Source organism: Zophobas morio, unplaced genomic scaffold (genome assembly GCF_036711695.1).
Source record: "Zophobas morio isolate AGI-343-1 ecotype UQ-CSIRO unplaced genomic scaffold, CSIRO_AGI_Zmor_V1 ptg000471l, whole genome shotgun sequence".
Taxonomy (NCBI): domain Eukaryota; kingdom Metazoa; phylum Arthropoda; class Insecta; order Coleoptera; family Tenebrionidae; genus Zophobas; species Zophobas morio.
Window position 1 is genome coordinate 4,205 of NW_026972574.1, and position 72,089 is coordinate 76,293.

General features: G+C 34.5%; 4 protein-coding genes, 2 long non-coding RNA genes and 1 other non-coding gene across 9 annotated transcripts in view; 2 read left to right on the forward strand and 5 right to left on the reverse strand.

The window, feature by feature from the left end:
- Nucleotides 1-21,500: 21,500 nt before the first annotated feature.
- LOC135120990 (uncharacterized) lies at nt 21,501-22,494 on the reverse strand. Its single transcript, XM_064045310.1, has 2 exons — nt 21,885-22,494; nt 21,501-21,822 (listed from the first exon to the last, which is right to left on the reverse strand). The coding sequence occupies exons 1-2, from the start codon at nt 21,991-21,993 to the stop codon at nt 21,518-21,520; spliced, it is 414 nt and encodes a 137-aa protein (XP_063901380.1). The 5' UTR covers nt 21,994-22,494; the 3' UTR covers nt 21,501-21,517.
- A 1,808-nt stretch (nt 22,495-24,302) lies between these two features.
- LOC135120981 (uncharacterized) lies at nt 24,303-26,054 on the forward strand. The gene has a single exon (XM_064045299.1). It carries the CDS (start codon nt 24,303-24,305, stop codon nt 26,052-26,054), a length of 1,752 nt encoding a protein of 583 aa, XP_063901369.1.
- An 8,634-nt stretch (nt 26,055-34,688) lies between these two features.
- On the reverse strand, nt 34,689-34,772 carry Trnal-uaa (transfer RNA leucine (anticodon UAA)). Its single transcript has one exon. It is a non-coding gene; the product is annotated as a tRNA-Leu (tRNA).
- A 13,548-nt stretch (nt 34,773-48,320) lies between these two features.
- On the forward strand, nt 48,321-49,557 carry LOC135120988 (uncharacterized). Its single transcript, XR_010278813.1, has 4 exons — nt 48,321-48,397; nt 48,451-48,580; nt 48,638-48,794; nt 48,849-49,557. It is a non-coding gene; the product is annotated as an uncharacterized LOC135120988 (long non-coding RNA).
- A 32-nt stretch (nt 49,558-49,589) lies between these two features.
- On the reverse strand, nt 49,590-51,007 carry LOC135120989 (uncharacterized). Of its 3 annotated transcripts, none has more exons than XM_064045309.1 (6): nt 50,425-51,007; nt 50,296-50,358; nt 50,177-50,236; nt 50,064-50,117; nt 49,943-50,011; nt 49,590-49,880 (listed from the first exon to the last, which is right to left on the reverse strand). In XM_064045309.1, exons 3-6 carry the CDS (start codon nt 50,229-50,231, stop codon nt 49,591-49,593), a joined length of 468 nt encoding a protein of 155 aa, XP_063901379.1. In that variant the 5' UTR covers nt 50,232-50,236; nt 50,296-50,358; nt 50,425-51,007; the 3' UTR covers nt 49,590. The 3 variants fall into 3 exon arrangements, with proteins under 3 accessions (XP_063901379.1, XP_063901376.1, XP_063901377.1); XM_064045306.1 differs by having other exon boundaries at nt 50,296-50,364; XM_064045307.1 differs by lacking the exon at nt 50,425-51,007 and having other exon boundaries at nt 50,296-50,411.
- LOC135120982 (uncharacterized) lies at nt 50,237-50,815 on the reverse strand. The gene is made up of 3 exons (XM_064045300.1): nt 50,795-50,815; nt 50,425-50,725; nt 50,237-50,358 (listed from the first exon to the last, which is right to left on the reverse strand). Exons 1-3 carry the CDS (start codon nt 50,813-50,815, stop codon nt 50,237-50,239), a joined length of 444 nt encoding a protein of 147 aa, XP_063901370.1.
- Nucleotides 51,008-71,834: 20,827 nt separating the features above from the next.
- Nucleotides 71,835-72,089, reverse strand: part of LOC135120987 (uncharacterized) — a 2,396-nt gene continuing 2,141 nt past the window's right edge. Inside the window, exon 3 of the long non-coding RNA XR_010278812.1 lies at nt 71,835-71,885. This is a non-coding gene — a long non-coding RNA (uncharacterized LOC135120987). The remainder of the gene's footprint in view (nt 71,886-72,089) is intronic.

Genomic DNA, 72,089 nt, shown 5'->3' on the forward strand with positions numbered 1-72,089 from the left:
ATACCCTACGGGCTCGGAAAGTGCAACGAACCCATCAAATTTTAGCTAGAAACTGTATTTTTGTCGATTTTTATTGAATTTGAACTATATTTCAACGACTTTTGATGGTTCTGAGCCACCAAACACACTTAAAGCATGCAGAATCGACTCAGAATAGGAAAAGGAGACGTTTAGGTCGATTTTATGCATTCTGGCGTTCGTAGATACAAGAAAACTGTTAAAGTTCTTCAGAAACGTCACTTTTGAAGTGTTTTCTTGTACTTTTAAGCCACTCAGATACCCTACGGGCTCGGAAAGTGCAACGAAACCATCAAATTTTAGCTAGAAACTGTATTTTTGTCGATTTTTATTGAATTTGAACTATATTTCAACGATTTTTGATGGTTCTGAGCCACCAAACACACTTAAAGCATGCAGAATCGTCTCAGAATAGGAAAAGGAGACGTTTAGATCAATTTTATGCATTCTGGCGTTCGTAGATACAAGAAAACTGTTAAAATTCTTGAGAAACGTCACTTTTGAAGTGTTTTCTTGTACTTTTAAGCCACTCAGATACCTTACGGGCTCGGAAAGTGCAACGAAACCATCAAATTTTAGCTAGAAACTGTATTTTTGTCGATTTTTATTTATTTGAACTATATTTCAACGATTTTTGATGGTTCTGAGCCACCAAACACACTTAAAGCATGCAGAATCGACTCAGAATAGGAAAAGGAGACGTTTAGGTCAATTTTATGCATTCTGGCGTTCGTAGATACAAGAAAACTGTTAAAATTCTTCAGAAACGTCACTTTTGAAGTGTTTTCTTGTACTTTTAAGCCACTCAGATACCCTACGGGCTCGGAAAGTGCAACGAAACCATCAAATTTTAGCTAGAAACTGTATTTTTGTCGATTTTTATTGAATTTGAACTATATTTCAACGATTTTTGATGGTTCTGAGCCACCAAACACACTTAAAGTATGCAGAATTGACTCAGAATAGGAAAAGGAGACGTTTAGGTCAATTTTATGCATTCTGGTGTTCGTAGATGCAAGAAAACTGTTAAAATTCTTCAGAAACGTCACTTTTGAAGTGTTTTCTTGTACTTTTAAGCCACTCAGATACCCGACGGGCTCGGAAAATGCAACGAAACCATCAAATTTTAGCTAGAAACTGTATTTTTGTCGATTTTTATTGAATTTGAACTATATTTCAACGATTTTTGATGGTTCTGAGCCACCAAACACACTTAAAGCATGCAGAATCGACTCAGAATAGGAAAAGGAGACGTTTAGGTCAATTTTATGCATTCTGGCGGTCGTAGATACAAGAAAACTGTTAAAATTCTTCAGAAACGTCACTTTTGAAGTGTTTTCTTGTACTTTTAAGCCACTCAGATACCCTACGGGCTCGGAAAGTGCAACGAAACCATCAAATTTTAGCTAGAAACTGTATTTTTGTCGATTTTTATTGAATTTGAACTATATTTCAACGATTTTTGATGGTTCTGAGCCACCAAACACACTTAAAGCATGCAGAATCGACTCAGAATAGGAAAAGGAGACGTTTAGTAAATTTTATGCATTCTGGCGTTCGTAGATACAAGAAAACTGTTAAAATTCTTCAGAAACGTCACTTTTGAAGTGTTTTCTTGTACTTTTAAGCCACTCAGATACCCTACGGGCTCGGAAAGTGCAACGAAACCATCAAATTTTAGCTAGAAACTGTATTTTTGTCGATTTTTATTGAATTTGAACTATATTTCAACGATTTTTGATGGTTCTGAGCCACCAAACACAGTTAAAGCATGCAGAATCGACTCAGAATAGGAAAAGGAGACGTTTAGGTCAATTTTGTGCATTCTGGCGTTCGTAGAGACAAGAAAACTGTTAAAATTCTTCAGAAACGTCACTTTTGAAGTGTTTTCTTGTACTTTTAAGCCACTCAGATACCCAACGGGCTCGGAAAGTGCAACGAAACCATCAAATTTTAGCTGGAAACTGTTTTATTTCGATTTTTATTGAATTTGAACTATATTTCAACGATTTTTGATGGTTCTGAGCCACCAAACACAATTAAAGCATGCAGAATCGACTCAGAATAGGAAAAGGAGACGTTTAGGTCAATTTTATGCATTCTGGCGTTCGTAGATACAAGAAAACTGTTAAAATTCTTCAGAAACGTCACTTTTCAAGTGTTTTCTTGTACTTTTAAGCCACTCAGATACCCTTCGGGCTCGGAAAGTGCAACGAAACCATCAAATTTTAGCTAGAAACTGTATTTTTGTCGATTTTTATTGAATTTGAACTATATTTCAACGATTTTTGATGGTTCTGAGCCACCAAACACACTTAAAGCATGCAGAATCGACTCAGAATAGGAAAAGGAGACGTTTAGGTCAAATTTATGCATTCTGGCGTTCGTAGATACAAGAAAACTGTTAAAATTCTTCAGAAACATCACTTTTGAAGTGTTTTCTTGTACTTTTAAGCCACTCAGATACCCTACGGGCTCGGAAAGTGCAACGAAACCATCAAATTTTAGCTAGAAACTGTATTTTTGTCGATTTTTATTGAATTTGAACCATATTTCAACGACTTTTGATGGTTCTGAGCCACCAAACACACTTAAAGCATGCAGAATCGACTCAGGATAGGAAAAGGAGACGTTTAGGTCAATTTTGTGCATTCTGGCGTTCGTAGATACAAGAAAACTGTTAAAATTCTTCAGAAACGTCACTTTTGAAGTGTTTTCTTGTACTTTTAAGCCACTCAGATACCCTACGGGCTCGGAAAGTGCAACGAAACCATCAAATTTTAGCTAGAAACTGTATTTTTGTCGATTTTTATTGAATTTGAACTATATTTCAACGATTTTTGATGGTTCTGAGCCACCAAACACACTTAAAGCATGCAGAATCGACTCAGAATAGGAAAAGGAGACGTTTAGGTCAATTATATGCATTCTGGCGTTCTTAGATACAAGAAAACTGTTAAAATTCTTCAGAAACGTCACTTTTGAAGTGTTTTCTTGTACTTTTAAGCCACTCAGATACCCTACGGGCTCGGAAAGTGCAACGAAACCATCAAATTTTAGCTAGAAACTGTATTTTTGTCAATTTTTATTGAATTTGAACTATATTTCAACGATTTTTGTTGGTTCTGAGCCACCAAACACACTTAAAGCATGCAGAATCGACTCAGAATAGGAAAAGGAGACGTTTAGGTCAATTTTATGCATTCTGGCGTTCGTAGATACAAGAAAACTGTTAAAATTCTTCAGAAACGTCACTTTTGAAGTGTTTTCTTGGACTTTTAAGCCACTCAGATACCCTACGGGCTCGGAAAGTGCAACGAAACCATCAAATTTTGGCTAGAAACTGTATTTTTGTCGATTTTTATTGAATTTGAACTATATTTCAACGATTTTTGATGGTTCTGAGCCACCAAACACACTTAAAGCATGCAGAATCGACTCAGAATAGGAAAAGGAGACGTTTAGGTCAATTTTGTGCATTCTGGCGTTCGTAGAGACAAGAAAACTGTTAAAATTCTTCAGAAACGTCACTTTTGAAGTGTTTTCTTGTACTTTTAAGCCACTCAGATACCCAACGGGCTCGGAAAGTGCAACGAAACCATCAAATTTTAGCTGGAAACTGTTTTATTTCGATTTTTATTGAATTTGAACTATATTTCAACGATTTTTGATGGTTCTGAGCCACCAAACACACTTAAAGCATGCAGAATCGACTCAGAATAGGAAAAGGAGACGTTTAGGTCAATTTTATGCATTCTGGCGTTCGTAGATACAAGAAAACTGTTAAAATTCTTCAGAAACGTCACTTTTCAAGTGTTTTCTTGTACTTTTAAGCCACTCAGATACCCAACGGGCTCGGAAAGTGCAACGAAACCATCAAATTTTAGCTAGAAACTGTATTTTTGTCGATTTTTATTGAATTTGAACTATATTTCAACGATTTTTGATGGTTCTGAGCCACCAAACACACTTAAAGCATGCAGAATCGACTCAGAATAGGAAAAGGAGACGTTTAGGTCAAATTTATGCATTCTGGCGTTCGTAGATACAAGAAAACTGTTAAAATTCTTCAAAAACGTCACTTTTGAAGTGTTTTCTTGTACTTTTAAGCCACTCTGATACCCTACGGGCTCGGAAAGTGCAACGAAACCATCAAATTTTAGCTAGAAACTGTATTTTTGTCGATTTTTATTGAATTTGAACGATATTTCAACGACTTTTGATGGTTCTGAGCCACCAAACACACTTAAAGCATGCAGAATCGACTCAGGATAGGAAAAGGAGACGTTTAGGTCAATTTTGTGCATTCTGGCGTTCGTAGATACAAGAAAACTGTTAAAATTCTTCAGAAACGTCACTTTTGAAGTGTTTTCTTGTACTTTTAAGCCACTCAGATACCCTACGGGCTCGGAAAGTGCAACGAAACCATCAAATTTTAGCTAGAAACTGTATTTTTGTCGATTTTTATTGAATTTGAACTATATTTCAACGATTTTTGATGGTTCTGAGCCACCAAACACACTTAAAGCATGCAGAATCGACTCAGAATAGGAAAAGGAGACGTTTAGGTCAATTATATGCATTCTGGCGTTCTTAGATACAAGAAAACTGTTAAAATTCTTCAGAAACGTCACTTTTGAAGTGTTTTCTTGTACTTTTAAGCCACTCAGATACCCAACGGGCTCGGAAAGTGCAACGAAACCATCAAATTTTAGCTAGAAACTGTATTTTTGTCGATTTTTATTGAATTTGAACTATATTTCAACGATTTTTGATGGTTCTGAGCCACCAAACACACTTAAAGCATGCAGAATCGACTCAGAATAGGAAAAGGAGACGTTTAGGTCAATTTTATGCATTCTGGCGTTCGTAGATACAAGAAAACTGTTAAAATTCTTCAGAAACGTCACTTTTGAAGTGTTTTCTTGTACTTTTAAGCCACTCAGATACCCTACGGGCTCGGAAAATGCAACGAAACCATCAAATTTTAGCTAGAAACTGTATTTTTGTCGATTTTTATTGAATTTGAACTATATTTCAACGATTTTTGATGGTTCTGAGCCACCAAACACACTTAAAGCATGCAGAATCGACTCAGAATAGGAAAAGGAGACGTTTAGGTCAATTTTATGCATTCTGGCGTTCGTAGATACAAGAAAACTGTTAAAATTCTTCAGAAACGTCACTTTTGAAGTGTTTTCTTGTACTTTTAAGCCACTCAGATAACCAACGGGCTCGGAAAGTGCAACGAAACCATCAAATCTTAGCTAGAAACTGTATTTTTGTCGATTTTTATTGAATTTGAACTATATTTCAACGACTTTTGATGGTTCTGAGCCACCAAACACACTTAACCTTTCGACTCCGGAGTTAAAAAAGTTACATGGTTGACGAGGTGGGACACAATTGTGTCCCACCTATAAAGTCGCGAACATCTAATTTATTATACACTATATAGTAAATTTAGACACAGAGAGAACTTTTTTTTAATGTTACGAAACAAAATATTTCTTTTAAATTAATTTTTATTTTTTATTTTTATTTTTAATACATATTATAGTTTTTTTTAATGCAGTCAGTATTACACAGATGTTATTGACATATATTGCAAATATTTCATGTCCTTTTGTCTTTTTTTCTCGTAGGTACATAGTGAACATCGCCATGAGGTTTAAAATGTTGGCCTTGTCCCTTTATTTGAAAGATTTTGATTCGCTTCTGTAAGCACCAAAAATATAAATGAATCCACAATACGTTTTGGCAGTTGTTCTTTAGACGATAATCTGTTTACTGCATATGGTTTTTTGCAGCTCAAGTCCAAATTCTAATAGATAGTCCCTTCTATATCTGACAGAAAGTTTTAATTTGAGTTTATTTGTAGTCCGTATCGTGTACCGTCTAGAGCGGCATTCTAAAGCTGTAGCTTGAACTTCTTCTTTGGTTACATCTAGCTTTTTCCTTTTAAACATACTAAGAAGTAAGGTACACACACTGCTAACACCAAATCTAAAAAAATTGTGGTCTGCACAATAGTAGCACGGACCACGTCACCGAAAAGCTGATCCCAGAGTAACATATTTGGTTGACGAAGTGGGACACAATTGTGTCCCAGTTAATATTTTTATTTTATTTTATTTGTGTAGAATACAATAAAATGTTGTAATTCATACAGGAGATGAAAAATGTTATTCGCTACAATTAGCGAAAATCCCAAAGTAAAAAAAAAATTGTTAACAAAAATATTGCTTAAAAACTGCTTCTGGGACACAAATGTGTCCCACTTCGGAGTCGAAAGGTTAAAGCATGCAGAATCGACTCAGAATAGGAAAAGGAGACGTTTAGGTCGATTTTATGCATTCTGGCGTTCGTAGATACAAGAAAACTGTTAAAGTTCTTCAGAAAAGTCACTTTTGAAGTGTTTTCTTGTACTTTTAAGCCACTCAGATACCCTACGGGCTCGGAAAGTGCAACGAAACCATCAAATTTTAGCTAGAAACTGTATTTTTGTCGATTTTTATTGAATTTGAACTATATTTCAACGATTTTTGATGGTTCTGAGCCACCAAACACACTTAAAGCATGCAGAATCGTCTCAGAATAGGAAAAGGAGACGTTTAGGTCAATTTTATGCATTCTGGCGTTCGTAGATACAAGAAAACTGTTAAAATTCTTGAGAAACGTCACTTTTGAAGTGTTTTCTTGTACTTTTAAGCCACTCAGATACGCTACGGGCTCGGAAAGTGCAACGAAACCATCAAATTTTAGCTAGAAACTGTATTTTTGTCGATTTTTATTGAATTTGAACTATATTTCAACGATTTTTGATGGTTCTGAGCCACCAAACACACTTAAAGCATGCAGAATCGACTCAGAATAGGAAAAGGAGACGTTTAGGTCAATTTTATGCATTCTGGCGTTCGTAGATACAAGAAAACTGTTAAAATTCTTCAGAAACGTCACTTTTGAAGTGTTTTCTTGTACTTTTAAGCCACTCAGATACCCTACGGGCTCGGAAAGTGCAACGAAACCATCAAATTTTAGCTAGAAACTGTATTTTTGTCGATTTTTATTGAATTTGAACTATATTTCAACGATTTTTGATGGTTCTGAGCCACCAAACACACTTAAAGTATGCAGAATCGACTCAGAATAGGAAAAGGAGACGTTTAGGTCAATTTTATGCATTCTGGCGTTCGTAGATACAAGAAAACTGTTAAAATTCTTCAGAAACGTCACTTTTCAAGTGTTTTCTTGTACTTTTAAGCCACTCAGATACCCTACGGGCTCGGAAAGTGCAACGAAACCATCAAATTTTAGCTAGAAACTGTATTTTTGTCGATTTTTATTGAATTTGAACTATATTTCAACGATTTTTGATGGTTCTGAGCCACCAAACACACTTAAAGCATGCAGAATCGACTCAGAATAGGAAAAGGAGACGTTTAGGTCAAATTTATGCATTCTGGCGTTCGTAGATACAAGAAAACTGTTAAAATTCTTCAGAAACGTCACTTTTGAAGTGTTTTCTTGTACTTTTAAGCCACTCAGATACCCTACGGGCTCGGAAAGTGCAACTAAACCATCAAATTTTAGCTAGAAACTGTATTTTTGTCGATTTTTATTGAATTTGAACGATATTTCAACGACTTTTGATGGTTCTGAGCCACCAAACACACTTAAAGCATGCAGAATCGACTCAGAATAAGAAAAGGAGACGTTTAGGTCAATTTTGTGCATTCTGGCGTTCGTAGATACAAGAAAACTGTTAAAATTCTTCAGAAACGTCACTTTTGAAGTGTTTTCTTGTACTTTTAAGCCACTCAGATACCCTACGGGCTCGGAAAGTGCAACGAAACCATCAAATTTTAGCTAGAAACTGTATTTTTGTCGATTTTTATTGAATTTGAACTATATTTCAACGATTTTTGATGGTTCTGAGCCACCAAACACACTTAAAGCATGCAGAATCGACTCAGAATAGGAAAAGGAGACGTTTAGGTCAATTTTATGCATTCTGGCGTTCTTAGATACAAGAAAACTGTTAAAATTCTTCAGAAACGTCACTTTTGAAGTGTTTTCTTGTAATTTTAAGCCTCTCAGATACCCTACGGGCTCGGAAAGTGCAACGAAACCATAAAATTTTAGCTAGAAACTGTATTTTTGTCGATTTTTATTGAATTTGAACTATATTTCAACGATTTTTGATGGTTCTGAGCCACCAAACACACTTAAAGCATGCAGAATCGACTCAGAATAGGAAAAGGAGACGTTTAGGTCAATTTTATGCATTCTGGCGTTCGTAGATACAAGAAAACTGTTAAAATTCTTCAGAAACGTCACTTTTGAAGTGTTTTCTAGTACTTTTAAGCCACTCAGATACCCAACGGGCTCGGAAAGTGCAACGAAACCATCAAATTTTAGCTAGAAACTGTATTTTTGTCGATTTTTATTGAATTTGAACTATATTTCAACGACTTTTGATGGTTCTGAGCCACCAAACACACTTAAAGCATGCAGAATCGACTCAGAATAGGAAAAGGAGACGTTTAGGTCGATTTTATGCATTCTGGCGTTCGTAGATACAAGAAAACTGTTAAAGTTCTTCAGAAACGTCACTTTTGAAGTGTTTTCTTGTACTTTTAAGCCACTCAGATTCCCAACGGGCTCGGAAAGTGCAACGAAACCATCAAATTTTAGCTAGAAACTGTATTTTTGTCGATTTTTATTGAATTTGAACTATATTTCAACGATTTTTGATGGTTCTGAGCCACCAAACACACTTAAAGCATGCAGAATCGACTCAGAATAGGAAAAGGAGATGTTTAGGTCAATTTTATGCATTCTGGCGTTCGTAGATACAAGAAAACTGTTAAAATTCTTCAGAAACGTCACTTTTGAAGTGTTTTCTTGTACTTTTAAGCCACTCAGATACCCTACGGGCTCGGAAAGTGCAACGAAACCATCAAATTTTAGCTAGAAACTGTATTTTTGTCGATTTTTATTGAATTTGAACTATATTTCAACGATTTTTGATGGTTCTGAGCCACCAAACACACTTAAAGCATGCAGAATCGACTCAGAATAGGAAAAGGAGACGTTTAGGTCAATTTTATGCATTCTGGCGTTCGTAGATACAAGAAAACTGTTAAAATTCTTCAGAAACGTCACTTTTGAAGTGTTTTCTTGTACTTTTAAGCCAACCAGATACCCTACGGGCTCGGAAAGTGCAACGAAACCATCAAATTTTAGCTAGAAACTGTATTTTTGTCGATTTTTATTGAATTTGAACTATATTTCAACGACTTTTGATGGTTCTGAGCCACCAAACACACTTAAAGCATGCAGAATCGACTCAGAATAGGAAAAGGAGACGTTTAGGTCGATTTTATGCATTCTGGCGTTCGTAGATACAAGAAAACTGTTAAAGTTCTTCAGAAACGTCACTTTTGAAGTGTTTTCTTGTCCTTTTAAGCCACTCAGATACCCTACGGTCTCGGAAAGTGCAAAAAACCCATTAAATTTTAGCTAGAAACTGTATTTTTGTCGATTTTTATTGAATTTGAACTATATTTCAACGATTTTTGATTGTTCTGAGCCACCAAACACACTTAAAGCATGCAGAATCGACTCAGAATAGGAAAAGGAGACGTTTAGGTCAATTTTATGCATTCTGGCGTTCGTAGATACAAGAAAACTGTTAAAATTCTTCAGAAACGTCACTTTTGAAGTGTTTTCTTGTACTTTTAAGCCACTCAGATACCCTATGGGCTCGGAAAGTGCAACGAAACCATCAAATTTTAGCTAGAAACTGTATTTTTTCGATTTTTATTGAATTTGAACTATATTTCAACGATTTTTGATGGTTCTGAGCCACCAAACACACTTAAAGCATGCAGAATCGACTCAGAATAGGAAAAGGAGACGTTTAGGTCAATTTTATGCATTCTGGCGTTCGTAGATACAAGAAAACTGTTAAAATTCTTCAGAAACGTCACTTTTCAAGTGTTTTCTTGTACTTTTAAGCCACTCAGATACCCTACGGGCTCGGAAAGTGCAACGAAACCATAAAATTTTAGCTAGAAACTGTATTTTTGTCGATTTTTATTGAATTTGAACTATATTTCAACGATTTTTGATGGTTCTGAGCCACCAAACACACTTAAAGCATGCAGAATCGACTCAGAATAGGAAAAGGAGACGTTTAGGTCAAATTTATGCATTCTGGCGTTCGTAGATACAAGAAAACTGTTAAAATTCTTCAGAAACGTCACTTTTGAAGTGTTTTCTTGTACTTTTAAGCCACTCAGATACCCTACGGGCTCGGAAAGTGCAACGAAACCATCAAATTTTAGCTAGAAACTGTATTTTTGTCGATTTTTATTGAATTTGAACGATATTTCAACGACTTTTGATGGTTCTGAGCCACCAAACACACTTAAAGCATGCAGAGTCGACTCAGAATAGGAAAAGGAGACGTTTAGGTCAATTTTATGCATTCTGGCGTTCGTAGATACAAGAAAACTGTTAAAATTCTTCAGAAACGTCACTTTTCAAGTGTTTTCTTGTACTTTTAAGCCACTCAGATACCCAACGGGCTCGGAAAGTGCAACGAAACCATCAAATTTTAGCTAGAAACTGTATTTTTGTCGATTTTTATTGAATTTGAACTATATTTCAACGATTTTTGATGGTTCTGAGCCACCAAACACACTTAAAGCATGCAGAATCGACTCAGAATAGGAAAAGGAGACGTTTAGGTCAATTTTATGCATTCTGGCGTTCGTAGATACAAGAAAACTGTTAAAATTTTTCAGAAACATCACTTTTGAAGTGTTTTCTTGTACTTTTAAGCCACTCAGATACCCTACGGGCTCGGAAAGTGCAACGAAACCATCAAATTTTAGCTAGAAACTGTATTTTTGTCGATTTTTATTGAATTTGAACTATATTTCAAAGATTTTTGATGGTTCTGAGCCACCAAACACACTTATAGCATGCAGAATCGACTCAGAATAGGAAAAGGAGAGGTTTAGGGCAATTTTATGCATTCTGGCGTTCGTAGATACAAGAAAACTGTTGAAATTCTTCAGAAACGTCACTTTTGAAGTGTTTTCTTGTACTTTTAAATCACTCAGATACCCTACGGGCTCGGAAAGTGCAACGAAACCATCAAATTTTAGCTGGAAACTGTATTTTTGTCGATTTTTATTGAATTTGAACTATATTTCAACGATTTTTGATGGTTCTGAGCCACCAAACACACTTAAAGCATGCAGAATCGACTCAGAATAGGAAAAGGAGACGTTTAGGTCAATTTTATGCATTCTGGCGTTCGTAGATACAAGAAAACTGTTAAAATTCTTCAGAAACGTCACTTTTGAAATGTTTTCTTGTACTTTTAAGTCACTCAGATACCCAACGGGCTCGGAAAGTGCAACGAAACCATCAAATTTTAGCTAGAAACTGTATTTTTGTCGATTTTTATTGAATTTGAACTATATTTCAACGATTTTTGATGGTTCTGAGCCACCAAACACACTTAAAGCATGCAGAATCGACTCAGAATAGGAAATGGAGACGTTTAGGTCAATTTTATGCATTCTGGCGTTCGTAGATACAAGAAAACTGTTAAAATTCTTCAGAAACGTCACTTTTGAAGTGTTTTCTTGTCCTTTTAAGCCACTCAGATAACCTACGGGCTCGGAAAGTGCAACGAAACCATCAAATTTTAGCTAGAAACTGTATTTTTGTCGATTTTTATTGAATTTGAACTATATTTCAACGATTTTTGATGGTTCTGAGCCACCAAACACACTTAAAGCATGCAGAATCGACTCAGAATAGGAAAAGGAGACGTTTAGGTCAATTTTATGCATTCTGGCGTTCGTAGATACAAGAAAACTGTTAAAATTCTTCAGAAACGTCACTTTTGAAGTGTTTTCTTGTACTTTTAAGCCACTCAGATACCCTACGGGCTCGGAAAGTGCAACGAAACCATCAAATTTTAGCTAGAAACTGTATTTTTGTCGATTTTTATTGAATTTGAACTATATTTCAACGATTTTTGATGGTTCTGAGCTACCAAACACACTTAAAGCATGCAGAATCGACTCAGAATAGGAAAAGGAGACGTTTAGGTCAATTTTATGCATTCCGGCATTCGTAGGTACAAGAAAACTGTTAAAATTCTTCAGAAACGTCACTTTTGAAGTGTTTTCTTGTACTTTTAAGCCACTCAGATACCCAACGGGCTCGGAAAGTGCAACGAAGCCATCAAATTTTAGCTAGAAACTGTATTTTTGTCGATTTTTATTGAATTTGAACTATATTTCAACGATTTTTGATGGTTCTGAGCCACCAAACACACTTAAAGCATGCAGAATCGACTCAGAATAGGAAAAGGAGACGTTTAGGTCAATTTTATGCATTCTGGCGTTCGTAGATACAAGAAAACTGTTAAAATTTTTCAGAAACGTCACTTTTGAAGTGTTTTCTTGTACTTTTAAGCCACTCAGATACCCTACGGTCTCGGAAAGTGCAACGAAACCATCAAATTTTAGCTAGAAACTGTATTTTTGTCGATTTTTATTGAATTTGAACTATATTTCAAAGATTTTTGATGGTTCTGAGCCACCAAACACACTTATAGCATGCAGAATCGACTCAGAATAGGAAAAGGAGAGGTTTAGGGCAATTTTATGCATTCTGGCGTTCGTAGATACAAGAAAACTGTTGAAATTCTTCAGAAACGTCACTTTTGAAGTGTTTTCTTGTACTTTTAAATCACTCAGATACCCTACGGGCTCGGAAAGTGCAACGAAACCATCAAATTTTAGCTGGAAACTGTATTTTTGTCGATTTTTATTGAATTTGAACTATATTTCAACGATTTTTGATGGTTCTGAGCCACCAAACACACTTAAAGCATGCAGAATCGACTCAGAATAGGAAAAGGAGACGTTTAGGTCAATTTTATGCATTCTGGCGTTCGTAGATACAAGAAAACTGTTAAAATTCTTCAGAAACGTCACTTTTGAAATGTTTTCTTGTACTTTTAAGCCACTCAGATACCCAACGGGCTCGGAAAGTGCAACGAAACCATCAAATTTTAGCTAGAAACTGTATTTTTGTCGATTTTTATTGAATTTGAACTATATTTCAACGATTTTTGATGGTTCTGAGCCACCAAACACACTTAAAGCATGCAGAATCGACTCAGAATTGGAAATGGAGATGTTTAGGTCAATTTTATGCATTCTGGCGTTCGTAGATACAAGAAAACTGTTAAAATTCTTCAGAAACGTCACTTTTGAAGTGTTTTCTTGTACTTTTAAGCCACTCAGATAACCTACGGGCTCGGAAAGTGCAACGAAACCATCAAATTTTAGCTAGAAACTGTATTTTTGTCGATTTTTATTGAATTTGAACTATATTTCAACGATTTTTGATGGTTCTGAGCCATCAAACACACTTAAAGCATGCAGAATCGACTCAGAATAGGAAAAGGAGACGTTTAGGTCAATTTTATGCATTCTGGCGTTCGTAGATACAAGAAAACTGTTAAAATTCTTCAGAAACGTCACTTTTGAAGTTTTTTCTTGTACTTTTAAGCCACTCAGATACCCTACGGGCTCGGAAAGTGCAACGAAACCATCAAATTTTAGCTAGAAACTGTATTTTTGTCGATTTTTATTGAATTTGAACTATATTTCAACGATTTTTGATGGTTCTGAGCTACCAAACACACTTAAAGCATGCAGAATCGACTCAGAATAGGAAAAGGAGACGTTTAGGTCAATTTTATGCATTCTGGCATTCGTAGGTACAAGAAAACTGTTAAAATTCTTCACAAACGTCACTTTTGAAGTGTTTTCTTGTACTTTTAAGCCACTCAGATACCCAACGGGCTCGGAAAGTGCAACGAAGCCATCAAATTTTAGCTAGAAACTGTATTTTTGTCGATTTTTATTGAATTTGAACTATATTTCAACGATTTTTGATGGTTCTGAGCCACCAAACACACTTAAAGCATGCAGAATCGACTCAGAATAGGAAAAGGAGGCGTTTAGGTCAATTTTATGCATTCTGGCGTTCGTAGATACAAGAAAACTGTTAAAATTCTTCAGAAACGTCACTTTTGAAGTGTTTTCTTGTACTTTTAAGCCACTCAGATACCCTACGGTCTCGGAAAGTGCAACGAAACCATCAAATTTTAGCTAGAAACTGTATTTTTGTCGATTTTTATTGAATTTGAACTGTATTTCAACGATTTTTGATGGTTCTGAGCCACCAAACACACTTAAAGCATGCAGAATCGACTCAGAATAGGAAAATGAGACGTTTAGGTCAATTTTATGCATTCTGGCGTTCGTAGATACAAGAAAACTGTTAAAATTCTTCAGAAACGTCACTTTTGAAGTGTTTTCTTGTACTTTTAAGCCACTCAGATACCCAACGGGCTCGGAAAGTGCAACGAAACCATCAAATTTTAGCTAGAAATTGTATTTTTGTCGATTTTTATTGAATTTGAACTATATTTCAACGATTTTTGATGGTTCTGAGCCACCAAACACACTTAAAGCATGCAGAATCGACTCAGAAAGGAAAAGGAGACGTTTAGGTCAATTTTATGCATTCTGGCGTTCGTAGATACAAAAAAACTGTTAAAATTCTTCAGAAACGTAATTTGATGGTATCGTTGCACTTTCCGAGCCCGTAGGGTATCTGAGTGGCTTAAAAGTACAAGAAAACACTTCAAAAGTGACGTTTCTGAAGAATTTTAACAGTTTTCTTGTATCTACGAACGCCAGAATGCATAAAATTGACCTAAACGTCTCCTTTTCCTATTCTGAGTCGATTCTGCATGCTTTAAGAGTAGTTATATAGTGGGGCTGCTGGCTCAGGTCAAATGAGGTCAACCCGAGCTAGGAGCCCCACAACTTTTGATCGGGCGGTCATTGATCTTTTTGGTCGACAACTGACCTGGGCGTTCATTGACTCTTTGTGGCTGCAGGTGGCTGACATGTGCGTTGACCTTGCTTTTGCTCGGTCAAGCTGACGCAGCGATCCCCTTCCTATCTCGAGCAGGCTCGAGTAATACCCCACCATCTCTTTTGCGGTTATATAAACGTCGATTTACTTGTCAGTGATTTATTTAGTATTGTGCCTTCAATTGTTGAACAGATTGTAAATTTAAAATGTCGTCTTTTATTTCTGGTTTGAATAAAGAATCACAATTACAAGCTTTTGTGAGTGCAAAAACTTTAGAAGAAAACAAAAAGTTTTTAATTAAAAGTTTTAGTAAAAATCCTACAAAATACGGGGACAAAATATTTGTGCAACTGGAAGATTGCAGGACAATACTACCCGAGCGCTTTACTGAAAAATTCGACGATTCAGTAATCGACGATCTGAACAGAAAAATTGCCAACGGCTGGAAGTTGCATTTCGTCAACAAAGGACCGATCGGTCAAACAGTCAATATAGAATTCATTGAAGGATGAAAATAATGAAAAATAAAAAATATAATCTAAATATCGTTAAAACTTTGCATCGGAGATTAGATTTACATTTGGAACGTATTCGTTCCATAAAAGAAGCAATTAAGTTGTATGAAATAAGAAAAGGACTTAATAATCTTAAGCTGTAGAATTAATGATTTTAATAAATTATAATTAATCACTTACTGTGTTTTATTTCACCATCCTCGTACAAAATATTATTTTATGGTGAATCGTCATGAATAAAAGACGTGTGTGCTTCGATAATATACCTGTTATTTTCTTAATAAATGATAAAGAAAACCGAATTAATACTTGGTTATATGATGTTAGAAGATTTCAAATGAATGTGGAACGTTTCGAAATATAAATAAAACCGTTAATCGAAAAAATGATGGAGAAGAAGCGAAAATTTAGAGAAACAATCGAAAAGTTAGATTCACAATTGAAAATTATTCAACAAAGAAAATCAGTTAAATAACTTCTTCGAAAATTGGAATAATTCAAATTATATTATTATATTGTAATAAATATTGTTTATTTCGTTTGGTGTGTTATTTTCACCAGTCCCATATAAAATTATTTAATTGCGATTAACCGTCACGAATAAAAGCCGTGTTTCTTCTGACAAAATTCCGTTTAAAATGGTCACTTAGGTTATTCATAACAGACAAAAAAATTATTTGTTTTGGGTCGAAAATAGGCCCAGACTACATAAACTTTTACCCAAACGACAAATAATAAACCGAACCACGCCCGTAATAATTTAAAATAAAATTTCAGCTGTCCGAAGCAAGTTTCTGTTGATTTAAGCTTATTTGCACTCGGAATCTTGTACATTACAAATAATTACGGATCAATCTAACGTAAAAATAATGATGCGAAACACGTCCGTAATTATTAGAATAAAATATCAAATGTCGGAAGGCGAGAGTGTGTTGTTTAAAATTAAAAAATGTCACTTACATCGTCGAAAACAGACAGTAAAATTATCCGTTCTTTCTCGAAAACATGCATACACACACATATCACAAAAACCACCATTTAGTGTCCACAACAAAGCAAGAAAACCACTTATTTTCCGATATAATTACGAATATTTTCACCTTAAAATTTGTAAACCGAAACGCGTCGTCGTCCGTCATTATAACAATATTCTTTCGCATCAGCAGATTCCTTCGGAACCACACGTTATTTTCTCATTAGACAGGGACGTATTCGGAAATATTTAAAAATAAGGAATTATCGCTTCAGGGTGCCATACAGCAGAAAGTTTGTTCACAAAAAAAGAAAAACGCATCTCTATAAACTAATGACACAATTTGTGTAAAAATAAATGAGGGTAAGGGGTGTAATAATTGTTTAAATATAAAAAAAATGTTTAACTCGAAAACGGTAAGAGATAGGAGGTTCGTGCAAAGAACAAAAAAGTTTCTAAAATACGAAACACATGCACCTGTCTTGACGGTTTTTAGTTTGAGTTTAGCATTTCGGAGAAAAGGGCAAAAGTTTGTGGTGACCAAACGGAATTAGTTAAAAATTTGTTTTTTGTGTCAAATTATTTTCGGATGAATAATCGATAGGTCCATATAATTAAATATGTGAAAATTTGAGTTTGGGGCGCAACAATTTTTGTCAAAAAAGGTTGTCAAAATTCGAAAAAAAGTTTTCCTTGAGCAGTAGGAAAGTAAATTAGAAGTTTTGGTGAAAAAAAAAATTTAAAAAATTCAAAGAATCCAAAGAAAAATTAAAACAAAAAAAATCTCAAAAAAAAAATCCAAATTTAGAAAAGTTTGTTTTTTCACAAAAACAAATGCATATTCATGAAGTACTATCTAATCGTGTGTAAAAATGATCATGACTCATAGGTGTATCTACCGTTTAAATAGAAAAAATTTTTGTTACTCGAAAATGGTAAGAGATAGGAGGTTCGTGTATAGGGCAGAAAAGATTGACAAAAACAAATAATATCGACAGCCGTCAACGGTTTTTCGCTAACTTTTGATATGACTGTGAAAAGGGCAAAAGTTTGTGGCGCCCAAACGGTAAAACTTAAAAAATAGATTTTTGTACCAAAATATTTCCGAATGAACGGTCTATAGGTCTACGTAGCAAAAAAAGTATTTTCATCTACCGTTTAGTAGTAATAACGAAAAAACCTTATAGCTCCTAAGGGGTAAGAGGTAGCATGTCGGTACAAGGGAACGGAAAAAAGCTAAAAAAATTAAGACACACGTTGAGCAAAAAAAATTTCGAAAAAAGTTGAAATTGAGGGAGAAAAGGGCAAAAGTTTCTAGTGCCCAAACGGTAAGAGATACGGTATCGGTTGTATACATCAAAACCTTCTTATGGAACGAACGGATAAGTTTGCTCAAAAAAATCGATTCTGTCCACGTCAACCTTGATACAGGAGCCATTTTTAGTTTTTTCAAGGTCGCTACGTAAAAATTTTTTCAGGTCGAAAAAAAGACCATCGAAAAAGGATTCGAGTAAGCCCAACATGCAACACTTAAAAAAAAAAAAAAAAAAAAAGCGAAATAGGTTATTGTCTTTATATTTATTGTCACATGACTACTACCATCACCACTAAGTACACTAAGACATTAAAGAAAAAATTTCAAGTTTCAAAAACCAACAAAAAAACATCAAAAACCATCAAAAAGCACTATTAAAAAAAGAGATATATGTATATATTTGCTGCTTCCACTACTTCTATCACTACAACAATTTGCTACCACTACAACAATTTGCTACCACTACAACACTAAACACTACTATATATACTATACCCTATACACTATACACTATACACTATATACACTATTCACTGTACAAAATTAATCCTATTTAATAAGTTTTTTACTTCTTCAGCACTGCTTTCACAATTTTTCAAGTTTTTGTTGAGATCATAGAGTTCTTTTTTGGCTTCCGCAAGAAGTCTTTGATAATCACACACTTTTTTCTCATATTGTTTGACGTTTTTTTCACACCTCGTCTTTTTTTTCAGGAGGTCGAACCTTTTCTTTTTATGGGTTCGTTCGGCCTCCCGACACTTCGAACGGAAAGACGCCAGAAGTTCCGGTGCCGTGGATGGCGACTGGAACTCATCCTCGCTGTCCACAGTTCGAGGTGTCGGGGGTGGTGTCCGGCGGATCGGTTGCTCTTCCTCCTCTTCCTGCTGTTGCTGCTGATGGTGCACTGATGGGGAGCGTACATCAGCATCAGGAACAGGAAGAGTTGCATTCGTCTCTTGTTGTTGTTGTTGCTGTTGCTCCTCAGGGGTTGCCTGCATGTTCTCACACAACGCCCTCAATAACTTCATGTTCTTTCCACCATTTTCCTCTTCGCCATCGAACATAGATGGCGTCAAGTCGATATCGAGAGGAGACGGCTGCTGGTAGGAACATGAGGGCTGTGGAGAACTGGGCTCTGGAGATCTTAATCGACTCATCTCCTCCTCCGAGAGCTCAGAGATAAGTCTCATAGGGGGTGGTGGTGATGATGGACGGCAATTATTACTATTGGGTGGCTACAAAATATATAAACATTACTTAGTTATTATTAAAAAGAGAAAAAGCAATCGCAATAATAATGCAAATATATAATAGATAAAAATAAAAAAAAAAACCTACCTGAATGACGATATTTTCCAGAATATTAATTTTTGGTTTTTTTAAACTCAGGGAAAATTTCATTTTTATTGCAGGGACACTGTACACACACACACACACAAAGAGAGAGAATAAAAATAACTAATGACAATTATAAGTAACTACTCTAAATATATAGGAAAAATAATGCAGAATATACAAAAAAATAAACAATGTAGAGGGGTTAAATGCCGAATCAGCAGTTTTTCATGTCCATATATGGACATTTTAAAGATTGATCCAAATCAGAGAAATGCAATTCAGCAATTTTTGAAGACGTGCTTTTCTCGGAAATTAAGAGTTCAAGGTTATGAAAAAACCTATTTCTGTGAGAAATGCAATTCGGCAATTCCATAAACACGTGCTCTTCACGGAACTTAAGAGTTCAAGGTCATGAAAAAACTATTTCCGTGAGAACTGCAATTCAGCAATCCAAGCCTCACTGTGATGAAGCACATGTATATAAGACGTATTGGTGTTCTATAAATTTATCAGTTCAGTTCACACATCAGATATGTTTCCACTGAAAGAGAGTCTTTTGGTTTCTCGCGATCTTGATATAGATTCATTGAATGAAGAGAAACGTTGTATCATTCAAGCAATCGAAAGTTTGTTACGACAAAAATTTCCATTGTGCAGAAAATTCATGGCTGGTGGATGTGCCGCATTTCTATTGAACCGAACCTCTTCATATACGGACATTGATATTTATATAGAAAAAAATGAAAATATAGAAGAATGGGCTAAGGATAACTGCCAAGCTAACCGAATCTCTATTTACGTTTATCAATCCAAATGGCCTTGCTGTTATTTGAATTTTGAAGGTTTTCTATTTAACCTTATTTTTATTGAACCTCGTCCTCAAATTTCCTTGGAAGCCAGAATACTAAGAATTCTCAAATCTTTCGATTTAACGATATGCAAAGTGGCAATGTATTTTTCAAGTGGAGTAAATCCAGTACTTGTTGAATGGAAATTAACAGATGTGAATTTCGACAATGTTGAAAAAAAAGATCGCATCACCAAATATAAGAAAAGAATTGCGAAAAAGGAAGTACGATTTGAACCAAACAATTTAGCTATGTCAGCATATACTGTAGTGGTAGATCACGATGATTCCTGTGTTGCTGCTAATAATTTGAAAAATATTAAATAATTTATTGTTGTGTTAAATCGTAGTGCTGATGCTGTTAGAAAAAAAAAAAATTATAGAATATATGTGAAATAAAACTAATAAATGTAAATAATTGTTTTATTGAATCCGTACATTCATACATTTTCAAACATTTGTTGGATTATTGGGTTTGCTACAATGAGTGAAACATATTAACACTAAATAAAGTAACACACAAAATATAATTACAAAAATAATTGCTCCTGCAGAAGTAAATATCCAGATCCAGGGTTTTGCCAAACAATATTGTGTAGCATTTTCACCGCTAGAACTTTTGTATCCACTATAATCGTTAATAGTGGTGATATTTGGTGACTTGCATCGGCTTCTGTTTTTGAAGACAAATTCTAGTTGATACTGCAGTTGGCTGGAAACGGATACATTTTTTGAATAAAACATAACTAACTGATCATGTCCATCTTTAATTTCTATCATTTTTCTACAAGTACATTCTTTATTTCTAACCAGAGTTTGTAAATGTACATCTGTAACATTGCTATCAGTGAATAAATACAAATCTTTCTGTATTAAAATGGTCGATAAAATAAGTGTGCAGTTTAAGCCTAACATTGTTTGGATAGAATGAGTACTTTGTTGTTGCGAAGTAACCTATATATGTATTCAACAGCACCACCACCACCACCACCACCACAATTAGCACTAACGGCTCGCCAAATCCCAGCATGCTACTATTACGGTCATTATCGAGAATATGAGAAAAAGTGAAGCAGACCACACATGATCGTTTCTTAAACAAAAATCAAAGATTTCCTTTGAATTGTTACTACTGTTAATATTTTCGATTATTAACCATTGAGAAAATTGTCGATTTCCTTGTTCTGTTTTTATCTTGTAAGCCAAATAATTTTGCGTTGTGATATTTTTCGCATAGAAGAGATGATAACTGGTTTCGATTATATTGATCGGAGTCATTTTTTCCCAACATTCCTTTTCATACGTCTGAATATACAGAAGAGTTATGTTTGGCGTGGTATAGATATATAAGTTGTTTTCAACAAGCGCACTTAATAGTACCATCACGTTAATAGGCAGAAACATTTTAGACTAGTTATGTTCTTGTATACACACACTCGAATAGCAAGCTTGTAGAGGTGGTAAGTCATGGTAGGGTGGTAGCGATAAACGGACCGAAACAAATTACTATAATTATTTTATTATTTTCTTCTAAAAACTGACTTATAATTATTGATTGCCGTTCTGTCCAGAAGCAGCTCCCTACTCATGGAGGGGACGTACGTTTGACTAATTTCATTATCCCAGTTGTCTGGGCATTCTATTATTGGCGGTGGTGGTGGTGCTCGTGGTGGTGGTGATGGTGGCGTATGGGATGCTCTGGAAGCAGCCTCACGAAGACATCTCTCCCGCTCCCAGGCCTCACGATGACAATTAAAAATATGGCGCTTCAATCGGCTCTCAAGAAGCCTATGGCTTCTGTCAAACGGGCATATGACAAATTGCTCTAAATAAAAAAAAAGAAAAACAATTAGGATTTTTATTTAATAGTAATAAAGACAAGCTTACCCATTTTGTTGTTTATATATATTTTTCTTAAGTGTTGAGGACTGACTGTGATCTTCAATTTGTTGAGGACTGTTATAACTCTTGCGGGTGATCTCCCATTTATACACATTATCAATCCCCACTCTTGCTATTTTCCTCCACTTTTACTACAGATTACATTTTCTTAATTACGCTGAAGTTGATAATTTAGTTGTTTTTCTGAGCTTGCAAAAATACGCGTCTCATTTTTCGCTGATTTTTATTAAATTTGTTGAGTTGTGAGTTACAATCGGAAATTTCGTTCACATATAAATAAGAAGGTATTCCACAGAAAAATAAAGAAAAATAATAGTGCTCTTCTTTCTACTGTGATAAACAAGTTCGACAGCAAAAAAAAAAAAAGAAATGCATCCGCAGGAAACAGTGACGGCTATATGTAAAGGCTCGCTTAAGCTAATTCATGAATATATTAGTAAAATCAAAACAATCGAAGAAATTAAAAATTTTTTAGTATATATAAATACCAGCATTAGAATAATTAGAAAAGCACTTAGATGTAAAATACATCGAGAAAATATTTTAGAAAATGCTAATTCCTTAGAAACAAGTCTAGCTTATTTAAAATTTTACCGCTTCAAGCTTTTAAATAAAAAAAAACAATTGTCTCTAAAAATTGGAGAAGGTTATTTTAAAAGAGACAAATTTAAACCTACGGCAAACGTAACCTGGCAAGACATAGAATCTTGTTTTGAACAAAGAATTCGTACAGGATTTATAATTAATCATCACATTAAAGATCCTCTTCAGTTTTTTCGACAATCTTTTAAATGTTTTATGTTTAGAATTAGAAAAGAGCTAAAAAACACGATGCTAAAAGTAAATGTAATTTTTTCGGCAAATTTTATTAAACCGCACTCTGGTGAAACAGACGTTAAAACATTCTCCACAAAAAATCAGCACATTGATGCATATACAGATTTAAAGCAATGGTACGAAGAGAACGTTGTTGATAAGATAATGAAGAAATTAGAAGAATTTGCGGAAAAGGACTCCGGTTGGGCGTTGTATGAGATTTTAGGATTGAAAATTAACATAAATAAATATGATCCAATCAAATTTGGTCACTCAACTTTCGTGTCCACACCAGCTTGCATTAAAAAAAAACATGCAATAATTAATGTTCAAAATGATGATGAATATTGTTTTCTATGGGCAATAGTTTCAGCTTTATTCCCTACCGATAAAAATTCACATCGAAAATCGTCGTATCCACACTTCAAAAATGTGTTGAAATATGATAATTTAGACTTTCCAATCACAATTAAAGACATTCAAAAATTTGAAGAACTCAACAATCTTGCAATTAATTTGTACTGCATCGAGGAGAAAAAAGTTTTACCTTGTCGTTTAAGCACAAGGTTTTTAAATTCTAATAAAGTAATTAATTTGCTTATGCTACCTGCTGAAACACAAATACAAAATACAAAAAACGACAATGATCACTTTGAAGATCGTCAATTGCTCTATCATTTCGTATGGATCAAAAATTTGTCAGCTCTTTTAGCTAAGCAACTTTCCCTCCATAAATGTAAATTTTATATATGCGAAAGATGTTTAAATCATTTCACTACAGAGGAGTTACTCCAAAAACATAAAACTACATGTCAGAGTATTAATAAATATTCCATAAGATTGCCATCAGAAAACGAAAATTATTTGTATTTTCAAAATTATAGATATCAAGAGAAAGTACCTTTTACTATATACGCAGATCTCGAGAGTATTCTTCTTGATTATTCAAAAGACCACATGTCCACTACTTGTAAAACCAATCCTTATCAAAAACATGTTGCATACAGTGTTGCATACTATTTTCACTGTTCATATGATAATTCTCTTTCCAGATTTCGTTTGTATCGAGGTAAAGATTGCATCCAATGGTTTGTTCAAGAGTTAAATCAATTGTCTCATTTTTGTAACAACAAATTTCAAAACATTATATCTATGGAAAAATTAACTACACAAGAACGTGAGCAGTTTGAATCCTCACAAATATGTCATATATGTAAAAAAACATTTTCAGAAAATAACGTTAAAGTGCGCGATCATAATCACTTAACTGGAATGTATAGGGGCGCTGCACATCAGAATTGTAATTTAAATTATAAAGATATTTGTGTTATACCTGTGGTGTTTCATAATATGAGTGGATATGACGCACATTTTTTTATTAAAGAACTTTCAAATTCAATAAAAGGTGACATTAAATTGCTTCCCATCAATAAAGAAAGATATATTTCATTTACTAAATTTGTCGATGATACAAAAGTTAGTTTACGATTTATTGATTCTTTCAGATTTATGCCCTACAGTTTAGACAAGCTTTCTTCCAATTTAGATAATTCACAAAAAATTATTACTCAGACAAATTGTAATAATATGGAAGAATTTTATTTGTTAAACAGAAAAGGAGTGTTTCCTTATGATTATATAAATTCCTGGGAGAAACTCCTTGAAACAAAACTACCCGAAAAAAAGGAATTTTATAGCCGCTTATACGAACAAGATGTTAAAGATGAAGATTATTCTCACGCTATCAAAGTTTGGAATACTTTCAATATTCGTACATTAGGAGAATATTCCGATTTATATTTAAAAACAGATGTGCTTCTTCTAGCCGACGTATTCGAAGCATTTCGAACTACGTGTTTAAATACTTATCAACTTGATCCCTTACATTATTATACTGCACCAGGTTTAACATTTGATGCCATGTTAAAAACGACAAAAATTAAACTAGAACTCTTAACGAACATAGATAAAGTCCTTTTTGTGGAGAGAGGTATTAGAGGTGGAGTTTCCCAATGTTCTAATAGATACGGTAAAGCCAATAATAAGTACATGAATAAAGACGAATATGATCCTTCACAAGATAGTACCTATTTAATGTATTTTGATGTTAATAACCTTTACGGAGCGGCAATGTCTCAATGTTTACCGTATGGGAAATTTGAATTTGTAGAAAATTTCAATATTTCAGATATCTTAGATACTTCTGATAATTCCACAACTGGTTATATTATTGAATGCGATTTGGATTATCCAGTAGATTTGCATGAAATACATAGCGATTTACCTTTAGCTCCAGAGCACATGATACCTCCCATTTCAAGATCTAAACTTAAAAAGTTGTTATTGACTTTATATCCTAAGAAAAATTATGTTATACATTATAGGAATTTAAAAATGTATATAAAATTTGGTATGAAAATAAAATGTGTACATCGTGTTCTTAAATTCGAACAGTCTGCGTGGTTAAAGGAATATATAGATTTAAATACAAGGCTTAGACAGCAAGCGAAGAACGATTTTGAAAAAGATTTTTTTAAATTAATGATTAACGCTATTTATGGTAAATGCATGGAAAATGTTCGAAAACATAGGGATATTCGATTGGTCAGTAAATGGGAGGGACGATGGGGAGTTCGTTCTCTTATTTCTAAACCAAATTTTCACAGTTCCGTTGTATTTGATGATGATTCAGCTATCATCGAAATGAGTAAATTAGAGGTGTTTTTAAATAAACCAATTTATGTCGGTTTTTGTATTTTAGATATTTCTAAAACTTTTCTCTATGAATTCCACTATGGTTATATTAAGGAAACATTTAACAATAATGCAAAGTTGCTTTACACCGACACTGACAGTCTAATTTACGAATTTCATGTAGGTGATATATACGAATATATTAAGAAAGATTCTCATCGGTTTGATACTTCAGACTATGATTTGTATAATGTTTATGGTATAGAACAAAAAAATAAAAAAGTGCCAGGTTTGATGAAAGATGAAAATAACGGTAAGATTATGTTAGAATTTGTGGGTCTCAGATCGAAAATGTATGCATATAGAGTTGCAAAGGATGATTTTAATAAAAAGGTAGTTAAGAAATCCAAAGGTAGTACGAAAGCTTCACTTAAAACAATAACATTCGAAAATTATAAAGAATGCTTATTTAATAGCCGAAATTACGAAAAGTCCCAAAATCTCATCAAATCAAAACATCATATTGTTTACACAATAAAACAGGAGAAAATAGTTCTCAGCCATAATGATGATAAGAGAATTGTTACAAGATTTGCAACGGATACGCGACCTTGGGGATATCATATTTCGCCACCAGAAATGTGAAGAGTGGGGAATTATAATATAAAAGCAGTTTAAGTTAGCTGATGATTTATTCGATGTTGGTGATTTCACATTACTACAATGTCTGACTTGAGACAGTTTGTTGATTTGCAAGCATTTTGTGCATCCGAAAATGTGTATAAAATTTATCTTCGCGCCGCTGCGAATGATAGGACAAAATTAAATTTGTTCCTTTACATTATTGAAAAAGCCGAATTTATTGTACCGGATGAAGTATTTAAATGGATTGCTGAAAATGAAGTTGGTTTTTTTACTCTTGACATATGTGTACTCCTACAAAAGAAACAATCTCTTGACAGTTATATTGATGCATTTCTAAATATATGTGAAAGAGACAACATTGAAAATTTAAATTATGCTTCTTTGGAGTTTTTAATGACCACCAACTACCTTGATAATTCACTAGTTTATAAATCTTTTATTTATAAATTATTAAGTGATCATCGCTGGCAGAATCTGGGGGATATCTTCTATCCTGTTGAAAATATCCAGAAAAATTACCGACGGATCGAGCAATGTGTTGACGAATTTATGTGTCGAGCTGCATATTTGGCAAATCACAAAGCACTCACTACATTCTTTGAGGCTCTAACGATAATCAATTACGATTCCTTCACATTTAAACCCTCTGAAAATCAGGAGCACAAAAGAATTTTCACCTGGCTCAAAAAGAACATTGTCAAAGGTGAAGCTAATCCTGAATTACCATTAGGATGGACCGAAGGACCAGATGCAGCAAGATGGCCCTCAATTAAATTAGATGATTATAAGAAAACTTTAGATGTAATTTTTGGTTGTCATAAATAAAATACACAAAAATGGTTGTATATGTAGTTTTATTTACCCCTCAAACATAATACATTAATTTTAAATACAGTAACATTTTAAATTATTCACAACACTCTGACGACATCTTGTGCAGGAATGTATTTTACCATTCGGTCGTGAAGAATAAGACAGTAGGCTGTGGTGTCTGCTGGAATACCTGCGGTCGTTTCAAACCACAACGTAATTGTAACGGGGCCTCTCTTCAAAGCTTCCGTTTGTTTAGAACAGTCGATTACTACTATGGGTGTCTTTTCTTTAAATTCATCCTTATCGAATAATGGCTCGCTAGTTTTGGATAAGAACGATGTCTGGAACTCTTTAAACATATCATAGAGAATTGCATAACGATTATTTGTGAAATCAACATTCAAGTTGTCGTAGGGATACATGGTATCGTTAAGATACAATTTGACATCTCTCAGATTACAATGATCAAATTGACTGTAGTTTTTCTTCAATTGATTTTTTCTTCCCTGTTGCAATGCAAAAAGTATGTACTGAGGTTTTTCTAAGGAAGTTTTAATAGTCCAAGTATTAGTTATCGATTGAACTGGTGGCGCAAATTCATGTAATTCTTTACTTCTAAACATAATATCCAATTCCCTGTTGCTTCTTACAATATCGATCAAGGCGATCCTTTCGGCATCGGACACGGACAAGTGATGCATTTTCCAGCATATTTTACTAAGTTCTACTTTAATTTTGTATTTATCATTTGAAGAAATTAAAGCATTTACATCGGTATTAGAACGAACTAAAACAAGCTCTTGTCTTACATTCAAAATAGCCTTTTTGAAATCTTCGCAAAAGCCAAAAATTATTTTTAATGGAATCGAAACTTCAAAAGTTCCATTTTCTTTAATTATATTCGAATCTTTTTTAGGAAACCATCCAGCATTCTCTAGAGCTACGCTTTCATTACTGTTATACGTTACATATCCTTTCATGGTGGACGCTAACCCTGGGTTTCTAATACTATCCACAACGACTCCAGCAATTTCATATCTTATTTGATTAAACAACAAAAGAACGCCATTATTTACAAATTTGATTTCTGGTTTCTGTACAATTTCATCGATTTCATTTTTCACAATAATCTTACCCTCTATATGCAATGTACTCAAATGAGGAAAAGTGTATAAATCTTGATGTTCAATTGGAATTCTTATTTCATCATCATAGTTATATGAACTGTTAGAATAAGGCAAGTGTGTATGTCTTTCTCCATAATAAATTGAATGATCATATGCAGCTTTTTCGTTTACGTTTAATATTTCAAAATTCATTGCTGTTTTTTATACTGGATAAAAATATTATTTCAAAACCGTTAATCCTAGAGATTCAAGAAATCTACGATTCCCTAATGTTAAACGTTTGATCCTTGTAGAAGGACTGACTGATTTTCTTTTCATCGTCCTATTTATATATACCGAATTTCGGTTTTTTAGATTTTCATTAAAAATAATACCCATCACGTGAGCTTCTTAAGATGCAAACGTACACCCACCTCTTCACCTCTAAAACTAACAATATTTCCTTCTTGATCTGTTATTTTAACGATTATCTCATCTATTTGTTTCGTATTAATTGGTAGATATATAACATTTAATGGTCGCTCCACTATTTTGTAACCGGGAGGTACTGTTGGAAAAAATTGATGTATTACGTGAACGGGATTTCCGTTCTTATATGAACCAGTTACTATATTACAATAAACGCAAAGAGCATTCACTTTTAAAATTTTTGCTGGAAAATCTGATATATGAGTTTTATGCGCTTTCAGAATGTTGTTCTTAAATCCTAATAAACTTCCTAAGGAATCCTTTCTTGAAAAATTTATATCAAGGGTACATTTAACTTCCGATTTTAATGTATTATTATTTCCTCTGATTATTAAGTTTGGTGTTGACATTTTAAATTTCTTTATTCTATTTCCGTATTCGTCAGTTTGGTATTGAAAATAATGTTCCATATAGTTTTTGATTTCTTTATTTAAATACGACTCAATGTCTTCTATTTCATAAGAACCCTCGGGAATTTCTATATAATGCTCTTTTTTGTCTGGTGTAAAAAAATAAAATTTGTTATTATTGTTATCGATATTTGGAAAAGAATTCCAAGTAACCAAACTTTCTAATCCTAAAGCATAGTTATAATCTTCCAAGATAATTGGTGGATAGTATCTGCTCGAAAGTACAGAACTGTTTCCATCCAATGAAAATACGTTCGACATCGTAGTACTTGCTTCAACGACACTATCAATTGAACTAAAACGCTCTAACTTCGAACAATTTTATTTGTAACAGTTATATAGAAATCGTAGACATAAATGTCCACAATTAATAGTTTTAAAAGTCTGTAAAGCTTGATGATTATATACTATATTACAGGAACCGTTGCTCTGTAAATATTTGATCAGTTCAAGAGGTGGCCTCAAATCTCCATAACTATCGAAGTATATAGCTTCATTTCGAGTTTTTTTATAAGCTGTCCAATGTGTTCCAGAACCTTCCTTATTGTCTAGATTTAATATACCACACTCATTAAGGTGCACTTTATTTGGAAGCGAATCTTTCATAAAAACTCCTCTGAAGCGAGGAATTTTCAAACGCTTTACATATTTGCAAATGTCGATGTTGGTGAGAGCATGTTTTGGAAGATTTATCGGGAGTTCTTTTGAAATTTTGATGGGGCTAAAAAAAGACCATATCCTCTTTTATATGGTTTCAAATATAATCCACTCCCTGACTTTCCTACAGCTATCGACTCCATTTTCTGATTGTGTCTTTGGTTTTCTTTCAACTGTTCTTTAGCTGATTTAGCATCGTTAACAGCTTTTGCAACGGCTGCTGCACCACCACCTAAAGATCCCAGAGCGCCTAAAGCGGCAAATATTGGTAGTAGAGGTAAAAATCCACCACTTTTCGGTATGGGTATTATACGTCTGTGACGAAGAGGTCTCACTCTCTTTTTTCCTTTTGATGATTTTACTGCTCTCATGACCACTTTTACAGCATCCTTCATATTCTTAAATTTCTTATTTTTTAAAGCAAGCCTGGCGGATTTTCTTAAAACGTTAAAATTCAAGGCCTTTCCACGTCTAATAGTTTTTCTTTTGATTCGACAACCCATACCAAGTTTTATTTTAGCTTTCATAGCAGCCGCAACACCTAAAGCAGCAGCTTTTTCCCCGAAAGATGCGTCCGAAGAACGTAGTCTAAGTTTTGCTTTATCTAATAGAACTTTATCGGCTTTATGTCGATTTTCCAAATCTTTATGTTCACTGTAAGCTATATCGTGAAATTTGCAAGCTTCGTCTAATTGATTTCGACCTTTATCTCCTCTTGCTAATCGTTTTTCTAATTTAGTTCCTGGTCCACAAAAGTTATAACCCGGAATATGAAGTTCAAACGGTAATTTATTAATAACCGAATTTACGATCCCACGTCCACAATATGTTTTTCTGTAGGTCTCACTACGACGACTGTTCCTTGTTCGCTTCGTAATCTTCATTTATACTCAAACTTTCGTATCAGCTAAAATACTAATGGAATCGTAGAAAAATTTAGTATTTATACCCCTCCACATGTCGGTTTCTTAATTAGATGTCGAAATGCGTTTGATCCCTCAAAACCTTAAATTGCCGATAAGCAATAACGATATCAAAATTAACAGTGAGAATAAAAGACACGGAGATCTTTTACCATCGACAGTAAGATGTATAATTGTCGGACCGTCTAATTGCGGAAAAACTAATGTTATGATAGGTTTAATCGAACATCCAAATGGTTTAAGATTTGAAAATGTCTACGTGTATTCTAAATCTCTTTTCCAACCAAAATATCAATATTTGGAAAATCTTCTAAAACCTATTAAAGGTATAAATTTTTATAGTTTTAACAATTTCGACAATAACAACATACCACCAGCGCACAAAGCTAAAACTAATTCTGTCTTCATTTTTGACGACGTGGCATGTGACAAGCAAAATTTAATGAAAGAATATTTTAGCATGGGACGACACAGAAATATAGATTGTTTTTATTTATGTCAAACATACACATGTATTCCTAAACATCTAATAAGAGACAACGCAAATTTTATTATTTTATTTAAGCAAGATAATTTAAACTTGCGTCATATTTATGATGATCATATCGGTACTGATATCACATTTGATAAATTTAAAGAAATCTGTTCATTTTGCTGGCAAAATAGTTATGAATTTTTAGTAGTCGATAAAGAGAACGAAATTCGTAGTGGTAGGTTTAGAAAAGGATTTGATAATTTCATTGACCCATTTCCATAATTTCAGTCTATAAAAGTATCTTAAACCGTCAACATGCCAGTTCCTGTAAAATATAAATGTCCAAAATGTGGAGGTGAAACAGATACCCCTAACTTACCCTGTATATATTGCTATTATAAAGATCATATAAGAGATCATTACAAAACAAAACATGTGCATCTATACTATTGAAATATGAAAAAAAAAAAAAAACTAGTCTTTTTTATAGAATGTTTGTGAAATGTTGCATACGTATATAAGCCTTTAATTCAAATAGATTAATTCAGTTTATTTGTATTTTCGAAAGTCTTAGGAGACATGGATTCGAAAATATCAGATGTGCTTGATTTAAAAAAGAAATTGATTAAGAAAAGAAAAGATTTACAAAGAAAATTAGAACTAATTAAAGCAACTCAAAGAAATGAAGAAAAAAAGTATGAACCCCTTACCAAACATTTGGAAACATTAATTGAGAGAAGAAGTGAATCTGCAATAAAAAGTAATCAAGATGTGAAAACAAAAAATGCATCGAACATTGAGCACAGTACACCAACAAAGCGAAAGTTGGAAAATACAATTCTATCTCCTGTTCGTGCCAAAAAAACTATCAATAATACACCAATGCAAGAAGAAATTTTCACACCAAGACAAAAAAGAATTGCTACAAAAGTTACTAACCTTGTGAAAAGAATCGATACAATCAAAAACGAAAAAGAACAAGGAATGAGTCCGATTAGTTCAAAATATGATATTCTGTCACAGGGAGATTTCGAGGAATCAATAAATAAAACAGATGCACAGAACAATGTGTTCGAATACATTCCCGAAAAAGACAATGATAATTACAACTTCGATGAAGTTCTTGAAAAATCTGTTCAATTAAGTAAAAATTATATTAAAAACATCGTTGATACAGATGTTTACAACGAATATTTAAATGATTTTGATGAATTACCGAGAAAATATATTGACGAAATGCATCACGATACAGAAAGTAAATTTGATCACAGAACAGGCGTAAGACATGACACGTTCTCAGAGAAATTTTACATTGGTTCGAAGGAGGTACAATTTGTAGGTCCAGATATAAAAATAGATAATGAGATATTTATAGGGACGCCTGGAATTTATGAACTCATTTTTAAAAAGAAGCCTATTCATTTTACTGTGGAAGACAAAGAAATATACAAAAAAAATCTAGAAAAAACTAATGCATATCGAAGAAATTTCGATGAAAATGATCGAATATTGGGTACAAGTTCTATGAAATACAAAAATATTATAGGACCATTGTTCTCAACTCTCACGAAGTATAAAAAGCCGAAGAAAGGTGGTCAAGTATTGTTTAAAGAAGTAAACGCAAATAAAGTTGATTATGTGTATTGGGAAGATCCAAATGAATTAGTTGAAAGACTGAAGTTGTTAGTCGCTTCCCAGACAGCAGGCCACTCAGGTCACCAAAACGAAATCGTTTCTATAATAGAAGAACTACGCGAAGCTAAAATTATTGCTTAATATGACTCTGGATAAATTCGGACGTCATTTGCTGAAACATACTAAACTTTCAGATTCAGTTGACGATGCTATGATTACTATTTCGAACTATATGTTCTATAATCTAATATTTCACTTCGAATCAGCTAAAACCATCGAAAACACGTACATATTAAAGTCTAAAGAAACTCACTACACGTTTCCTTTAGAAATTGGTTCAATTGCAAAATTAAATATTACTAGCAATGAAATAAATATTTGTGTAAATAACAAAATATTTAATAGAGAAGAAATGGAAGGACTTTCATTACGTAACGGTGACCGTATCTCGTTCAAATATGCCTTCAATAAAACAGAAAATGTACCGGATTTGTTCGCTGAAATGATAATAAAATGCCCTGTGAATTTTGAAGAATCATTAGTTACGTCCGAGAAAGCATATTATAAACACAAGAGCAATAAAAATGAAGCGCAAGAAGGTGTATGAACCAACTCCCATTAAAAGAGATATTGTTGCAGAACTGCACAAACCTGTAAGAATTAATTTTACACGACGTAAGGTGATAATTAAGGGTATTAACGAAACATTACAAGCAGATTTAGTGGAAATGATACCGTATGCTAAGACAAATAGAGGATACAAATATATACTTATTGTTATTGACTGTTTCTCAAAATATGTGTGGGCTGTTCCAGTAAAATCGAAAGATTCTCAACAAATAACGACTGCAATGGAAACAATTTTATCCAAGATCGTATGGTTACCCAAAAATTTACAAACAGATCAAGGAAAAGAATTCTATAATGTAAAGTTTCAAAATCTTATGAAAAAATACAAAATTAATCATTACAGTGTTTACAGTTTAAAAAAGGCCTCAATCGTTGAAAGAGTAAATCGCACATTGAAAAATTTAATGTGGAAAGAATTTAGTTTGCAAGGAAATTATAAATGGTTAGATTTATTGCCAAATGTAGTACATCAATATAATAATTCTTATCATCGTACTATAAAAATGAAACCCTCACAAGTTAACAAAAGTAATGAGAAAGCTATTCTAAAAGCTGCTTATACTCGCATTAAAATAGTTAGCAATAAACAAAAATTTACAGTTGGTGACAACGTAAGAATAAGTAAATATCGTGGAATCTTTGATAAGGGATACACACCCAATTGGTCAAATGAAATTTTCCTAATAAGGAAAATTAATCTCACTAATCCCATCACATATTTTTTGAAAGATGAAAAGGGTGAAAACATTTTAGGTGGCTTCTATGAAATGGAACTACTAAAAGTTAAGCATCCAGGTGTGTATCTCGTTGAAAAAGTTTTAAAAAAGAAAGGCAACCAACTGTATGTCAAGTGGTTAGGATTTAATAGCACCCACAATAGTTGGATTGATAGAAAAACAATTGCATAGTCGCTTCCTTCTCAGTCAGTCGAAATAATTGACAAGATGAAGTTGGTTGTAGTTGACGTACAAGGTTTTACTCTGCAAGAATTCATTGTAAAAGAACTTACGATATACGATGGAATTAACACAATACATGAAACATTCAAATCCACCAAACAATTCAACGAACTCGATGAAAAAACCAAGAAACAAGCCAGATATCTAGAACGTTACCATCACATGTTGAGATTTAATGACGGCTCCAAGGATCAGATATTTGCAAAAGAAATTTTGCTCAAATACATCAAGGAACATGGAGTGGAGGTCTTATATGTAAAAGGAAAATGTAAAGAAAATTATCTCATGGAAACGCTAGGAAAAGACTGCCCCAAAGTTGTGAACCTCGAAACAATTGAAGACTGTGTGAAATTGCCTAAAGAAATCCCATCATGTGATAATCATATATCTAACAATAAAAAATGTTACTGTTCTTTAAATAATGCTAAGTGTCTATACAATTGGTTGTATGAAATATTTCCTCAATAAATGACGTAATATTAAATTGTGTTTCATTTAAACGCAAAACAAAACTGTAGAACTGCATACAAAAAAAACTGTCAGGTGTGGGATTCGAACCCACGCTCTCTTTCGAGAATCAGAGCTTAAATCTGACGCCTTAAACCGCTCGGCCAACCTGACTACGGACATAGAGTCAGATAGATCGAGCACAAGGCGATGACAAAGCAAGGTCAACGCCGAGGTCAGTCACGTTCATACACAAACAGTCAATTGTCGACCAAAAAGATCAATGACCGCTCGATCAAAAGTTGTGGGGCTCCTAGCTCGGGTTGACCTCATTTGACCTGAGCCAGCAGCCCCACTATATAACTACTTTTAAGTGTGTTTGGTGGCTCAGAACCATCAAAAATCGTTGAAATATAGTTCAAATTCAATAAAAATCGACAAAAATACGGTTTCTAGCTAAAATTTTATGGTTTCGTTGCACTTTCCGAGCCCGTAGGGTATCTGAGTGGCTTAAAAGTACAAGAAAACACTTCAAAAGTGACGTTTCTGAAGAATTTTAGCAGTTTTCTTGTATCTACGAACGCCAGAATGCATAAAATTGACCTAAACGTCTCCTTTTCCTATTCTGAGTCGATTCTGCATGCTTTAAGTGTCTTTGGTGGGTCAGAACCATCAAAAATCGTTGAAATATAGTTCAAATTCAATAAAAATCGACAAAAATACAGTTTCTATCTAAAATTTGATGGTTTCGTTGCACTTTCCGAGCCCGTAGGTTATCTGAGTGGCTTAAAAGTACAAGAAAACACTTCAAAAGTGACGTTTCTGAAGAATTTTAACAGTTTTCTTGTATCTACGAACGCCAGAATACATAAAATTGACCTGAACGTCTCCTTTTCCTATTCTGAGTCGATTCTGCATGCTTTAAGTGTGTTTGGTGGCTCAGAACCATCAAAAATCGTTGAAATATAGTTCAAATTCAATAAAAATCGACAAAAATACAGTTTCTAGCTAAAATTTGATGGTTTCGTTGAACTTTCCGAGCCCGTGGGTTATCTGAGTGGCTTAAAAGTACAAGAAAACACTTCAAAAGTGACGTTTCTGAAGAATTTTAACAGTTTTCTTGTACTTACGAATGCCAGAATGCATAAAATTGACCTAAACGTCTCCTTTTCCTATTCTGAGTCGATTCTGCATGCTTTAAGTGTGTTTGGTGGCTCAGAACCATCAAAAATCGTTGAAATATAGTTCAAATTCAATAAAAATCGACAAAAATACAGTTTCTAGCTAAAATTTGATGGTTTCGTTGCACTTTCCGAGCCCGTAGGGTATCTGAGTGGCTTAAAAGTACAAGAAAACACTTCAAAAGTGACGTTTCTGAAGAATTTTAACAGTTTTCTTGTATCTACGAACGCCAGAATGCATAAAATTGACCTAAACGTCTCCTTTTCCTATTCTGAGTCGATTCTGCATGCTTTAAGTGTGTTTGGTGGCTCAGAACCATCAATAATCGTTGAAATATAGTTCAAATTCAATAAAAATCGACAAAAATACAGTTTCTAGCTAAAATCTGATGGTTTCGTTGCACTTTCCGAGCCCGTTGGGTATCTGAGTGGCTTAAAATTGCAAGAAAACACTTCAAAAGTGACGTTTCTGAAGAATTTTAACGGTTTTCTTGTATCTACGAACGCCAGAATGCATAAAATTGACCTAAACGTCTCCTTTTCCTATTCTGAGTCGATTCTGCATGCTTTAAGTGTGTTTGGTGGCTCAGAACCTTCAAAAATCGTTGAAATATAGTTCAAATTCAATAAAAATCGACAAAAATACAGTTTCTAGCTAAAATTTGATGGTTTCGTTGCACTTTCCGAGCCCGTAGTGTATCTGAGTGGCTTAAAAGTACAAGAAAACACTTCAAAAGTGACGTTTCTGAAGAATTTTAACAGTTTTCTTGTATCTACGAACGCCAGAATGCATAATATTGACCTAAACGTCTCCTTTTCCTATTCTGAGTCGATTCTGCATGCTTTAAGTGTGTTTGGTGGCTCAGAACCAACAAAAATCGTTGAAATATAGTTCAAATTCAATAAAAATCGACAAAAATACAGTTTCTAGCTAAAATTTGATGGTTTCGTTGCACTTTCCGAGCCCGCAGGGTATCTGAGTGGCTTAAAAGTACAAGAAAACACTTCAAAAGTGACGTTTCTGAAGAATTTTAACAGTTTTCTTGTATCTACGAACGCCAGAATGCATAAAATTGACCTAAACGTCTCCTTTTCCTATTCTGAGTCGATTCTGCATGCTTTATGTGTGTTTGGTGGCTCAGAACCATTAAAATCGTTGAAATATAGTTCAAATTCAATAAAAATCGACAAAAATACAGTTTCTAGCTAAAATTTGATGGTTTCGTTGCACTTTCCGAGCCCGTAGGGTATCTGAGTGGCTTAAAAGTACAAGAAAACACTTCAAAAGTGACGTTTCTGAAGAATTTTAACAGTTTTCCTGTATCTACGAACGCCAGAATGCATAAAATTGACCTAAACGTCTCCTTTTCCTATTCTGAGTCGATTCTGCATGCTTTAAGTGTGTTTGGTGGCTCAGAACCATCAAAAATCGTTGAAATATAGTTCAAATTCAATAAAAATCGACAAAAATACAGTTTCTAACTAAAATTTGATGGTTTCGTTGCACTTTCCGAGCCCGTAGGGTATCTGAGTGGCTTAAAAGTACAAGAAAACACTTGAAAAGTGACGTTTCTGAAGAATTTTAACAGTTTTCTTGTATCTACGAACGCCAGAATGCATAAAATTGACCTAAACGTCTCCTTTTCCTATTCTGAGTTGATTCTGCATGCTTTAAGTGTGTTTGGTGGCTCAGAACCTTCAAAAATCGTTGAAATATAGTTCAAATTCAATAAAAATCGACAAAAATACAGTTTCTAGCTAAAATTTGATGGTTTCGTTGCACTTTCCGAGCCCGTAGTGTATCTGAGTGGCTTAAAAGTACAAGAAAACACTTCAAAAGTGACGTTTCTGAAGAATTTTAACAGTTTTCTTGTATCTACGAACGCCAGAATGCATAAAATTGACCTAAACGTCTCCTTTTCCTATTCTGAGTCGATTCTGCATGCTTTAAGTGTGTTTGGTGTCTCAGAACCATCAAAAATCGTTGAAATATAGTTCAAATTCAATAAAAATCCACAAAAATACAGTTTCTAGTTAAATTTGATGGTTTCGTTGCACTTTCCGAGCCCGTAGGGTATCTGAGTGGCTTAAAAGTACAAGAAAACACTCCAAAAGTGACGTTTCTGAAGAATTTTAACAGTTTTCTTGTATCTACGAACGCCAGAATGCATAAAATTGACCTAAACATCTCCTTTTCCTATTCTGAGACGATTCTGCATGCTTTAAGTGTGTTTGGTGGCTCAGAACCGTCAAAAATAGTTGAAATATAGTTCAAATTCAATAAAAATCGACAAAAGTACAGTTTCAGCTAAAATTTGATGGTTTCGTTGCACTTTCCGAGCCCGTCGGGTATCTGAGTGGCTTAGAAGTACAAGAAGACACTTCAAAAGTGACGTTTCTGAAGAATTTTAACAGTTTTCTTGTATCTACGAACGCCAGAATGCATAAAATTGACTTAAACGTCTCCTTTTCCTATTCTGAGTCGATTCTGCATGCTTTAAGTGTGTTTGGTGGCTCAGAACCATCAAAAATCGTTGAAATATAGTTCAAATTCAATAAAAATCGACAAAAATACAGTTTCTAGCTAAAATTTGATGGTTTCGTTGCACTTTCCGAGCCCGTAGGGTATCTGAGTGGCTTAAAAGTACAAGAAAACATTTCAAAAGTAACGTTTCTGAAGAATTTTAACGGTTTTCTTGTATCTACGAACGCCAGAATGCATAAAATTGACCTAAACGTCTTCTTTTCCTATTCTGAGTCGATTCTGCATGCTTTAAGTGTGTTTGGTGACTCAGAACCTTCAAAAATCGTTGAAATATAGTTCAAATTCAATAAAAATCGACAAAAATACAGTTTCTAGCTAAAATTTGATGGTTTCGTTGCACTTTCCGAGCCCGTAGTGTATCTGAGTGGCTTAAAAGTACAAGAAAACACTTCAAAAGTGACGTTTCTGAAGAATTTTAACAGTTTTCTTGTATCTACGAACGCCAGAATGCATAAAATTGACCTAAACGTCTCCTTTTCCTATTCTGAGTCGATTCTGCATGCTTTAAGTGTGTTTGGTGGCTCAGAACCAACAAAAATCGTTGAAATATAGTTCAAATTCAATAAAAATCGACAAAAATACAGTTTCTAGCTAAAATTTGATGGTTTCGTTGCACTTTCCGAGCCCGCAGGGTATCTGAGTGGCTTAAAAGTACAAGAAAACACTTCAAAAGTGACGTTTCTGAAGAATTTTAACAGTTTTCTTGTGTCTACGAACGCCAGAATGCATAAATTTGACCTAAACGTCTCCTTTTCCTATTCTGAGTCGATTCTGCATGCTTTAAGTGTGTTTGGTGGCTCAGAACCATCAATAATCGTTGAAATATAGTTCAAATTCAATAAAAATCGACAAAAATACAGTTTCTAGCTAAAATCTGATGGTTTCGTTGCACTTTCCGAGCCCGTTGGGTATCTGAGTGGCTTAAAATTGCAAGAAAACACTTCAAAAGTGACGTTTCTGAAGAATTTTAACGGTTTTCTTGTATCTACGAACGCCAGAATGCATAAAATTGACCTAAACGTCTCCTTTTCCTATTCTGAGTCGATTCTGCATGCTTTAAGTGTGTTTGGTGGCTCAGAACCTTCAAAAATCGTTGAAATATAGTTCAAATTCAATAAAAATCGACAAAAATACAGTTTCTAGCTAAAATTTGATGGTTTCGTTGCACTTTCCGAGCCCGTAGTGTATCTGAGTGGCTTAAAAGTACAAGAAAACACTTCAAAAGTGACGTTTCTGAAGAATTTTAACAGTTTTCTTGTATCTACGAACGCCAGAATGCATAAAATTGACCTAAACGTCTCCTTTTCCTATTCTGAGTCGATTCTGCATGCTTTATGTGTGTTTAGTGGCTCAGAACCATTAAAATCGTTGAAATATAGTTCAAATTCAATAAAAATCGACAAAAATACAGTTTCTAGCTAAAATTTGATGGTTTCGTTGCACTTTCCGAGCCCGTAGGGTATCTGAGTGGCTTAAAAGTACAAGAAAACACTTCAAAAGTGAAGTTTCTGAAGAATTTTAACAGTTTTCTTGTATCTACGAATGCCAGAATGCATAAAATTGACCTAAACGTCTCCTTTTCCTATTCTGAGTCGATTCTGCATGCTTTAAGTGTGTTTGGTGGCTCAGAACCATCAAAAATCGTTGAAATATAGTTCAAATTCAATAAAAATCGACAAAAATACAGTTTCTAGTTAAATTTGATGGTTTCGTTGCACTTTCCGAGCCCGTAGGGTATCTGAGTGGCTTAAAAGTACAAGAAAACACTCCAAAAGTGACGTTTCTGAAGAATTTTAACAGTTTTCTTGTATCTACGAACGCCAGAATGCATAAAATTGACCTAAACATCTCCTTTTCCTATTCTGAGACGATTCTGCATGCTTTAAGTGTGTTTGGTGGCTCAGAACCGTCAAAAATCGTTGAAATATAGTTCAAATTCAATAAAAATCGACAAAAGTACAGTTTCAGCTAAAATTTGATGGTTTCGTTGCACTTTCCGAGCCCGTAGGGTATCTGAGTGGCTTAGAAGTACAAGAAGACACTTCAAAAGTGACGTTTCTGAAGAATTTTAACAGTTTTCTTGTATCTACGAACGCCAGAATGCATAAAATTGACCTAAACGTCTCCTTTTCCTATTCTGAGTCGATTCTGCATGCTTTAAGTGTGTTTGGTGGCTCAGAACCATCAAAAATCGTTGAAATATAGTTCAAATTCAATAAAAATCGACAAAAATACAGTTTCTAGCTAAAATATGATGGTTTCGTTGCACTTTCCGAGCCCGTAGGGTATCTGAGTGGCTTAAAAGTACAAGAAAACACTTCAAAAGTAACGTTTCTGAAGAATTTTAACGGTTTTCTTGTATCTACGAAAGCCAGAATGCATAAAATTGACCTAAACGTCTTCTTTTCCTATTCTGAGTCGATTCTGCATGCTTTAAGTGTGTTTGGTGGCTCAGAACCTTCAAAAATCGTTGAAATATAGTTCAAATTCAATAAAAATCGACAAAAATACAGTTTCTACCTAAAATTTGATGGTTTCGTTGCACTTTCCGAGCCCGTAGTGTATCTGAGTGGCTTAAAAGTACAAGAAAACACTTCAAAAGTGACGTTTCTGAAGAATTTTAACAGTTTTCTTGTATCTACGAACGCCAGAATGCATAAAATTGACCTAAACGTCTCCTTTTCCTATTCTGAGTCGATTCTGCATGCTTTAAGTGTGTTTGGTGGCTCAGAACCAACAAAAATCGTTGAAATATAGTTCAAATTCAATAAAAATCGACAAAAATACAGTTTCTAGCTAAAATTTGATGGTTTCGTTGCACTTTCCGAGCCCGCAGGGTATCTGAGTGGCTTAAAAGTACAAGAAAACACTTCAAAAGTGACGTTTCTGAAGAATTTTAACAGTTTTCTTGTATCTACGAACGCCAGAATGCATAAATTTGACCTAAACGTCTCCTTTTCCTATTCTGAGTCGATTCTGCATGCTTTAAGTGTGTTTGGTGGCTCAGAACCATCAAAAATCGTTGAAATATAGTTCAAATTCAATAAAAATCGACAAAAATACAGTTTCTAGCTAAAATTTGATGGTTTCGTTGCACTTTCCGAGCCCGTAGGGTATCTGAGTGGCTTAAAAGTACAAGAAAACACTTGAAAAGTGACGTTTCTGAAGAATTTTAACAGTTTTCTTGTATCTACGAACGCCAGAATGCATGAAATTGACCTAAACGTCTCCTTTTCCTATTCTGAGTCGATTCTGCATGCTTTAAGTGTGTTTGGTGGCTCAGAACCATCAAAAAACCTTGAAATATAGTTCAAATTCAATAAAAATCGACAAAAATACAGTTTCTAGCTAAAATTTGATGGTTTCGTTGCACTTTCCGAGCCCGTAGGGTATCTGAGTGGCTTAAAAGTACAAGAAAACACTTCAAAAGTGAGGTTTCTGAAGAATTTTAACAGTTTTCTTGTACCTACGAATGCCAGAATGCATAAAATTGACCTAAACGTCTCCTTTTCCTATTCTGAGTCGATTCTGCATGCTTTAAGTTTGTTTGGTGGCTCAGAACCATCAAAAATCGTTGAAATATAGTTCAAATTCAATAAAAATCGACAAAAATACAGTTTCTAGCTAAAATTTGATGGTTTCGTTGCACTTTCCGAGCCCGTAGGGTATCTGAGTGGCTTAAAAGTACAAGAAAACACTTCAAAAGTAACGTTTCTGAAGAATTTTAACGGTTTTCTTGTATCTACGAACGCCAGAATGCATAAAATTGACCTAAACGTCTTCTTTTCCTATTCTGAGTCGATTCTGCATGCTTTAAGTGTGTTTGGTGGCTCAGAACCATCAAAAATCGTTGAAATATAGTTCAAATTCAATAAAAATCCACAAAAATACAGTTTCTAGTTAAATTTGATGGTTTCGTTGCACTTTCCGAGCCCGTAGGGTATCTGAGTGGCTTAAAAGTACAAGAAAACACTCCAAAAGTGACGTTTCTGAAGAATTTTAACAGTTTTCTTGTATCTACGAACGCCAGAATGCATAAAATTGACCTAAACATCTCCTTTTCCTATTCTGAGACGATTCTGCATGCTTTAAGTGTGTTTGGTGGCTCAGAACCGTCAAAAATCGTTGAAATATAGTTCAAATTCAATAAAAATCGACAAAAGTACAGTTTCAGCTAAAATTTGATGGTTTCGTTGCACTTTCCGAGCCCGTAGGGTATCTGAGTGGCTTAGAAGTACAAGAAGACACTTCAAAAGTGACGTTTCTGAAGAATTTTAACAGTTTTCTTGTATCTACGAACGCCAGAATGCATAAAATTGACCTAAACGTCTCCTTTTCCTATTCTGAGTCGATTCTGCATGCTTTAAGTGTGTTTGGCGGCTCAGAACCATCAAAAATCGTTGAAATATAGTTCAAATTCTATAAAAATCGACAAAAATACCGTTTCTAGCTAAAATTTGATGGTTTCGTTGCACTTTCCGAGCCCGTAGGGTATCTGAGTGGCTTAAAAGTACAAGAAAACACTTCAAAAGTGACGTTTCTGAAGAATTTTAACAGTTTTCTTGTATCTACGAACGCCAGAATGCATAAAATTGACCTAAACGTCTCCTTTTCCTATTCTGAGTCGATTCTGCATGCTTTAAGTGTGTTTGGTGGCTCAGAACCATCAAAAATCGTTGAAATATAGTTCAAATTCAATAAAAATCGACAAAAATACGGTTTCTAGCTAAAATTTGATGGTTTCGTTGCACTTTCCGAGCCTGTTGGGTATCTGAGTGGCTTAAAAGTACAAGAAAACACTTCAAAGGTGACGTTTCTGAAGAATTTTAACAGTTTTCTTGTATCTACGAACGCCAGAATGCATAAAATTGACCTAAACGTCTCCTTTTCCTATTCTGAGTCGATTCTGCATGCTTTAAGTGTGTTTGGTGACTCAGAACCATCAAAAATCGTTGAAATATAGTTCAAATTCAATAAAAATCAACAAAAATACAGTTTCTAGCTAAAATTTGATGGTTTCGTTGAACTTTCCGAGTCCGTAGGTTATCTGAGTGGCTTAAAAGTACAAGAAAACACTTCAAAAGTGACGTTTCTGAAGAATTTTAACAGTTTTCTTGTATCTACGAACGCCAGAATGCATAAAATTGACCTAAACGTCTCCTTTTCCTATTCTGAGTCGATTCTGCATGCTTTAAGTGTGTTTGGTGGCTCACAACCATCAAAAATCGTTGAAATATAGTTCAAATTCAATAAAAATCGACAAAAATACAGTTTCTAGCTAAAATCTGATGGTTTCGTTGCACTTTCCGAGCCCGTAGGTTATCTGAGTGGCTTAAAAGTACAAGAAAACACTTCAAAAGTGACGTTTCTGAAGAATTTTAACGGTTTTCTTGTATCTACGAACGCCAGAATGCATAAAATTGACTTAAACGTCAACACTTCGACTCAGAATAGGAAAAGGAGACGTTTAGGTCAATTTTATGCATTCTGGCGTTCGTAGATACAAGAAAACTGTTAAAATTCTTCAGAAACGTCACTTTTGAAGTGTTTTCTTGTACTTTTAAGCCACTCAGATACCCAACGGGCTCGGAAAGTGCAACAAAACCATAAAATTTTAGCTAGAAACTGTATTTTTGTCGATTTTTATTGAATTTGAACTATATTTCAACGATTTTTGATGGTTCTGAGCCACCAAACACACTTAAAGCATGTAGAATCGACTCAGAATAGGAAAAGGAGACGTTTAGGTCAATTTTATGCATTCTGGCGTTCGTAGATACAAGAAAACTGTTAAAATTCTTCAGAAACGTTACTTTTGAAGTGTTTTCTTGTGCTTTTAAGCCACTCAGATACCCTAGGGGCTCGGAAAGTGCAACCAAACCATCAAATTTTAGCTAGAAACTGTATTTTTGTCGATTTTTTTTGAATTTGAACTATATTTCAACGATTTTTGATGGTTCTGAGCCACCAAACACACTTAAAGCATGCAGAATCGACTCAGAATAGGAAAAGGAGACGTTTAGGTCAACTTTATGCATTCTGGCGTTCGTAGATACAAGAAAACTGTTAAAATTCTTCAGAAACGTCACTTTTGAAGTGTTTTCTTGTACTTTTAAGCCACTCAGATACCCTACGGGCTCGGAAAGTGCAACGAAACCATCAAATTTTAGCTAGAAACTGTATTTTTGTCGATTTTTATTGAATTTGAACTATATTTGAACGATTTTCGATGGTTCTGAGCCACCAAACACACTTAAAGCATGCAGAATCGACTCAGAATAGGAAAAGGAGACGTTTAGGTCAATTTTATGCATTCTGGCGTTCGTAGATACAAGAAAACTGTTAAAATTCTTCAGAAACGTCACTTTTGAAGTGTTTTCTTGTACTTTTAAGCCACTCAGATAACCTACGGGCTCGGAAAGTGCAACGAAACCATCAAATTTTAGCTAGAAACTGTATTTTTGTCGATTTTTATTGAATTTGAACTATATTTCAACGATTTTTGATGGTTCTGAGCCACCAAACACACTTAAAGCATGCAGAATCGACTCAGAATAGGAAAAGGAGACGTTTAGGTCAATTTTATGCATTCTGGCGTTCGTAAATACAAGAAAACTGTTAAAATTCTTCAGAAACGTCACTTTTGAAGTGTTTTCTTGTACTTTTAAGGCCCGGTATTTCAGTAGTTGGTTAAAATCAGGGTTAACTAACCTTGGTTAAATTTTAACCAAAACTTTAACCAAGAACCGGTATTTCAGTGTCGAAAATTTGGTTAAGTATATTCTGGTTAACTAACCATTATTTCTCTTAAGTTGGTATCGTAATTGGTCTACCAGTTGAAAAGAGCATGTGCGAGGATATATTCTTTCATATTTTGGTGGGCGTGTAGGCGTTTTTATAACCTCACTTTTGCTTTATTTACATTTTGATTGTGAAAGTGTTGTTTCTTTTTAAGTGAATCGTGCGAAAAATAATTTAAAAAAATTGGTCTAAAGAGTTTAGACAGTACTTCCCTCGCTGTCGGAAACTTGACGACTGCATGCCTATTGTGTTTTTTTTCTCATTACATTTATGTAGTGGGAATTTAAAAAAAAATTGCGATGACGTCATCAACATTTTTGCAAGGACACGTATATCAGTTGGGATAGATGTAGTGTAATACTAAGAATAAAATTATTATATTCTCAAATTTTCGGGAAAATGAATTGGGTCGTTTTGAATATTGATTTGTAATAATCAATAAAATAACGAAACAATTTACTCACGTATAACTACGTATCAGAGGCAACTGAAAATCGTGCATGTATAAACATTCTTAATTTAAGATGACAGGCGTAACAGCATACGTGAGAGTCAAACAGAGAAACTGTAAACAAAACGACCATCGGTTTTATTGCTTCGACTTCCGCTTATTATACATATAAAACATTGGGTTTTATTTTAATTCTTGACGGTGAAATTCACAATTGGTTGATTATAAACATGTCTATTTCACATTCGCGGAACCAAGTGAACGCATAAAACAAATCCAGGTCTGTAATGTTAAAGTCGATGTAAATAAGCGTGCTACCCTTATGTTTCAACCGAGTTTTTCCTTTAACAAATTTTGTGTCTACCAAATTGGGTTGGTTAGGGTGTAATACTAATAATAAGTGTTGCCTTTAATTTAATCAATAAAAAAAATTGACTTCATTAATTTTTTTGAACCACCTCTTAAGAAAATCTAAAAAATATGAATGGAATGATAAATCACAAGTACAAACACATCATGTTTTTTGCATTTTAGATAGGATTTATTCAGCAAAATTTAAGGGTGACGTCATCAATTTTTTTAGGAGGGATGAACAAATACATTTTGAACAAAAGTTTACCATGCTTATAATAACTTTAAAATATTCCCAAGATTTCAAAGCATTCGGTTTTCTAATTCCTGATTAAATCGATAAAATAAATTCACGCCTTCATTAATTTTTTTGAGTCACCCTGCATATGCAAATCCAAAAATATGATTGGAATGATAAATCACAAGTACAGACTCATCATATTTTGTACATTTTAGATACGATTTATTCGGCAAACTTTTGAGCTGACGTCATCAGTTTTTTGTAGAAGATAACCAAATATATTTTGACTAAAAATTTATTATGCTCTTTATAACCTTAAAACATCTGCAAGATTTCAAAGCATTCGGTTTTGTAGTTCCTGATTAAATCAATAAAATAAATTTACGCATTCATTAATTTTTTTGAGTCACCCTGTATATGCAAATCCAAAAAATTTGAATGGAATGATAAATCATAAGAAGAGACTCACCATATTTTGTACATTTTAGATAGGATTTTTTCAGCAAAATTTTGTGGTGACATCATAAATTTTTTAGGGGGACGACCAAATACGTTTTGATCAAAAATTTACCATGCTTATGATAATTTTAAAATATCTTCATGATTTCGAAGCATTCGGTTTTGTAGTTCCTGAGTAAATCAGTAAAATAAATTTACGCTTTCATTTATTTTCTTAAATCACCCTGTATATGCAAATCCAAAAAATATGAATGGAGTGATAGATCACAAGTACAGACTGATCATATTTTGTACATTTTAGATATGATTTATTCGGCAAACTTTCGAGCTGACGTCATCAAGTTTTTAGAGGGGATAAGCAAATATATTTTGACTAAACATTTATTATGCTCTTTATAACCTTAAAACATCTGCAAGATGTCAGAGCATTCCGTTTTGTAGTTCCTGATTAAATCAATAAAATATATTTACGCATTCATTAATTTTTTTGAGTCACTCTGTATATGCAAATCCAAAAAATATGAATGGAGTGATAAATGACAAGTACAGGCTCATCATATTTTGTACATTTTAGATATGATTTATTCGGCAAACTTTCGAGCTGACGTCATCAAGTTTTTGGAGGGGATAAGCAAATATATTTTGACTAAACATTTATTATGCTCTTTATGACCTTAAAACATCTGCAAGATTTCAGAGCATTCGGTTTTGTAGTTCCTGATTAAATCAATAAAATATATTTACGCATTCATTAATTTTTTTGAGTCACCCTGTATATGCAAATCCAAAAAATATGAATGGAGTGATAGATCACAAGTACAGACTCATCATATTTTGTACATTTTAGATATGATTTATTCCACAAACTTTTGAGCTGACGTCATCAAGTTTTTGGAGGGGATAAGCAAATATTTTTTGACTAAAGATTTATGATGCTCTTTATAGCCTTAAAACATCTGCAAGGTTTCAAAGCATTCTGGTTAGCAGATTAAAAATTAAATTTCAAAATGTTGTTTTATAATTTTGATTTTTTTTCCAAAAATCTGGACGTTGCGGGTGAAAAGTCGATTCAGAGTTGTAAACTACATGTGTAGGACTATGTTATTTTATACAATTGAAAACCCATTTACTATGTACAATTTTGAAGTGACGTCATCGCATTAGTGGTGGGGATGATTAGACAAATTTTGGTTAGCGTTTTACCATCTACATGATATTCTTAATATAAGTACAAAATTTCACAACAATCGGTCGAGTACTTTCGGAGATTATCTGTCTAATAAAATCCGGGACAACAGACGGACAGACGGACGGACAGACGGACGGACAGACGGACGGACAGACGGACGGACAGACGGACGGACAGACGGACGGACAGACGGACGGACAGACGGACGGACAGACGGACGGACAGACAGACGGAAATGGGAGACCTATTTCTTCGTCTTCTAGGGGTCATGAAAGATCGAGAAAACGTAAAAGTAGAGAGTCGGCCGACGGACTCGATTACAATACTTCCTTTGCTTACGCTCGGGAAGTAAAAATGGCAAATATTTACTCTTCTAGCGATAGTGACTCAGACGATGAGCAAGTTATTAATTTTGTTGTCCGCTTGGGACGAATTCGCAAAGTTCCTAGAATACAGATACGAAGGGACCATTTTAATTACTGGGACGACCAAGAATTTTATTGTAGGTTCAGACTGTCAAAAGAATCTGTAACAAATTTGATACATTCAATTCATGATGTCATAAAGCATCCGACAAATTGGTATAAAATATACAATTTAAAATAATATAAGCTGTTTAATGAATGTATTTCAGGAATCACGCTCTTACATCAATGGAAATGTTGTTAATTACACTCCGATTTTTCGCGACAGGCAGTTTCTTAATTGTAATTGGAGATTTTGGAGGTGTTCACAAGAGTACTGTGGGAAAAGCAATAAACAGAGTGAGTGAAAGACAAAACTAGTCATAAAAATGTTACCTATGTTACAATAAATTGAAGGTTACAAGAGCTATTGCAAATTTGCGGGAAGAATACATAAAATTTCCTCAAACAGGAGAAGAAATCTCTATAGTGCAACAAGGTTTTTATCAACTTGCAAGATTCCCACGAGTTGTTGGTGCTTTAGATTGCACACATATCAAAATAAAGTCACCGGGTATGTTAATAAGGTATTTTGTGTTAACGGACATTAGTATAGAACATTTTGCAGGTGGAGAAAATGCTGAAATTTATCGCAATCGGAAAAATTTTTTCTCCCTGAATGTGCAAACAATTGCTGCTTCTAATTTAAAAATAATAAATATTGTAGCAAGATGGCCCGGTTCTGCTCACGACTCAACAATTTTTAGAAATTCTGAGATTTGCAGAAAATTTCAAAATGCAGAAATGGAGCGTGCAATACTTGTTGGGGATGCAGGTTACCCTATTCAAAATTTTTTAATGACACCATTGACAGTGACAAATACAATTGCTCAAAATTTATATAACGAGTCACTGATTAGAACACGAAACCCAGTTGAACGTTCTTATGGTGTTTGGAAACGACGCTTCCCGATTTTAAGTAATGGCATAAATCTACACCTACGAATGGTTCCCTGGATAATTGTAGCCACAGCAGTCTTGCATAATATCGCAATTTTAAACGACGAAGATGAACCACCTCCCTTAAATCTCGAAGAGCAAAGAGCTTTTGATTTGGCAGATGATGTACCAGTTGCTGATGATGTAAATAGAAATAACAACAACAGAGCAAGAAATGAATTCATTGCATATTTTGCAAATTTGTAAATTTACATATATAGTGTAGAAGTTTATAAATTATTTCTAAATTCATTAAATGCAATTTCAGCTCATGTTCCGCTCTATGCTTTAGTTGGTTTAGTATTTTTCATTGTTCACATCACTTATGTATTCATCTAACCAAGTAAATTAATTTATTATATCTCACTGATTTACTGATTATTATCAACATCGGAGAACGTGATTTGTTGTTTCAACAATGTCATCCTTAATGCATGCTCCTCCTGAATTAATTTCAATTTTACACAATGTTCTTCTTCACGATGCCGCAGTTTTTGCTCATGTTCCTCCTGCAATTGGTTCTTCATTATTGCATGGATTTCCTGTTTTTGCTTGTGGTCTTCTTCAAGTAACTTTTTTTTGAAAACTGAGTTGTTCCTTTTCTCGTCGGCAAGCTGACACCATTTGTAATTAGTAATATTTCCACCCACTCTTATTTTACCTGCGGAGAGTACATTTTATTTTCAAAGTTACTTATTACTATTATTAATTATGTCAAATCACCTTTCTTTGAAACTTGTAGTGGTTTCGAGGGAAGCTTTTTTAACATTCTTGGAGTGTATTGTGACCAGTCTGAAAAAAAAATAACCATGTGTTTAATGTTTAACAATACTTTATATCTTACCTAATTCATTTTCCTGCGTATCCCCCGGTTGTGCAACTACGTCTTCTTCTAAAACTAAAAATAAAATATATATTATAATTTTAATAACAATTAATTTATTACTTTGCACTTACCTAATTGTGATGAAGAGGCACTGTTTTCTGTGAAGAAGCTGTTTGACGTCCCCATATTCTCTACAAAAAAGGTGTTATTATGAAATTTACAAGTATGTATATATTTTTTGTATAGGTACCTTCATTTTCAATCTCTGGGACAATTGAATCCTCAATTTCATTTCTGTTTGTTATTTCTACATCTAGAACTTAAGAATCAATTACAACCATGTTGTTGTTATTTTAATGTCTAATAAGTGATAACTTACCATCATTATCACACACCGCTGGCAAACCTGTCAATCTGTCTCCCAAAATTTCGCGGACAGTTGCGTCTACTGACGTCTCTGTTGGGCCTTTGGAGGGACCACCGCCAGTGCCTCGTGCGTATTTTTTATCGTGGGCAAAATTGCAAACTGCGGTTTTTTTTAAATTTGTCCATTTGTCTTTTAGATTCCTGGACGTTCGAGGCACGGTACCAGAAATGGCATTAAATGTTTCTGTCAACTTCTCCCAGGCTATCCCCTTTTGCTTATTATTGACGATTCCAGTTTCTTTGCACTCGATCACCTACTTGTTTTGTCTAACCAAATCTACAAGTAGGCAAATTTCTTGTGTTTCAAAATTTTTTGATCTAACACGTTCACGTTCACTGTTCATCCTGTAGCTTTTATTATATACTTAACAGTGAAAAAAAAACACAACAACAGGCACGAGGTACACGAGAAAACGAGGTTAGAACGGTGATTAATAACAAGAACAACTGTCAAAACTGGTCTTCAAAATGTCTCCCAAAATTTCGCGGACAGTGGCGTCTACTGCGCATGTGTTAACCAAAAAAATAATGGTTAAACCACCTAGCTGGGCTGGGTTAGAGTAACCAACAAATTTAACCGTCAAATATCTTAACCCCACACTGAAATACACTTAACCAAAACTTTTTTTGGTTAACTATAATTTCTTGGTTTAACCAACAACTGAAATACCGGGCCTAAGCCACTCAGATACCCTACGGGCTCGGAAACTGCAACGAAACCATCAAATTTTAGCTAGAAACTGTATTTTTGTCGATTTTTATTGAATTTGAACTATATTTCAACGTTTTTTGATGGTTCTGAGCCACCAAACACACTTAAAGCATGCAGAATCGACTCAGAATAGGAAAAGGAGGCGTTTAGGTCAATTTTATGCATTCTGGCGTTCGTAGATACAAGAAAACTGTTAAAATTCTTCAGAAACGTCACTTTTGAAGTGTTTTCTTGTACTTTTAAGCCACTCAGATACCCTAGGGGCTCGGAAAGTGCAACCAAACCATTAAATTTTAGCTAGAAACTGTATTTTTGTCGATTTTTATTGAATTTGAACAATATTTCAACGATTTTTGATGGTTCTGAGCCACCAAACACACTTAAAGCATGCAGAATCGACTCAGAATAGGAAAAGGAGACGTTTAGGTCAACTTTATGCATTCTGGCGTTCGTAGATACAAGAAAACTGTTAAAATTCTTCAGAAACGTCACTTTTGAAGTGTTCTCTTGTACTTTTAAGCCACTCAGATACCCAACGGGCTCGGAAAGTGCAACGAAACCATCAAATTTTAGCTAGAAGCTGTATTTTTGTCGATTTTTATTGAATTTGAACTATATTTCAACGATTTTTGATGGTTCTGAGCCACCAAACACACTTAAAGCATGCAGAATCGACTCAGAATAGGAAAAGGAGACGTTTAGGTCAATTTTATGCATTCTGGCGTTCGTAGATACAAGAAAACTGTTAAAATTCTTCAGAAACGTCACTTTTGAAGTGTTTTCTTGTACTTTTAAGCCACTCAGATACCCTACGGGCTCGGAAAGTGCAACGAAACCATCAAATTTTAGTTAGAAACTGTATTTTTGTCGATTTTTATTGAATTTGAACTATATTTATGGTTCTGAGCCACCAAACACACTTTTCTTGTACTTTTAAGCCACTCAGATACCCTATGGGCTCGGAAAGTGCAACGAAACCATCAAATTTTAGCTAGAAACTGTATTTTTGTCGATTTTTATTGAATTTGAACTATATTTCAACGATTTTTGATGGTTCTGAGACCCCAAACACACTTAAAGCATGCAGAATCGACTCAGAATAGGAAAAGGAGACGTTTAGGTCAATTTTATGCATTCTGGCGTTCGTAGATACAAGAAAACTGTTAATATTCTACAGAAACGTCACTTTTGAAGTGTTTTCTTGTACTTTTAAGCCACTCAGATACCCTACGGGCTCGGGAAGTGCAACGAAACCATCAAATTTTAGCTAGAAACTGTATTTTTGTCGATTTTTATTGAATTTGAACTATATTTCAACGATTTTTGATGGTTCTGAGCCACCAAACACACTTAAAGTATGCAGAATCGACTCAGAATAGGAAAAGGAGACGTTTAGGTCAATTTTATGCATTCTGGCGTTCGTAGATACAAGAAAACTGTTAAAATTCTTCAGAAACGTCACTTTTGAAGTGTTTTCTTGTACTTTTAAGCCACTCAGATACCCTACGGTCTCGGAAAGTGCAACGAAACCATCAAATTTTAGCTAGAAACTGTATTTTTGTGGATTTTTATTGAATTTGAACTATATTTGAACGATTTTTGATGGTTCTGAGCCACCAAACACACTTAAAGCATGCAGAATCGACTCAGAATAGGAAAAGGAGACGTTTAGGTCAATTTTATGCATTCTGGCGTTCGTAGATACAAGAAAACTGTTAAAATTCTTCAGAAACGTCACTTTTGAAGTGTTTTCTTGTACTTTTAAGCCACTCAGATACCCTACGGGCTCGGAAAGTGCAACGAAACCATCAAATTTTAGCTAGAAACTGTATTTTTGTCGATTTTTATTGAATTTGAACTATATTTCAACGCTTTTTGATGGTTCTGAGCCACCAAACACACTTAAAGCATGCAGAATCGACTCAGAATAGGAAAAGGAGACGTTTAGGTCAATTTTATGCATTCTGGCGTTCGTAGATACAAGAAAACTGTTAAAATTCTTCAGAAACGTCACTTTTGAAGTGTTTTCTTGTACTTTTAAGCCACTCAGATACCCTAGGGGCTCGGAAAGTGCAACCAAACCATCAAATTTTAGCTAGAAACTGTATTTTTGTCGATTTTTATTGAATTTGAACTATATTTCAACGATTTTTGATGGTTCTGAGCCACCAAACACACTTTTCTTGTACTTTTAAGCCACTCAGATACCCTATGGGCTCGGAAAGTGCAACGAAACCATCAAATTTTAGCTAGAAACTGTATTTTTGTCGATTTTTATTGAATTTGAACTATATTTCAACGATTTTTGATGGTTCTGAGCCACCAAGCACACTTAAAGCATGCAGAATCGACTCAGAATAGGAAAAGGAGACGTTTAGGTCAATTTTATGAATCTGGCGTTCGTAGATACAAGAAAACTGTTAAAATTCTTCAGAAACGTCACTTTTGAAGTGTTTTCTTGTACTTTTAAGCCACTCAGATACCCTATGGGCTCGGAAAGTGCAACGAAACCATCAAATTTTAGCTAGAAACTGTATTTTTGTCGATTTTTATTGAATTTGAACTATATTTCAACGATTTTTGATGGTTCTGAGCCACCAAACACACTTAAAGCATGCAGAATCGACTCAGAATAGGAAAAGGAGACGTTTAGGTCAATTTTATGCATTCTGGCGTTCGTAGATACAAGAAAACTGTTAATATTCTACAGAAACGTCACTTTTGAAGTGTTTTCTTGTAAATCCACAAATACTAACCTCGCAATCTTTACGGATTACTTGTTCAAAAATGTTGAAAATGGTTACGCAGTTGACTGTATTTACACAGATATAAAAAAAGCTTTTGATAGCGTCAATATTCAGCTATTAGTCAATAAATTAAATAACTTAGGTATACGTAACCCCATATTATCTTGGATAAACTCGTATCTGACAGGTCGTTTGCAAAGAGTAAAAATATCCAATAATAGATCACGTTTTATTGAAGTAACTTCTGGAGTGCCACAAGGATCACATATCGGTCCGCTACTATTTTTGGTTTTTATTAATGACGTAAACTCGGTTTTTAAACATTGTAGATTTTTACTTTTCGCAGATGACTTGAAACTTTTTTGTCGTATTCGTAACTCAACTGATGTTATATTACTTCAAGAGGACCTTGGGAAATTTGTAGAATGGTGTGATTCTAATAAATTGGAATTAAATATTGAGAAATGTAAAGCCATTAGATTTTCCTTGAAAAAATTATTAGATCCTCCAACATATTTTATAAAAGATCGGAAACTAGAAACTACCCTTTCAGTAAATGACTTAGGCGTAACTTTTTCCTCCAAATTGGACTTCAATATCCATATTGACAATATTGCCAATAAAGCAAATAAATTGCTCGGTTTTCTTATTCGACAGGGTACTATCTTTTATAATCTTAGGACCTTTATAATTTTGTATTGCTCTCTTGTGCGTTCCGTGTTAGAATATTGCACAGTAATTTGGTCTCCTTATCATTTAGTTAAGATCCAAAGACTTGAGAAGATACAGAGTCGTTTTATAAAATTTTTATGTTTTAAATTTAATGTTGACTTTAAATCAAACAACTACGTCAATCTCCTACAATTCTTTGGTTTGGCTCTTTTAGAATCTCGTAGAACTTATTTCGACCTCTATTTTATGTTCAAGATTTTAAATAATATGTGTAATTGTACCAATCTTTATTCTTTGTTTAATTTTCATGTTCCAGCTCGGAACGTCAGAAACCCGATTCTATTTGATGTGCCATTTCATCGCACATATTATTCATCAAACTCTGTCGTTCCTAGACTGTCGAACCTAGCAAATAAATACCGCCGTGACATTAGCCTTTTTAATGTGTCTAGTATTGTATTTAAACGCTCAGTGCGTATAGCACTGAAAATGTAACTACGTACATGTTGTGTAATGGTGAATCCGTTAATAAATCAATTATTATTATTATTTTTAAGCCACTCAGATACCCAACGGGCTCGGGAAGTGCAACGAAACCATCCAATTTTAGCTAGAAACTGTATTTTTGTCGATTTTTATTGAATTTGAACTATATTTCAACGATTTTTGATGGTTCTGAGCCACCAAACACACTTAAAGCATGCAGAATCGACTCAGAATAGGAAAAGGAGACGTTTAGGTCAATTTTATGCATTCTGGCGTTCGTAGATACAAGAAAACTGTTAAAATTCTTCAGAAACGTCACTTTTGAAGTGTTTTCTTGTACTTTTAAGCCACTCAGATAACCTACGGTCTCGGAAAGTGCAACGAAACTATCAAATTTTAGCTAGAAACTGTATTTTTGTCGATTTTTATCGAATTTGAACTATATTTCAAAGATTTTTGATGGTTCTGAGCCACCAAACACACTTAAAGCATGCAGAATCGACTCAGAATAGGAAAAGGAGACGTTTAGGTCAATTTTGTGCATTCTGGCTTTCGTAGATACAAGAAAACTGTTAAAATTCTTCAGAAACGTCACTTTTGAAGAGTTTTCTTGTACTTTTAAGCCACTCAGATAACCTACGGGCTCGGAAATTGCAACGAAACCATCAAATTTTAGCTAGAAACTGTATTTTTGTCGATTTTTATTGAATTTGAACGATATTTCAACGTTTTTTGATGGTTCTGAGCCACCAAACACACTTAAAGCATGCAGAATCGACTCAGAATAGGAAAAGGAGACGTTTAGGTCAATTTTATGCATTCTGGCGTTCGTAGATACAAGAAAACTGTTAATATTCTACAGAAACGTCACTTTTGAAGTGTTTTCTTGTACTTTTAAGCCACTCAGATACCCTACGGGCTCGGGAAGTGCAACGAAACCATCAAATTTTAGCTAGAAACTGTATTTTTGTCGATTTTTATTGAATTTGAACTATATTTCAACGATTTTTGATGGTTCTGAGCCACCAAACACACTTAAAGTATGCAGAATCGACTCAGAATAGGAAAAGGAGACGTTTAGGTCAATTTTATGCATTCTGGCGTTCGTAGATACAAGAAAACTGTTAAAATTCTTCAGAAACGTCACTTTTGAAGTGTTTTCTTGTACTTTTAAGCCACTCAGATACCCTACGGTCTCGGAAAGTGCAACGAAACCATCAAATTTTAGCTAGAAACTGTATTTTTGTGGATTTTTATTGAATTTGAACTATATTTGAACGATTTTTGATGGTTCTGAGCCACCAAACACACTTAAAGCATGCAGAATCGACTCAGAATAGGAAAAGGAGACGTTTAGGTCAATTTTATGCATTCTGGCGTTCGTAGATACAAGAAAACTGTTAAAATTCTTCAGAAACGTCACTTTTGAAGTGTTTTCTTGTACTTTTAAGCCACTCAGATACCCAACGGGCTCGGAAAGTGCAACGAAACCATCAAATTTTAGCTAGAAACTGTATTTTTGTCGATTTTTATTGAATTTGAACTATATTTCAACGCTTTTTGATGGTTCTGAGCCACCAAACACACTTAAAGCATGCAGAATCGACTCAGAATAGGAAAAGGAGACGTTTAGGTCAATTTTATGCATTCTGGCGTTCGTAGATACAAGAAAACTGTTAAAATTCTTCAGAAACGTCACTTTTGAAGTGTTTTCTTGTACTTTTAAGCCACTCAGATAACCTAGGGGCTCGGAAAGTGCAACCAAACCATCAAATTTTAGCTAGAAACTGTATTTTTGTCGATTTTTATTGAATTTGAACTATATTTCAACGATTTTTGATGGTTCTGAGCCACCAAACACACTTTTCTTGTACTTTTAAGCCACTCAGATACCCTATGGGCTCGGAAAGTGCAACGAAACCATCAAATTTTAGCTAGAAACTGTATTTTTGTCGATTTTTATTGAATTTGAACTATATTTCAACGATTTTTGATGGTTCTGAGCCACCAAACACACTTAAAGCATGCAGAATCGACTCAGAATAGGAAAAGGAGACGTTTAGGTCAATTTTATGAATCTGGCGTTCGTAGATACAAGAAAACTGTTAAAATTCTTCAGAAACGTCACTTTTGAAGTGTTTTCTTGTACTTTTAAGCCACTCAGATACCCTATGGGCTCGGAAAGTGCAACGAAACCATCAAATTTTAGCTAGAAACTGTATTTTTGTCGATTTTTATTGAATTTGAACTATATTTCAACGATTTTTGATGGTTCTGAGCCACCAAACACACTTAAAGCATGCAGAATCGACTCAGAATAGGAAAAGGAGACGTTTAGGTCAATTTTATGCATTCTGGCGTTCGTAGATACAAGAAAACTGTTAATATTCTACAGAAACGTCACTTTTGAAGTGTTTTCTTGTATTTTTAAGCCACTCAGATACCCTACGGGCTCGGGAAGTGCAACGAAACCATCCAATTTTAGCTAGAAACTGTATTTTTGTCGATTTTTATTGAATTTGAACTATATTTCAACGATTTTTGATGGTTCTGAGCCACCAAACACACTTAAAGCATGCAGAATCGACTCAGAATAGGAAAAGGAGACGTTTAGGTCAATTTTATGCATTCTGGCGTTCGTAGATACAAGAAAACTGTTAAAATTCTTCAGAAACGTCACTTTTGAAGTGTTTTCTTGTACTTTTAAGCCACTCAGATAACCTACGGTCTCGGAAAGTGCAACGAAACTATCAAATTTTAGCTAGAAACTGTATTTTTGTCGATTTTTATCGAATTTGAACTATATTTCAACGATTTTTGATGGTTCTGAGCCACCAAACACACTTAAAGCATGCAGAATCGACTCAGAATAGGAAAAGGAGACGTTTAGGTCAATTTTGTGCATTCTGGCTTTCGTAGATACAAGAAAACTGTTAAAATTCTTCAGAAACGTCACTTTTGAAGAGTTTTCTTGTACTTTTAAGCCACTCAGATAACCTACGGGCTCGGAAATTGCAACGAAACCATCAAATTTTAGCTAGAAACTGTATTTTTGTCGATTTTTATTGAATTTGAACGATATTTCAACGTTTTTTGATGGTTCTGAGCCACCAAACACACTTAAAGCATGCAGAATCGACTCAGAATAGGAAAAGGAGACATTTAGGTCAATTTTATGCATTCTTCCGTTCGTAGATACAAGAAAACTGTTAAAATTCTTCAGAAACGTCACTTTTGAAGTGTTTTCTTGTACTTTTAAGCCACTCAGATACCCCACGGGTTCGGAAAGTGCAACGAAAGCATCAAATTTTAGCTAGAAACTGTATTTTTGTCGATTTTTGTTGAATTTGAACTATATTTCAACGATTTTTGATGGTTCTGAGCCACCAAACACACTTAAAGCATGCAGAATCGACTCAGAACAGGAAAAGGAGACGTTTAGGTTAATTTTATGCATTCTGGCGTTCGTAGATACAAGAAAACTGTTAAAATTCTTCAGAAACGTCACTTTTGAAGTGTTTTCTTGTACTTTTAAGCCACTCAGATACCCAATGGGCTCGGAAAGTGCAACGAAACCATCAAATTTTAGCTAGAAACTGTATTTTTGTCGATTTTTATTGAATTTGAACTATATTTCAACGGTTTTTGATGGTTCTGAGCCACCAAACACACTTAAAGCATGCAGAATCGACTCAGAATAGGAAAAGGAGACGTTTAGGTCAATTTTATGCATTCTGGCGTTCGTAGATACATGAAAACTGTTAAAATTCTTCAGAAACGTCACTTTTGAAGTGTTTTCTTGTACTTTTAAGCCACTCAGATACCCAACGGGCTCGGAAAGTGCAACGAAACCATCAAATTTTAGCTAGAAACTGTATTTTTGTCGATTTTTATTAAATTTGAACTATATTTCAACGATTTTTGATGGTTCTGAGCCACGAAACACACTTAAAGCATGCAGAATCGACTCAGAATAGGAAAAGGAGACGTTTAGGTCAATTTTATGCATTCTGGCGTTCGTAGATACAAGAAAACCGTTAAAATTCTTCAGAAACGTCACTTTTGAAGTGTTTTCTTGTACTTTCAAGCCACTCAGATACCCTACGGGCTCGGAAAGTGCAACGAAACCATCAAATTTTAGCTAGAAACTGTATTTTTGTCGATTTTTATTGAATTTGAACTATATTTCAACGATTTTTGATGGTTCTGAGCCACCAAACACACTTAAAGCATGCAGAATCGACTCAGAATAGGAAAAGGAGACGTTTAGGTCAATTTTATGCATTCTGGCGTTCGTAGATACAAGAAAACTGTTAAAATTCTTCAGAAACGTCACTTTTGAAGTGTTTTCTTGTACTTTTAAACCACTCAGATACCCTGCGGACTCGGAAACTGCAACGAAACCATCAAATTTTAGCTAGAAACTGTATTTTTGTCGATTTTTATTGAATTTGAACTATATTTCAACGATTTTTGATGGTTCTGAGCCACCAAACACACACCATCAAAAATCGTTGAAATATAGTTCAAATTCAATAAAAATCGACAAAAATACAGTTTCTAGCTAAAATTTGATGGTTTCGTTGCACTTTCCGAGCCCGTAGGGTATCTGAGTGGCTTAAAAGTACAAGAAAACACTTCAAAAGTGACGTTTCTGAAGAATTTTAACGGTTTTCTTGTATCTACGAACGCCAGAATGCATAAAATTGACCTAAACGTTTCCTTTTCCTATTCTGAGTCGATTCTGCATGCTTTAGGTGTGTTTGGTGGCTCAGAACCATCAAAAATCGTTGAAATATAGTTCAAATTCAATAAAAATCGACAAAAATACAGTTTCTAGCTAAAATTTGAGGGTTTCGTTGCACTTTCCGAGCCCGTTGGGTATCTGAGTTGCTTAAAAGTACAAGAAAACACTTCAAAAGTGTCGTTTCTGAAGAATTTTAACAGTTTTCTTGTATCTACGAACGCCAGAATGCATAAAATTGACCTAAACGTCTCCTTTTCCTATTCTGAGTCGATTCTGCATGCTTTAAGTGTGTTTGGTGGCTCAGAACAATCAAAAATCGTTGAAATATAGTTCAAATTCAATAAAAATCCACAAAAATACTGTTTCTAGCTAAAATTTGATGGTTTCGTTGCACTTTCCGAGCCCGTCGGGTATCTGATTGGCTTAAAAGTACAAGAAAACACTTCAAAAGTGACGTTTCTGAAGAATTTTAACAGTTTTCTTGTATCTACGAACGCCAGAATGCATAAAATTGACCTATACGTCTCCTTTTCCTATTCTGAGTCGATTCTGCATGCTTTAAGTGTGTTTGGTGGCTCAGAACCATCAAAAATCGTTGAAATATAGTTCAAATTCAATAAAAATCGACAAAAAGACAGTTTCTAGCTAAAATTTGATGGTTTCGTTGCACTCTCCGAGCCCGCAGGGTATCTGAGTGGTTTAAAATACAAGAAAACACTTCAAAAGTGACGTTTCTGAAGAATTTTAACAGTTTTCTTGTATCTACGAACGCCAGAATGCATAAAATTGACCTAAACGTCTCCTTTTCCTATTCTGAGTCAATTCTGCATGCTTTAAGTGTGTTTGGTGGCTCAGAACCATCAAAAATCATTGAAATATAGTTCAAATTCAATAAAAATCGACAAAAATACAGTTTCTAGCTGAAATTTGATGGTTTCGTTGCACTTTCCGAGCCCGTAGGGTATCTGAGTGGCTTAAAAGTACAAGAAAACACTTCAAAAGTGACGTTTCTGAAGAATTTTAACAGTTTTCCTGTATCTACGAACGCCAGAATGCATAAAATTGACCTAAACGTCTCCTTTCCCTATTCTGAGTCGATTCTGCATGCTTTAAGTGTGTTTGGTGGCTCAGAACCATCAAAAATCGTTGAAATATAGTTCAAATTCAATAAAAATCGACAAAAATACAGTTTCTAGCTAAAATTTGATGGTTTCGTTGCACTTTCCGAGCCCGTAGGGTATCTGAGTGCCTTAAAAGTACAAGAAAACACTTCACAAGTGACGTTTCTGAAGAATTTTAACAGTTTTCTTGTATCTACGAACGCCAGAATGCATAAAATTGACCTAAACGTCTCCTTTTCCTATTCTGAGTCGATTCTGCATGCTTTAAGTGTGTTTGGTGGCTCAGAACCATCAAAAATCGTTGAAATATAGTTCAAATTCAATAAAAATCGACAAAAATACAGTTTCTAGCTAAAATTTGATGGTTTCGTTGCACTTTCCGAGCGCGTAGGGTATCTGAGTGGCTTAAAAGTACAAGAAAACACTTCAAAAGTGACGTTTCTGAAGAATTTTAACAGTTTTCTTGTATCTACGAACGCCAGAATGCATAAAATCGACCTAAACGTCTCCTTTTCCTATTCTGAGTCGATTCTGCATGCTTTAAGTGTGTTTGGTGGCTCAGAACCATCAAAAATCGTTGAAATATAGTTCAAATTCAAAAAAAATCGACAAAAATACAGTTTCTAGCTAAAATTTGATGGTTTCGTTGCACTTTCCGAGCCCGTTGGGTATCTGAGTGGCTTAAAAGTAAAAGAAAACACTTCAAAAGTGACGTTTCTGAAGAATTTTAACAGTTTTCTTGTCTCTACGAATGCCAGAATGCATATAATTGACCTAAACGTCTGCTTTTCCTATTCTGAGTCGATTCTGCATGCTTTAAGTGTGTTTGGTGGCTCAGAACCATCAAAAATCGTTGAAATATAGTTCAAATTCAATAAAAATCGACAAAAATACAGTTTCTAGCTAAAATTTGATGGTTTCGTTGCACTTTCCGAGCCCGTAGGGTATCTGAGTGGCTTAAAAGTACAAGAAAACACTTCAAAAGTGACGTTTCTAAAGAATTTTAACAGTTTTCTAGTATCTACGAACGCCAGAATGCATAAAATTGACCTAAACGTCTCCTTTTCCTATTCTGAGTCGATTCTGCATGCTTTAAGTGTGTTTGGTGGCTCAGAACCATCAAAAATCGTTGAAATATAGTTCAAATTCAATAAAAATCGATAAAAATACAGTTTCTAGCTAAAATTTGATGGTTTCGTTGCACTTTCCGAGCCCGTAGTGTATCTGAGTGGCTTAAAAGTACAAGAAAACACTACAAAAGTGACGTTTCTGAAGAATTTTAACAGTTTTCTTGTATCTACGAACGCCAGAATGCATAAAATTAACCTAAACGTCTCCTTTTCCTATTCTGAATCGATTCTGCATTCTTTAAGTGTGTTTGGTGGCTCAGAACCATCAAAAATCGTTGAAATATAGTTCAAATTCAACAAAAATCGACAAAAATACAGTTTCTAGCTAAAATTTGATGGTTTCGTTGCACTTTCCGAGCCCGTTGGGTATCTGAGTGGCTTAAAAGTACAAGAAAACACTTCAAAAGTGACGTTTCTGAAGAATTTTAACAGTTTTCTTGTATCTACGAACGCCAGAATGCATAAAATTGACCTAAACGTCTCCTTTTCCTATTCTGAGTCGATTCTGCATGCTTTAAGTGTGTTTGGTGGCTCAGAACCATCAAAAATCGTTGAAATATGGTTCAAATTCAATAAAAATCGACAAAAATACAGTTTCTAGCTAAAATTTGATGGTTTCGTTGCACTTTCCGAGCCCGTAGGGTATCTGAGTGGCTTAAAAGTACAAGAAAACACTTCAAAAGTGACGTTTCTGAAGAATTTTAACAGTTTTCTTGTATCTACGAACGCCAGAATGCACAAAATTGACCTAAACGTCTCCTTTTCCTATTCTGAGTCGATTCTGCATGCTTTAAGTGTGTTTGGTGGCTCAGAACCATCAAAAATCGTTGAAATATAGTTCAAATTCAATAAAAATCGACAAAAATACAGTTTCTAGCTAAAATTTGATGGTTTCGTTGCACTTTCCGAGCCCGTAGGGTATCTGAGTGGCTTAAAAGTACAAGAAAACACTTCAAAAGTGACGATTCTTGTACTTTTAAGCCACTCAGATACCCTACGGGCTCGGAAAGTGCAACGAAACCATCAAATTTTAGCTAGAAACTGTATTATTGTCGATTTTTACTGAATTTGAACTATATTTCAACGTTTTTTGATGGTTCTGAGCCACCAAACACACTTAAAGCATGCAGAATCGACACAGAATAGGAAAAGGAGACGTTTAGGTCAATTTTATGCATTCTGGCGATCGTAGATACAAGAAAACTGTTAAAATTCTTCAGAAACGTCACTTTTGAAGTGTTTTCTTGTACTTTTAAGCCACTCAGATACCCTACGGGCTCGGAAAGTGCAACGAAACCATAAAATTTTAGCTAGAAACTGTATTTTTGTCGATTTTTATTGAATTTGAACTATATTTCAACGTTTTTTGATGGTTCTGAGCCACCAAACACACTTAAAGCATGCAGAATCGACTCAGAATAGGAAAAGGAGACGTTTAGGTCAAATTTATGCATTCTGGCGTTCGTAGATACAAGAAAACTGTTAAAATTCTTCAGAAGCGTCACTTTTGAAGTGTTTCCTTGTACCTTTAAGCCACTCAGATACCCTACGGGCTCGGAAAGTGCAACGAAACCATCAAATTTTAGCTAGAAACTGTATTATTGTCGATTTTTACTGAATTTGAACTATATTTCAACGTTTTTTGATGGTTCTGAGCCACCAAACACACTTAAAGCATGCAGAATCGACACAGAATAGGAAAAGGAGAAGTTTAGGTCAATTTTATGCATTCTGGCGATCGTAGATACAAGAAAACTGTTAAAATTCTTCAGAAACGTCACTTTTGAAGTGTTTTCTTGTACTTTTAAGCCACTCAGATACCCTACGGGCTCGGAAAGTGCAACGAAACCATAAAATTTTAGCTAGAAACTGTATTTTTGTCGATTTTTATTGAATTTGAACTATATTTCAACGTTTTTTGATGGTTCTGAGCCACCAAACACACTTAAAGCATGCAGAATCGACTCAGAATAGGAAAAGGAGACGTTTAGGTCAAATTTATGCATTCTGGCGTTCGTAGATACAAGAAAACTGTTAAAATTCTTCAGAAACGTCACTTTTGAAGTGTTTCCTTGTACCTTTAAGCCACTCAGATACCCTACGGGCTCGGAAAGTGCAACGAAACCATCAAATTTTAGCTAGAAACTGTATTTTTGTAGATTTTTATTGAATTTGAACTATATTTCAAAGTTTTTTGATGATTCTGAGCCACCAAACACACTTAAAGCATGCAGAATCGATTCAGAATTGGAAAAGGAGACGTTTAGGTCAATTTTATGCATTCTGGCGTTCGTAGATACAAGAAAACTGTTAAAATTCTTCAGAAACGTCACTTTTGAAGTGTTTTCTTGTACTTTTAAGCCACTCAGATACCCTACGGGCTTGGAAAGTGCAACGAAACCATCAAATTTTAGCTAGAAACTGTATTTTTGTCGATTTTTATTGAATTTGAACTATATTTCAAAGTTTTTTGATGGTTCTGAGCCACCAAACACACTTAAAGCATGCAGAATCGACTCAGAATAGGAAAAGGAGACGTTTAGGACAATTTTATGCATTCTGGCGTTCGTAGATACAAGAAAACTGTTAAAATTCTTCAGAAACGTCACTTTTGAAGTGTTTTCTTGTACTTTTAAGCCACTCAGATACCCTATGGGCTCGGAAAGTGCAACGAAACCATCAAATTTTAGCTAGAAACTGTATTTTTGTCGATTTTTATTGAATTTGAACTATATTTCAACGTTTTTTGATGGTTCTGATCCACCAAACACACTTAAAGCATGCAGAATCCACTCAGAATAGGAAAAGGAGACGTTTAGGTCAATTTTATGCATTCTGGAGTCCGTAGATACAAGAAAACTGTTAAAATTCTTCAGAAACGTCACTTTTGAAGTGTTTTCTTGTACTTTTAAGCCACTCAGATACCCTACGGGCTCGGAAAGTGCAACGAAACCATCAAATTTTAGCTAGAAACTGTATTTTTGTCGATTTTTATTGAATTTGAACTTTATTTCAACGTTTTTTGATGGTTCTGAGCCACCAAACACACTTAAAGCATGCGGAATCGACTCAGAATAGGAAAAGGAGACGTTTAGGCCAATTTTATGCATTCTGGCGTTCGTAGATACAAGAAAACAGTTAAAATTCTTCAGAAACGTCACTTTTGAAGTGTTTTCTTGTACTTTTAAGCCACTCAGATACCCTACGGGCTCGGAAAGTGCAACGAAACCATCAAGTTTTAGCTAGAAACTGTATTTTTGTCGATTTTTATTGAATTTGAACTATATTTCAACGATTTTTGATGGTTCTGAGCCACCAAACACACTTAAAGCATGCAGAATCGACTCAGAATAGGAAAAGGAGACGTTTAGGTCAATTTTATGCATTCTGGCGTTCGTAGATACAAGAAAACCGTTAAAATTCTTCAGAAACGTCACTTTTGAAGTGTTTTCCTGTACTTTTAAGCCACTCAGATACCCTACGGGCTCGGAAATTGCAACGAAACCATCAAATTTTAGCTAGAAACTGTATTTTTGTCGATTTTTATTGAATTTGAACTATATTTCAACGATTTTTGATGGTTCTGAGCCACCAAACACACTTAAAGCATGCAGAATCGACTCAGAATAGGAAAAGGAGACGTTTAGGTCAATTTTATGCATTCTGGCGTTCGTAGATACAAGAAAACTGTTAAAATTCTTCAGAAACGTCACTTTTGAAGTGTTTTCTTGTACTTTTAAGCCACTCAGATACCCAACGGGCTCGGAAAGTGCAACGAAACCATCAAATTTTAGCTAGAAACTGTATTTTTGTCGATTTTTATTGAATTTGAACTATATTTCAACGATTTTTGATGGTTCTGAGCCACCAAACACACTTATGGCATGCAGAATCGACTCAGAATAGGAAAAGGAGACGTTTAGGTCAATTTTATGCATTCTGGCGTTCGTAGATACAAGAAAACTGTTAAAATTCTTCAGAAACGTCACTTTTGAAGTGTTTTCTTGTACTTTTAAGCCACTCAGATACCCAACGGGCTCGGAAAGTGCAACGAAACCATCAAATTTTAGCTAGAAACTGTATTTTTGTCGATTTTTATTGAATTTGAACTATATTTCAACGATTTTTGATGGTTCTGAGCCACCAAACACACTTAAAGCATGCAGAATCGACTCAGAATAGGAAAAGGAGACGTTTAGGTCAATTTTATGCATTCTGGCGTTCGTAGATACAAGAAAACTGTTAAAATTCTTCAGAAACGCCACTTTTGAAGTGTTTTCTTGTACTTTTAAGCCACTCAGATAACCTACGGGCTCGGAAAGTGCAACGAAACCATCAAATTTTAGCTAGAAACTGTATTTTTGTCGATTTTTATTGAATTTGAACTATATTTCAACGATTTTTGATGGTTCTGAGCCACCAAACACACTTAAAGCATGCAGAATCGACTCAGAATAGGAAAAGGAGACGTTTAGGTCGATTTTATGCATTCTGGCGTTCGTAGATACAAGAAAACTGTTAAAATTCTTCAGAAACGGCACTTTTGAAGTGTTTTCTTGTACTTTTAAGCCACTCAGATACCCAACGGGCTCGGAAAGTGCAACGAAACCATCAAATTTTAGCTAGAAACTGTATTTTTGTCGATTTTTATTGAATTTGAACTATATTTCAACGATTTTTGATGGTTCTGAGCCACCAAACACACTTAAAACATGCAGAATCGACTCAGAATAGGAAAAGGAGACGTTTAGGTAAATTTTATGCATTCTGGCGTTCGTAGATACAAGAAAACTGTTAAAATTCTACAGAAACGTCACTTTTGAAGTGTTTTCTTGTACTTTTAAGCCACTCAGATACCCTATGGGCTCGGAAAGTGCAACGAAACCATCAAATTTTAGCTAGAAGCTGTATTTTTGTCGATTTTTATTGAATTTCAACTATATTTCAACGATTTTTGATGGTTCTGAGCCACCAAACACACTTAAAGCATGCAGAATCGACTCAGAATAGGAAAAGGAGACGTTTAGGTCAATTTTATGCATTCTGGCGTTCGTAGATACAAGAAAACTGTTATAATTCTTCAGAAACGTCACTTTTGAAGTGTTTTCTTGTACTTTTAAGCCACTCAGATACCCTACGGGCTCGGAAAGTGCAACGAAACCATCAAATTTTAGCTAGAAACTGTATTTTTGGCGATTTTTATTGAATTTGAACTATATTTCAACGATTTTTGATGGTTCTGGGCCACCAAACACACTTAAAACATGCAGAATCGACTCAGAATAGGAAAAGGAGACGTTTAGGTCAATTTTATGCATTCTGGCGTTCGTAGATACAAGAAAACTGTTAAAATTCTTCAGAAACGTCACTTTTGAAGTGTTTTCTTGTACTTTTAAGCCACTCAGATACCGTACGGGCTCGGAAAGTGCAACGAAACCATCAAATTTTAGCTAGAAACTGTATTTTTGTCGATTTTTATTGAATTTGAACAATATTTCAACGATTTTTGATGGTTCTGAGCCACCAAACACACTTAAAGCATGCAGAATCGACTCAGAATAGGAAAAGGAGACATTTAGGTCAATTTTATGCATTCTGGCGTTCGTAGATACAAGAAAACTGTTAAAATTCTTCAGAAACGTCACTTTTGAAGTGTTTTCTTGTACTTTTAAGCCACTCAGATACCCTACGGGCTCGGAAAGTGCAACGAAACCATCAAATTTTAGCTAGAAACTGTATTTTTTTCGATTTTTATTGAATTTGAACTACATTTCAACGATTTTTGATGGTTCTGAGCCACCAAACACACTTAAAGCATGCAGTATCGACTCAGAATGGGAAAAGGAGACGTTTAGGTCAATTTTATGCATTCTTGCGTTCGTAGATACAAGAAAACTGTTAAAATTCTTCAGAAACGTCACTTTTGAAGTGTTTTCTTGTGCTTTTAAGCCACTCAGATACCCTACGGTCTCGGAAAGTGCAACGAAACCATCAAATTTTAGCTAGAAACTGTATTTTTGTCGATTTTTATTGAATTTGAACCATATTTCAACGATTTTTGATGGTTCTGAGCCACCAAACACACTTAAAGCATGCAGAATCGACTCAGAATTGGAAAAGAAAACGTTAAGGTCAATTTTATGCATTCTGGCGTTCGTAGATACAAGAAAACTGTTAAAATTCTTCAGAAACGTCACTTTTGAAGTGTTTTCTTGTACTTTTAAGCCACTCAGAGACCCTATGGGCTCGGAAAGTGCAACGAAACCATCAAATTTTAGCTAGAAACTGTATTTTTTCGATTTTTATTGAATTTGAACCATATTTCAACGATTTTTGATGGTTCTGAGCCACCAAACACACTTAAAGCATGCAGAATCGACTCAGAATTGGAAAAGAAAACGTTAAGGTCAATTTTATGCATTCTGGCGTTCGTAGATACAAGAAAACTGTTAAAATTCTTCAGAAACGTCACTTTTGAAGTGTTTTCTTGTACTTTTAAGCCACTCAGATACCCAATGGGCTCGGAAAGTGCAACGAAACCATCAAATTTTAGCTAGAAACTGTATTTTTGTCGATTTTTATTGAATTTGAACTATATTTCAACTATTTTTGATGGTTCTGAGCCACCAAACACACTTTTCTTGTACTTTTAAGCCACTCAGATACCCTATGGGCACGGAAAGTGCAACGAAACCATCAAATTTTAGCTAGAAACTGTATTTTTGTCGATTTTTATTGAATTTGAACTATATTTCAACGATTTTTGATGGTTCTGAGCCACCAAACACACTTTTCTTGTACTTTTAAGCCACTCAGATACCCAATGGGCTCGGAAAGTGCAACGAAACCATCAACTTTTAGCTAGAAACTGTATTTTTGTCGATTTTTATTGAATTTGAACTATATTTCAACGATTTTTGATGGTTCTGAGCCACCAAACACACTTAAAGCATGCAGAATCGACTCAGAATAGGAAAAGGAGACGTTTAGGTCAATTTTATGAATCTGGCGTTCGTAGATACAAGAAAACTGTTAAAATTCTTCAGAAACGTCACTTTTGAAGTGTTTTCTTGTACTTTTAAGCCACTCAGTTACCCTAAGGGCTCGGAAAGTGCAACGAAACCATCAAATTTTAGCTAGAAACTGTATTTTTGGCGATTTTTATTGAATTTGAACTATATTTCAACGATTTTTGATGGTTCTGAGCCACCAAACACACTTAAAGCATGCAGAATCGACTCAGAATAGGAAAAGGAGACGTTTAGGTCAATTTTATGCATTCTGGCGTTCGTAGATACAAGAAAACTGTTATAATTCTTCAGAAACGTCACTTTTGAAGTGTTTTCTTGTACTTTTAAGCCACTCAGATACCCTACGGGCTCGGAAAGTGCAACGAAACCGTCAAATTTTAGCTAGAAACTGTATTTTTGTCGATTTTTATTGAATTTGAACTATATTTCAACGATTTTTGATGGTTCTGAGCCACCAAACACACTTAAAGCATGCAGAATCGACTCAGAATAGGAAAAGGAGACGTTTAGGTCAATTTTATGCATTCTGGCGTTCGTAGATACAAGAAAACTGTTAAAATTCTTCAGAAACGCCACTTTTGAAGTGTTTTCTTGTACTTTTAAGCCACTCAGATACCCTACGGGCTCGGAAAGCGCAACGAAACCATCAAATTTTAGCTAGAAACTGTATTTTTGTCGATTTTTATTGAATTTGAACTATATTTCAACGATTTTTGATGGTTCTGAGCCACCAAACACACTTAAAGCATGCAGAATCGACTCAGAATAGGAAAAGGAGACGTTTAGGTCAATTTTATGAATTCTGGCGTTCGTAGATACAAGAAAACTGTTAAAATTCTTCAGAAACGTCACTTTTGAAGTGTTTTCTTGTACTTTTAAGCCACTCAGATACCCTACGGGCTCGGAAAGTGCAACGAAACTATCAAATTTTAGCTAGAAACTGTATTTTTGTCGATTTTTATTGAATTTGAACTATATTTCAACGATTTTTGATGGTTCTGAGCCACCAAACACACTTAAAGCATGCAGTATCGACTCAGAATGGGAAAAGGAGACGTTTAGGTCAATTTTATGCATTCTTGCGTTCGTAGATACAAGAAAACTGTTAAAATTCTTCAGAAACGTCACTTTTGAAGTGTTTTCTTGTACTTTTAAGCCACTCAGATACCCAACGGGCTCGGAAAGTGCAACGAAACCATCAAATTTTAGCTAGAAACTGTATTTTTGTCGATTTTTATTGAATTTGAACTATATTTCAACTATTTTTGATGGTTCTGAGCCACCAAACACACTTTTCTTGTACTTTTAAGCCACTCAGATACCCTATGGGCTCGGAAAGTGCAACGAAACCATCAAATTTTAGCTAGAAACTGTATTTTTGTCGATTTTTATTGAATTTGAACAATATTTCAACGATTTTTGATGGTTCTGAGCCACCAAACACACTTAAAGCATGCAGAATCGACTCAGAATAGGAAAAGGAGACGTTTAGGTCAATTTTATGAATCTGGCGTTCGTAGATACAAGAAAACTGTTAAAATTCTTCAGAAACGTCACTTTTGAAGTGTTTTCTTGTACTTTTAAGCCACTCAGATACCCTAAGGGCTCGGAAAGTGCAACGAAACCATCAAATTTTAGCTAGAAACTGTATTTTTGTCGATTTTTCTTGAATTTGAACTATATTTCAACGATTTTTGATGGTTCTGAGCCACCAAACACACTTAAAGCATGCAGAATCGACTCAGAATAGGAAAAGGAGACGTTTAGATCAATTTTATGCATTCTGGCGTTCGTAGATACAAGAAAACTGTTAAAATTCTTCAGAAACGTCACTTTTGAAGTGTTTTCTTGTACCCAGTAAACACAGTTATGTCGTAACGATGTTAATGCCACTTAACTCTGTCTACGATCTTGTTAGCTGTTACATCCCAAACTGCGTACATTTGCTTTCCCTGTGCTATGTAATGTAATCAACAGTGACCCATGCTTGTAACATACTGGTGACATCCACACTGTTTCAGACTAGAGACGTGCTCGCTGGTACATCATCATAACGTTGTGTTAGTATGTCGCTAGATTCTCTATATTGTATGTATCTGTTACGTTTTATTTTAAACGCCAATATAACGTATTAAATGGACATAGACGTTACGTTTATATCGCAACATCGTAAACATATGACTCAGTATATTTTATTAACATGATCTATGCGATATGATTAGGCATTTCAGAAAATCTAGTTACCATTTAGGGATATGGATATGGAGAGTAAAATTTAGAGCTTACAGTAAATTATTATTTTATTCAATGTTTGAAAAAATATAATATGTAATAAGTAATAAAATATAAAAATTAATATAAATTCATAATATAAATAAATAAATATATGTATATATGATTTCCTAATTCGAAAATAATACAATATAATTTACACTTAAAAAAAGACACAGAAACTATAAACTGTCGTTGTTTTTTCTTTCTTCAGGCGTTGACTAGAATGCCGTAGCCACTCTGAGCAGCGTTGTTCTACTTCTTTTTCTATTGTGGAATGGGTCTTCATTGTAATTTCTTCAAAAATAAAAATTGTAATAATTATACTTATTGCAAAAAAAAAATACCTTTCATAATATTCATTGTTTTTGTCCCAGCCATTTTGGAATTTTCCTACCGAACAAACAAGCTACAGCAAATTCACTGAATTTTTTTTTTAATATACCCCCCACATTGTTCTTTTTCCCATTACCACCTATCTGGGACGATAGCAGTTCCTGAAATAAGAAAAGAAGAAAATATTTTTATGTGTATATATCGAGTGACTCTGAAATAAGTTCGGAAAATAAAACCACAACATCACGAAGTAGAGAAAATTTTAAGTAATTTCTTTTATCTAGTCCTAATTCAGGGGAAAAAATATCAAGATCTACACCTCATTCAGTGCCATTTGTTTTCATCTAAGCAACACACAGCAAAAA

Bases quoted from the DNA above. Each gene is read 5' to 3' on its own strand.
- LOC135120990 (XM_064045310.1), bottom strand. From the start codon at position 21,993: ATGTGTATAAATGGGAGATCACCCGCAAGAGTTATAACAGTCCTCAAC. The intron at 21,823-21,884 runs GTAAGCTTGTCT...TTTTTTATTTAG, and splicing joins ATATATAAACAACAAAATGG to AGCAATTTGTCATATGCCCG.
- LOC135120981 (XM_064045299.1), top strand. From the start codon at position 24,303: ATGGAAGAATTTTATTTGTTAAACAGAAAAGGAGTGTTTCCTTATGAT.
- LOC135120989 (XM_064045309.1), bottom strand. From the start codon at position 50,231: ATGGGGACGTCAAACAGCTTCTTCACAGAAAACAGTGCCTCTTCATCA. The intron at 50,118-50,176 runs GTAAGTGCAAAG...TTTTATTTTTAG, and splicing joins TGCCTCTTCATCACAATTAG to TTTTAGAAGAAGACGTAGTT. The intron at 50,012-50,063 runs GTAAGATATAAA...TTTTTTTTTCAG, and splicing joins TACGCAGGAAAATGAATTAG to ACTGGTCACAATACACTCCA.
- LOC135120982 (XM_064045300.1), bottom strand. From the start codon at position 50,815: ATGAACAGTGAACGTGAACGT. The intron at 50,726-50,794 runs GTTAGATCAAAA...CAAAACAAGTAG, and splicing joins TGAACAGTGAACGTGAACGT to GTGATCGAGTGCAAAGAAAC. The intron at 50,359-50,424 runs GTAAGTTATCAC...CTTAAGTTCTAG, and splicing joins AGCGGTGTGTGATAATGATG to ATGTAGAAATAACAAACAGA.